The sequence below is a fragment of the Cibotium barometz genome, chromosome 34 (genome assembly GCF_041138505.1).
Source record: "Cibotium barometz isolate CiBa-2024 chromosome 34, ASM4113850v1, whole genome shotgun sequence".
Lineage (NCBI taxonomy): Eukaryota > Viridiplantae > Streptophyta > Polypodiopsida > Cyatheales > Cibotiaceae > Cibotium > Cibotium barometz.
The window spans coordinates 20,078,719-20,150,807 of record NC_141079.1 but is presented as its reverse complement, the minus strand read 5'-3'; the positions used below and the strand labels follow the sequence as shown (position 1 = coordinate 20,150,807).

The window sequence follows — 72,089 nt, the reverse complement described above, 5'->3', positions numbered from 1 at the left end:
TAAACATCTTGCAACGAAGATGTAGTATAATGTCTACGCACATATGGTGGTACTATTGATAAACTGCTTTGCAACAGATTAGTGGTTTCACACTTGTAACAAAGTGCTTCATTGTTGCATTTATTACCCTTCACAAGCGGTTACACACTTATGAATCATTTGGGTGGGTTGTACCATCTATCAAGAAAAATTCCAAACTACTAATAACCATATTATCAATCCACAAATAATGACTGAGCTTGCTGCGAAGCCATAGGTTGCTAGATAATTGATGGTAATTACACAAGCCCAATGTCTCATTACATCATACATTCAATATAAATGCAAACATCACAGTACTTCGTGATGATGAACTTAGGAATTTCATCCTATCCCTGTTTGGTGTTGGTATGAAGTATAACTATGAGAACATTATTTGCTGCCTCCTCATCATAGCGGCAAAGCTACCTACCCATCACACAGGTGGCAATCTCTACCCAGCTATAATTAATGACTAGCAAATAAACGAGTACTCTTGTAAGAACTTCATAACCATATTTCACACCCAACTCATAATCACTACGGATTAAATGCCAGGGCTTGCAAAATTGAATGTTATCTGATAGACGTAGAGGGGATCATCAAACTACGGATGACCTCGACAACTCACTAGGACTAGTGATGTGTAACTTTTAAGTTACTCCACTCTCCTTGCTTATTCCATACCATCGAACAAATCGGTCCCTCGATTTGAGCAACATTAATATATTTATGAGTACCTCGATACTCATGGATTGTGGTTCGGTAATTTAAAATGTTGATCTAGAGTATCTTTCACTCGAGGATCTTAATTTTATTAGCAGCTATGTATTAGTAGTGAGTAACTACGTACCCACTATCATTACACTAGTAGCTCCATACTAGTCTGTGAGTAACTCCGTACCCAATGGCGTACCTCCCCCGAGTGGAAGTACCATATACAGCCATCTATAACAAGATGCTTAAGTCACTTGCTGCTAAGAAGTGACTACATAAATTGACCCTTCCATTGCACATTGCAGTACAATTTTTGGTATTACAACACGAATTTCTGGACGTCCTTATCATAGAGGTCAACTTAAAAACTAGTGCATAGGTCTTGTGGAGTCTCGGCTGACCTAATTACACCACTGGTGACTTCCTACAAAAAATGTGGCGCCAAAGTCACCACCTATGTACTTTAACTCTGTAAAGTACATGGTCTCATCTATCATCTATGGAAAGTTGTAAAACATTCCTGCAAGATGGATTTTTATCACCCTAAAATTATTGTGCACTATTTTAGTGTGAAGAGCTTTTTTCTTGGGTACCATGGTTCACCCCAAGCTCATCTTTTGCTAAATTCTCCGATTTAACAAAAGATATGTCTGCCTCCGAACACTCCGGTTCAGCCCCAGACTTTGAGTTTACTTCTTAACACTCCGCTTAAACCAGGCTCATCTGGAGTGAGATACTACTCACTATTGCCATGTAAAACCTTATTAAATCCTAGAAATGCTCCACTCATTCCCCAGGGGTCATACGACTTATAGGGTTTACACGCACATGAACTTTGTAAGCAAAATAGCCTGTCATGCAATATTACAATTGCTTATGTAGGAAAGTAATATATTTCCCAAATTCATATGGTAGCAACTAAAATGTGCTCACAATCGCACACTTATGTTGAACATAGGCAAGACTACGCTTGCAAAATGCTATAGGGCGTCCCCCATGCATGAAATTGTCCAACCAACTAGTCTTATTGCTAACCTCTGGATTTAGATCACTCCGGAACTAAATCACTCTGTTAGCACTAGCACACCATCATGGTCTTGCTACCTAGAGCTTCTCCAAACTCTCTAACTGGGTTTTATCCCAATTTATGGCTATTTTGGTAATTTTTAAAGTTCAAATTTTATCTTGCACTCTAGCGAGACAACGCTCGCAAAAGTGGAAATTGAAATCTGGCGAGGCTACGCTCCCAGAGTCTAACACTAGTCATGTCTAGAGAGTACGTTGCTAATGAGGTCATGTGATCAAGGCTACTAGCAGGTAATCGACAAACGCGACCTCAATCCCAGCTATCTTAAATGCCATTGACCAATTTTAGAAGTCATGACCATGGCAAGACTGCGCTTGCAAAAGTGTCTCTACGGACTACATTTGTTCGTCACAATGGACCACATCCAAGTAGACATTTTTCATTGGGTCTAAGCACATTGGAGCCACGAACTTCTTCTTGTGGACTTTCAACAAGAACAATGTGTCTGATCTGCTCTCATATTACTTTGTGGTAAACCACATGGTTAAACCACTAACAGAGAGAATTTATATCATGTATTTATGTATTGTCAACGAATACTTCTCGAACTACGCGAGAACATTACCATCGATTTCCCTCTTGCCACCTTAAAAAAATTCTAGTGCACTACGGCACAATGTGGGTATGAGTGCACTTACGACGTGACACCATGTGCACGCCATGACATGACTTGTGTGTGCAAGACTATCAATGGTTCAGCAGACATGGGCACGCTACGGCACCCTTAGACGTACGTGCACCGCACGAGCAAGTGCGTTATGCCACAAATGGCCAGGGTGCACTACGGCACGACTGTGCCACACTTCTCCCAAAGATATAACTCCAAGTGTTGGTGGGGGGTTAGTGTGCTACGGCACATATATTCGTCTACTACACCATGAATGCAAAGCATGTGCACTACGGCACGAATCAGACATGAGGGTATACGTACACTACGACACGATTGGGTTGGACTCTACCAATGCGTCCACAACTGGTACCAAACATTGGAGGATGCAGGCATTGCGCATAGGCAAGGTGTAAAGACTATTGTCGCAATCATTTTCTACATTAGAGCCAGTGGAGGAGTGTCGATCGACTCCAGCATAAACGTGGGCTATGTCACAATTACGATATGGGCACTAGCCTTACTCTCATGGGAAACACCCACTTTTTTTTCTTTTTTTTTCTTTTTTTTTCTCTGGCCGTTGCAGCGCTGGTTGGCTGCTGCTGCTGATGGCGGGCCGGTCGGCTGCCATTGCCCCTGGCTGGCCGGCGTTGGCGGCCGCCGCCGCCTGGTTGGCTGGCTGGCCGGCCTGGCTGGCCGCCGCCGCCTGGTTGGCTGGCTGGCTGGCCTAGCTGGCTACGCAGCACAGGCGCCCCCTATCAACGTGGCTTTTGCATTCGTAGCAACGGGCGCTCTTCGCCTCCAGCAGCATCTCCACACGGTGGGTCGGTAGCTTTGCCTTTACAAGACAAGCCCCTTCAACGCAAGGTCTTCGTAGCCTGGGCTGGCCATTTGCCCTGGGCTTGCTTCGCCCCACACACACGGCGCATTACTAGCAACGGGCGCTCTTCGCCTCCAGCAGCATCTCCACACAGTGGGTCTGTTTCATGGGCTGGTTTTCGCCCCTCACCCCCACACAGAGTTTCGATTTTCGCTGGGGGCTGCTCTTCGCCCCTTCAAGGCGGGTTCCCCACTGCCCCTTCAAGGCGGGTTTACCCAGTCAGCGCAAGTCTCCATGGGCTCTGTGCCCCCCCCTTTTTCCACACAGCTTCAACGCTTGGTAGACCTTCACGCAGAAAATTTCAATCGTATAGAAAAAAACGAAAATTGCTTACTTGATTTTCCTTGCTGTGTGTGACGGGGAGAGAGAGAGAGATAGAGTTCTTCCCTTGCATTCTTCCATGGCCGCCTCCATCCACACCCTCCATTCGAGATAAGGATAAGGAGACGAATGGTCGAAAACCATCGAGTGGGCTCCGGTCCCCCGGTCACGCGCGGGCTCTGACAATCCCATCGAACCACGCTCTGATACCAGTGTTACATTCCCGTAACGCCGCTACGGGCATTACCACAAGAGGGGACGGCCTCTGGCTCACCACCCAGCCATAGAGGAAGAATGAGGATTGCCCCTCATCCCCCAGGCTATATAGTGTGTGGCCTGCCGTCCACACTAGCCTGGCCGCCCATGACTCCGCATGGGCGTCCTCTCCCACTGAACCCCGGACATGGCCATCCGGTCTGCCGTCGGTCACAGGCATTACAGCCTACGTGACAGCTTACATGTTTCTTTTGCAAAGTCTTGAATAAATTTATAAAAATTGGTAAAATAGAGATGTTCATAAGTTCCAAAGTCTTATTCTCTCGCTTATAGAAAGACACTTTATGTTTTCCCTACTCTCTCTCTCTCTCTCTCTCTCTCTCTCTCTCTCTCTCTCTCAAACAATATTCTAAAATGTCCATGAAATTCAAAAGGGTATTCTTCTCTTGGTTTATAAGAAAAAGGAAAATAATTATGAAATAGACTTGTATCCTAGCTAATGCTTCTTATCAATTGGTCATGGATGAGAGGGGGTTCATTTGATCAGCTACATTTCTTCCAAGAAAACAAAAGTAGGACTATGCACAACCCTTTTCTAACTAGCCCTACACAAAAGCTACATTTATTTATAAGATTTATTCTTTGATTGCAACGTCTATGATATAGTGATAGGAGCTCTTTTTTTTGGGTGATGGATGTATTGATTGAGACTTTTTGAAAAGCCACTTCTTATTTATTGGTCTAGGAGTCCTAAAAAGCCTTGAAAAACATTTTCTCAAGCGTGAACCTAAGTGTGAAAAATATACCTTCATTTCAAATTTCAAAAATCCTCCTTTTTCCTTGACTCCTTTTTTCCCTCTCATTTGGCCATGTGGAGTGCATCTCAATCAATGTGACACGTCCATTGTACAACTTATAACAAAGCTATTGCACAAGACAACCATATTTACTTCTACCATACCATGCAGTTACAACCGCATTAACTTCTACCATACCATGCACTTACAATCGCATTAACTTCTACCATACCATGCACTTACAACCACATTACTTTTACCACGTGTTAAAAGGAATGTCTTTAGATTTCCCAAAACCCACATTTACTTTTTAGAGATCTAATAAGGCTCGAATATGTGACATGTTAATATAAATAAATAAAGTTAACACACCACATTAATTTACCACCTATTAAAAGAATATAATTCATGAGTCATAAACTAACTTTCTTATGGCACTTGAGAAACTTAGCGTGTCTCAAGATTCACCTTCTCTTGTGATGGTTGTCATGTCTTTATAAAGGTCAAGGGCTCAATTGATTTTGTGCGATGCCCATCACCACCTATTCATTCTTTTCTGCCACAAACAAGGTATTTAATGAAGCATTTTCCCCACAAAAACAAAAGTAGGCACTATGTAGAACCCTTTTCTAACTAGTCTTGTAAAAAAAGCTAAATTTGTGCTTCAAATGCTTATAGGATTGCCTCTTTGATTGTAGCATCTACGATATAGCAATAGCTGACATGCAGGAGCCTAGATACAAGAGTCTAGCTCACTAGATAACACCCTTAACCTAAGAATGAAGCAAGGTTACAACAACATTCGTGACTGTGTGTGTGTGTGTGTGTGTGTGTGTGTGTGTGTGTGTGTGTGTGTGTGTGTGTGTGTGTGTGTGAGAGAGAGAGAGAGAGAGAGAGAGAGAGAGAGAGAGAGAGAGAGAGAGAGAGGTGTTTTATCCTAGGTAGTAAATAATGGATTCTCATTAGGCTTGCCTTCAAATGTAATAAAACAATAATATGAATAATTACTTTTTTCCCTGTGTTTGGAAAGAACAACCACCATGGAATGCCATATTTAAAATAAACAAAGCTCTTAAAAATCAAAATAGTTAATAATTTTGGTTATTGAATGCATATAGTAAGGAGATTTTTCTTTAAGAATTCTCGTAGCTAATGTATCATATCTATCTTTAAAATAGTATGTATAATTTCTAGCGCTTACATGCCTCTTTTCCAAAGTCTTTAATAAACTTATAAAAATTGGTAAAATAGAGACGTTCATAAGTTCCAAAGTCTTGTTCTCTTGCTTATATAAAGACACTTGATATTTTCCCTACTCTCTCTCTCTCTCTCTCTCTCCCTATATATATATATACATATATATATATATATACATATATATATATATATACATATATATATATATATATATATATATATATATATGTATGTATGTATGTATACATATACATATACATATATATACATATACATATATCTATCTATCTATCTATCTATTTATCTATCTATCTATCATTCTAAATTCAAAACACGATTCTAAAATGTCCATGACATTCAAAAGGGAATTCTTATTTTGCTTTAGAAGAAAAGGGAAAATAATTTTGAAATAACAAATTTATGTCCTAGTTAATGCTCCTTAACAATTGGTCATGGATGAGAGGGGGTTAATTTGATCACAAAACTAACTAGCCTTGTAAAAAGAGCTACATTTGTTCCATGATGAAAACAAAAGTAGGCACCATGGAGAACCCTTTTCTAACTAGCCTTGCAAAAAAAGCAACATTTTTTCTTCAACTGCTTATAGGATTGCTTCTGTGATTGTAGCATTTATAATATAGTAATAGTCGTTATTTTTTTGGGTGATGGATACATTGATTGAGACTTTTTTAAAAGCCATTTCTTATGTATGGGTCTAGGAGTCCTAAAAAGTCTTGAAAAATACTTTCTCAAGCGTGAACCTAAGTGTGACCCAAGCGTGAAAAATATACCTTCACTTCAAATCTCAAGATTCCTCCTTTTTCCTTGACCCCTTTTTACCCTCTCATTTGGCAAGTTATGTTTAATAAAGATTAGATGTTTTCCTTTATAGCATCTCAATCAATGTGACATTTCCATTGTACAACTTATAACAAAGCATCTATTTCACAAGACATTAACTTCTACCATACCATGCACTTACAACAATCGCATTACTTCTACCACGTGTTAAAAGGAATATCTTTAGATTTTCCCAAAACCCACATTAACTTTTTAAAGATCTAATAAGGCTCGAATATGTGACATGTTAATATAAATAAATAAAGTTAACACACCACGTTAATTTACCACATATTAAAAGAATATAATTCATGAGTCATAAACTAACTTTACTATGGCACTTGAGAAATTTGAGATTCATTTTCTCCTGTGATGAGTTTGCGTGTCTTTATAAAGGTGGGGCTCAATTTATTTTTTTCAATGCCCATGACCACCTGTTCATTCTTCTCTGCCCACAAGCAAGGTATCTAATGAAGCTTTTTCCTCACGAAAACAAAAGTAGGCACTATGCAGAACCCTTTTCTAACTAGCCTTGTAAAAAAAGATACATTTGTGCTTAAAATGCTTATAGGATTGCCTCTCTAATTGTATCATCTATGATATAGCAATAGTACCTTTTTTGTTTGGGCGATGGACTCTGTACTATTATAAAAGATACATTTTAAGTAATAGTTAGTCTAAGTCTTAAAAATACTTGTAAAAAAATACTTTCCCAAGTGTGAAATAATGTACATTTTAAAAATCCAAAAATCCTACTAAAAAAAACCCTTTTTCCTCCTTTCATTTGGCCACATGAAGAGGGAAAAAGATGCGTTTAATAAAGATTTGATAGATAGATGTTTTCATTGTGACATGTCCATTGTACAATTTATACCATGCACTTACAGCCAGCCGCATTACTTCTACTACATGTTAAAAGGAATATCTTTAGATTTTACCAAAACCAAGTTAATTTTTTATAGGGATGATATGTTAATACAAATAAATAAAGATAATGCACCATGTTTATCCATTTCTCAACCAAGTTAATTTTTTACAGGGATGATATGTTAATACAAATAAATAAAGATAATGCACTCAGTTTATCCATTTCTCAACCTTAGCACCAATTTAATAGATTTAATAGCCTTCCTTTTCCTCTAATTAATTAATTGATTTACTTTTTTCACTTATTGTAGCCCCCTATTATCTTTATTTTTTTTCAAATGTGCATTAAGTTTTTAGATATCTAATAACGATAAAGAAAGTAGTGCTTGAGTATGTGACACATTAATACAAATAAATAAAGTTAACGGCACACCACATTAATTTACCACATATTAAAAGAAATATAATTCATGAGTCAAAAACTAACTTCCATTCAGCTCCAATTTAAATATTCCCCCTTTGTCCCTCTCTGTTAGCTGAGGTAGTTAAAATCTGAGTACCAAGCACGACGACATTGTAAGTTTTATTCGTGAATCATTGGAGCACGTGCACGTATTAAATATAGCTCTAAAATTCCACTATAAAAAAAAAAAGAAAAAACAAGGATTTACTGAAATAAAAAGTAAGGTTTAATGTCCCAACATTGCTAATTTTAAAACATTATAGAAGAAAAACTTAAATTTAGGAGGATCCTTAATTTGAGATAAAGATTTTACACTTTTTCAAAACTTATTTTTTTTGGTAGTGTTATTCGGCTTGAGCACATGTAGCACATCCACTTGTGTAGCAAGCAATGATTGAACAAGTGGCATCATGTTGGGACTTCGACCCCTTATGCACTCAATTACATCACAACCCAGCCAAAAATGAGCCATCAGGGTGGCATGAGCCCATAAGATGTAAGTCCACAAAATATGAGACAACATGCACAAGCCTAGAGACATGAGCCTACCAAGCATGACATGAGTCTAGCTCACTAGATAACACCCTTAACCTAATAATGAAGCAAGGCTACAACAACATTCATAACTGAGAGAGAGAGAGAGAGAGAGAGAGAGAGAGAGAGAGAGAGAGAGAGGGGTTTTACCCTAGGTAATAGCAGATTCTTATTAGGCTTGCCCTTAAAAGTAGTAAAATAAAAAAATGTATAATTACTTTTTGGCCTATGTTTGGAAAGGACAACCACCATGGCATTCCATAATTAAAATAAATAAATTTCTTGAAAATCAAAATAATTAATAATTTTGGTCATTGAATGCATATATATAGTAAGGAGATTCTTCTTTAAGAGATATCGTAGCTAATGTATCATATCTATGTTAAAAGTAATATGTAGAATTTCTGGCTCATACATGTCTCTTTTCCAAAGTCTTTAATAAACTTATAAAAATTGGTAAAATAGAGACGTTCATAAGTCCCAAAGTCTTGTTCTCTCGCTTATATAAAGGCACTTTATGTCCCCCCCCCCTCTCTCTCTCTCTCTCTCTCTCTCACTCTCTCTCTCTCTCACTCTCACTATTCTAAAATGTCCATGACATTCAAAAGGGAATTCTTCTCTTGGTTTAGAAGAAAAAGTGAAATTTCTAAAATAGACTTGCACCCTAGCTAATTCTCCTTATCAATTGGTCATGGATGAGAGGGGGTTCATTTGATCATAAAACTAACTAGCCTTGTAAAAAAAGCTACATTTGTTCCATGAAAAAAATGTAGGCAATATGCAGAACCCTTTTCTAACTAGCCTTGCGAAAAAAGCTACATTTTTTCTTCAACTGCTTATAGGATTGCTTCTGTGATTGTAGCATTTATGATATAGTAATAGTCGTTATTTTTTTGGGTGATGGATACATTGATTGAGACTTTTAAAAGCCATTTCTTATGTATGGGTCTAGGAGTCCTAAAAAGTCTTGAAAAATACTTTCTCAAGCGTGAACCTAAGTGTGACCCAAGCGTGAAAAATATACCTTCACTTCAAATTTCAAGATTCCTCCTTTTTCCTTGACCCCTTTTTTTCCTCTCATTTGGCCATGTGGAGAGGGAGCAAGTTGTGTTTAATAAAGAGTAGATGTTTTTCCTTTGCATCTCAATTAATGTGACGTCCATTATTGCACAACTAATTATAACAAAGCTTTTGCACAAGACAACCACATTAACTTCTACCATACCATGCACTTACAACTGCATTACTTTTACCGCATGTTAAAAGGAATATCTTTAGATTTTCCAAAAACCCATGTTCACTTTTTAGAGATCAAATACGGCTGGAATATGTGACATGTTAATAAATAAAAGTTAACACACCACGTCAGTTTACCACATATTAAAAGAATATAATTCATGAGTCATAAACTAACTTTCTTATGGTACTTGAGATCCACTTTCAATGCCCGTTTGTCCCTCTGTGTAGTAGCTAAGAAGTGTACGTTTTTTCTAACTAGTGAAAACAAGGATGGCCTTTAAGCTCAACTGATTTTTATTGAAAAAATGCATAGGTTTATCGGTTTCATTACTCAAATTCTAAAATTTTGAATCTTTTAATTCAAGGGTAAGTAAAATTACAATCCATTTTTTTCAATTCAAGCCATGTGAAAAAGGATGGTTTTGTTTTGACAGAGGAGGCTGAGTTTGGCAAAAGCTTAGTCCTAAGCTCGTACGACATCATAGGTTTTATTTGTGATCATTGGAGCATGTGCACTTGTTATATATAGCTCTATAATACCACTATAAAGAAAAGGAAAAACAAGGATTTAGTAATAAAAAGTAAGGTTTAATGTCTCAACATTGCTAATTTTAAAAGATTGTAGAAGAAAAACCTTTGATTTTTTGGGAAATTTTTTCAAAATACTTTTCTTAATTTGAGATGAAGCTTTTACACTTTTCAAAAATCACTTTTCTTGATAGTGTTTTTCGGCTCACATATAGCACATCTACTTGGTGTAGCAAGAGATTATCGAACTAACCGCATCATGTTGGGATTTCAACCCATTACCCACTCAATTGCATCACAAGGAGAAAAATACTTTTTTGCATACTTTCTTTTAGAGATTAGTTTAACACCCTTAACCTAAGAATGAAGCAAGGCTACAACAAAATTTGTAACTCTATGTGTGTGTGTGTGTGTGTGTGTGTGTGTGAGAGAGAGAGAGAGAGAGAGAGAGAGAGAGAGAGAGAGAGAGAGAGGAGGTGTTTTACCCTAGGCAATAAATAGTTGATTCAGGCTTTCCTTCAGATGTAATAAAACAATAATATGAATAGTTACTTTCGGCCTATGTTTGGAAAGGACAACCATCATGGCATTCTATATTTAAAAATAAAGCTATTGAAAATCAAAACAATTAATAGTTTTGGACAACCACCATGGCCTTTCAAAAAGCTCTTAAAAATAAAAACTATTAATAATTTGGATTATTGAATGCATATAGTGAGCAGATTCTTCTTTAGGAGATCTTGTAGCTAGTGTATCATATCTATCTTTAGAATATGTAGAATTTCTAGTTCTTACACGTCTCTTTTCTAATGTCTTTAATAAACTTACAAAAATTGGTAAAATAAAGACATACGTCCCAAAGTCTTGTTCTCTCGCTTATCACTAGAAGAAAGATGCCCCTTTAAGCGATGGGGCAAAATAGCGACCATCACTTATGAGACGAGGATCGTCGCATAAGCGATGTCATATATTTTCTTAATTTAAAAGTATCGTTTAAGCGATAATTTATATGTGTCGCCTATGCGACATTTTTTTAATTATAGCTTATATGACGCTATTAGCAATGTCTTCAACATGGCTCGCGTTGCTTATATGACATCTATAAAAAACGCGTCGCTTAAATGATTCCTGTCTTTTTTCAAAAATTAAAACAAACTTAACCCATGGTTTTTATTTACGTGACATCATAGATCTAGAGGGATTGAGAAGGAGAGTGACACAGAGATTTAGAGGGACAATGATAGAGAGAGGGAGAGAGAGATTGAGAGAGGGAGAGGGAGAGTGAGAGACGAGTGATAGAGAGAGGGAGAGAGTGAGAGATAGAGAGATTGACAGGGAGAGACAAATATTGAGAAGGAGAGGGAGAGACAAAGATTGACAAGGAGATGGAGAGAGAGAGAGAGAGAGGGAGAGGGAGAGGGAGAGGGAGAGTGAGAGGGAGAGTGAGAGGTAGATTGAGAGATTAAGAGATAGATAGAGAGACGGAGACGGAGTCGCTTTTTACGTCGACTTATTGATCTAAGAAGACCAGAGAGAGAGAGAGAGAGAGAGAGAGAGAGAGAGAGAGAGAGAGAGAGAGAGAGAGAGAGAGAGAGAGAGAGAGAGAGCATTCCCCTCCAGTCCTGGCCACCCTCACACTGACATTGCTGCACTGGGCATCCTCACATAGTCACCGCACCCTTCCCACTATTGCCACACCCTTCTCGAGCATCGTCTGATGTCGTGCATCGATTGGATGGTATGTCCATATGATGTTTTGTGTGCATGCGTGCGTGCGTGTGTGCGTGTGTGTTTTCATTTGATTTCTTAAATGTGTGCATGTGTATGTGAGAGAGAGAGGGAGAGAGAGAGAGGGGGAAGAGAGAAATGAATCAAAGTGTGTGTGTGTGTGTGTGTGTGTGTGAGTGAGAGAGAGAGAGAGAGAGAGAGAGAGAGAGAGAGAGAGAGAGAGAGAGAGCGAGTGTGTGTGTGTGTATGGGAGGGTAGATGAAGATGGCCGATTTTTACACGAGTTTGTCAAAAGAATTTGCTCAAGAAAGGAGTCTTCTATAGTCTCTAATGCAGCTTTAAATGAGGCTTCTATAGCCTTTCTAGCCGCTCTACTAATTTGGGGCTGATTTGACGGGGTGCGCTGGCTGTTCCTCTCTTCTTTCTAGCCCTCTTCTGCAAGTTGGGCTAATCTCAATGACTTCTTTAACCCAAATGGTGCTCATGATCTTGGACTAGCCGCCCCACGTTTTGGCCTCACAAATGATAACACCCCTAGCCTTAGAACTCCTCTCCATCTTGCTAGTCCCTGCTTAGAGCTATAGCCCTCTTTGGGCTGCCTTTGCCATATCTATAGCCCCCTTTGGGCTTTCTTTTCTTGCTGGGAACTTCCTTAAATCAGCCTATCTCTCCACACAACCATTGTGGCCTCATACTTAACAAAGAGAGTTTGAAATAAAAAGACCAGGCTGGCCTATCCCTTGGCATCTCCATTTTTTACTTTGGGGCTCTCCTCTTCTTCTAACAAGATGTTTTTGGTTCCCTCTCTTACTCACAATACACTCACAAAATCTCACACTTAATCACACTCTAGTCAAAGATAATCACACATATTAAAAAGAGAAATAGATAATCTCCTACATAATCACACTCAAATCAAAGATAATCACACATATTGAAAAGAGCAATTGATAGTCACATATATTGAAAAGAGCAATAGATAGTCACACATATTGAAAAGAGCAATTGTAATAGAAATGAACATGCTTAAAAAATCACATCTCAAAGGAAAATGAACTCATGCTCAAAAAATCACATCTCAAAGGAAAATGAACTCATGCTCAAGGCTTGTTTTTATTTCTTTGGAGAACTTACAATGAATATGAATAATGACCGAGTATTGCCAAACGTAAGGACGATGTAGACCAAATGCAGACTAATCTAGATGATGTCCAAGCTCCATTGAATTTCTCTTCAATGACCACTATGCAATCCCAAAACTGAGGGATGCATATATGCTAGTTGAATGCTGAAGATGCTCTTCATGGAAGACTTGGGAATGCTACAGGAAGTATGCACAAGGTTGCCAATGGGGCTGACACACTTAACTTGTTGGCAATGATGATGGATTAATTTTTGAATGGATAATTAATATGCTGAAAGCTATGCCTTGCTTATATATGGTCCAAGGATGCTGGTCGGTCAGTTGTCTGCCAAATGCTTATGGAAAAACATTGATAGTTAATGTTGCCATATATATATGTAGTGATGTGTGTGAACACGCTTAGGACCGTCGGGGCACTTTTTCCCTCTTTAGGAGGTTTTTTTCCCCGCCTTGTATATACGCCCATCATTCTAGGGCTAACTTATCTTTTGTACATTGACACAATCTAATACACTTTGTGTTGTGTGCATTCTTGCTTCTTCTTCCCCAAGCTTTGTGTGCTTTCCTGCAACCCTAATTACAACAATTGGTATCAGAGCAGGCATCGGCTCCCAGGGCTACGCTGCCAGCACCCTCCGACTCACGTTCTCCGATTGAGGTGAGCTTTCACGAGCACTTCCAGGTCCCTATACTCTGCAAATAAACCCGAAGGGCTTGCGTTCTCAGAAATCGCATCTGAGGTCGTTTCGGGCTCCGTTTTTGCATTTTAAGTTCTGCACAGGTGTTTTCATCATTTTCTGCAGAAATTTCGACAGTGCAGTTTTTTGCAAAACAGGTATATGTACTCTATTGTGGACCGTGCTACATAGCACGAGTTGTTTTCTGTTCAGTCTTTGCTTCATTACAGGTAGCTTTTGCATGAGTTTCAGTCAGTGGCCATGGCTTATAACAGCAATGATGTATTTTGCATGTTATCTGCTGATGACAAATTGGATGGAGACAACAACTACCCACTTTGGGCATACATGATGCAGCATGTTTTGGTTGCAAAAGGAGTGTGGAACATTGTGCAGGGTATGGATGTACGTCCAAGTTCTGTGGATGTAGGATCTGTTGAGGATGTTGTAGGTTCTAGCAGCTCTACTGTTGCTACTGTTTTACCCACTGCTGAACAAGCTCGTTGGGATGGTAAAGATGCGTAGGCTCATGCCTTGATTGCACTTTCTGTCAAACGTAACATCACCCCACATATTCGTTCAGCTAAAACAGCAAAATAGGCTTGGGATATTCTAGCTGGTTTGTATGCAGGTCGTAACGAGGCAAAAATCGCTTACCTGCGTAAAGAGCTAGAATTGAAGATTATGCAAGAAGATGATGACATGAATGTTTTTCTTGCTGAGATTAAAGATCTCAAAGAACAGTTGATTTCTGTAGGTGAGATTATTCCTGATCATTCTCTTGTGCAGACTGTTCTTGATGCTTTACCTGAGATATATCAGACTTTTGCTTCCACGTGGAGACTTCTTTACTGAGGACAGACCTGATGCTGTCAAGTATGATACTTTGGTCAACAAGCTCTTGCAAGAAGCGCAGTCCAGGCAAAACAAGGCCAGGCAGCGTGCAATTGATCAAGCATTTATTGTTGCCCAGCAGAGCAGAGCAGAGAAGAAGTGGTAAGGCAGCCCCTTCCACTGTTTTTTCTCCTATTAGTAGGTCTGCAACTTCTTGTCCTTCCACAGGTAGCAACAATAAGTTTGAGAAGGCTCTTGATAAAGGCAAGAAAAAGACCAGGTGCAACTATTGTAAGGCAAATGATCATGTCATTAAGAATTGCCCTAAGCTAAAGGCTAAAGAGGCAAAGAAGAAAGAGTCAAATGCAGCCACAATAGCGGATGCTTCTACAAATGCAGATTCTGCAAATGTTGTGCAGGATACAGAATGGGCGTTTAGCGTGTATTGCCAGTATGACCCATCTGTACATGATGCATGTTTGGTAGTTTCTGTTGACTCTAATGAATGGTATTTTGACATTGGTGCTACAAAGCACATTACCTCGCATCGTGATATGTTCACTTCTCTTGAGGTTGTCCCTAATGGGAATACTGTCACATGTGCCAATAATGCTTCTTACCCAGTGAAGGGCATTGGTAAAATTATGCTTACTGCTGCAAATGGCAGCGCTTTCACACTTTCAGATGCTTTGTATGTGCCAGGGATAAAGAAGAATCTATTGTCTGTCTCTGCGCTTGCTAGACTTGGACTTGTAGTCAAATTTGTGGATGACAGATGTACTGTTCATGATTTGACTTCTGGTGATACGATTATTGTATCTGGCACCTCGTTTTGTGGGCTGTATAGGATCAATTCTTCTGACAAGTGTGTGGAAGATTCAGCAAATGCAGTTTCTGATGAAAAGGCAGTTTCAGATGCAAAACTATGGCATGCTCGTTTTGGTCATCTAAACTTTGCTAGTTTGCTACGTTTGCAGAAATTTGATATGGTTGCTTCATTGTCCCCCTCTTGAGGCACCATTAAAACATGTTTGTGAAGGCTCTATTTTGGGCAAAATGCAGCGTTCTGCGTTTCCAAAGGATGGTTCTGTGCGGGCCACTCGCAAATTGCAACTTGTACATAGTGATGTATGTGGGCCTATGCAAACTCCGTCATTTGGTAAACACTTGTACTTCGTGACTTTCATTGATGATTACTCAAGGCATGCATGGGTATATCCACTGAAGGCAAAGTCCGAAGTGTTTTTGTGCTTCAAACAGTTTTTACTTCTGGTTGAAAATGTATCCAATTGTAATGTGGGCACCCTCCGTTCTGATCGAGGGGGGGAGTACGTCTAAAGAGTTTAATGCATTTCTGGCTAGTCGTGGGATAAAACACCAATGTACAGTGCCGTATACCCCTCAGCAAAATGGTGTTGCTGAGAGAAAAAACAGGTCACTTATGGAGATGGCACGATGTATGGTCAAGAGCCAAGCTTTGCCACATGCGTTTTGGCTTGAGGCTGTCATGTGTGCTGCATATGTACTCAATAGGTGTCCCACTAAGGCCTTGCAGTCTATTACTCCATATACGAAGGCAGGAAGCCTTCTATTGGTCACTTGCGTGTCTTTGGTTGCTTGGCCTATGCTTTAGTGCCTATGCAATAACGCAGAAAATTGGATGATAAGGCTATCAAATGCATTTTTGTTGGTTACAGTGCTGAGAGCAAGGGTTACAGATTGTATCATCCACAGTCAAAGCATATCTTGATTAGTCGAGATGTTGTTTTTGTGGAAGATGCTGTGTAACCTTTATTATCATGTACCAAAGAGACAGGTGTGAGCTCACGGGATGTATTTGATACGTTATTGCCTCTCTTTACAGGTGGGAATTCAAATGTAAGTCCTAATGAGGCAAATATTCAGTCTATGCAGATTTCAAACGACATCATAGATCAGCCTCTTTCTGATGCAGATTTACAGGATGTAATTCATGAGGATAGGGCTGAAGATGAGCAGGCTAGAGGTATGCCAAAATGGCTGGTGCAAACCTTGCGTGATAGTAAGATTGATGCACCTATGACTAGTCGTACTCGTTCAGGTTTTCAGCATGCCTCTTATACATTAGATTGTTCTGCTTTGGCTGTGTCTAGTATGTGTGAAGAGGAAGAACCTCTTTCATTTTTGATGAGGCACAAAATTCATAAAATTGGTTGGCTACAATCCAAAGTGAATATATGATGCTATAATGAAGAATGGTACATGGTCTTTGTGTGATTTGCCTATTGGTAAAAAGGCCATTGGATGTAAGTGGGTTTTTAAGTTGAAACAAAAGCCAGATGGCAGTGTTGATCGCTATAAGGCTAGACTTGTTGCAAAGGATTATGCTCAAGAAAAGGGCATTGATTTTGATGAGACCTTTGCTCCCACTTGTCGTATGACTACCATTCGTAGCATTTGTGCATTGGCAGCTCATAATGGTTGGAATGTACATCAGTTGGACATAAAGACTGCGTTCTTGAATGGAGATTTGCATGAGGAGGTGTATGTATCACAGCCTCGTGGTTTTGTTCAAAGAGGGCAGGAAAACAAGGTGTGCAGGTTGAAAAAGGCTTTATATGGTTTAAAGCAAGCTCCACAAGCTTGGTATGAAAAGATACATGCATATTTGACTACACATGGTTTTCAGAATAGTCCAACAGAAAGCACTTTGTATGTTAAACGTGTGGATGATATACATCTAATCATTGCTCTCTATGTCGATGACATGCTGCTCACAGGACCAAATGATAGTCATATTGCTGATTTTAAGGCTAACTTGAATGCCTCTTTTGAGATGTCAGATTTGGGGCATTTGCATCATTATTTGGGGATACAATTTAAGCAGTGTGATGGAGGTATTGCTTTGTGTCAGACAAAGTATATTGAGACATTGTTGCGGAGATTTGGCCTTGAAGACTGCAAGCCTATTGCTACTCCAATGGAGACAGGTTTGAAGTTGAGTCTTCATGATGCTGGAGATCACTTTGATGTCACACTCTATCACAGCTGTTGGTTGCCTCATTTATGTATGCATTACGAGGCCGGACATTCAGTTTGCAGTCTCACAGGTAAGCAGGTTTATGCATAGCCCAGGGTCTCAGCATTGGAAGGCACTTAAACGCATCTTTTGCTACTTGAGTGGCACCATACATCTTGGGTTGTTTTATCCCAAGGGGATCATTGCCACCAGATTTACATGCTTTTTCGGACTCAGATTGGGCTGGTTGCTATGACACAAGAGTGTCCACAAGTGGTTTTTGTTTCATGCTCGGTAGCTCATGCATATCTTGGTTGAGCAAGAAGCAACCTACTATGGCCACTTCTAATTTGTGAAGCTGAGTACAGGGCAGCTTTCACAGCTACGGTTGAGTGTGTGTGGCTCAGACAGCTTATGGCTGACTTGGGTGTTGGACAGGAGTCTGCCACCTTTATCTTCACTGATAGTCAGAGTGCATTGGCAGTTGCGAGAAACCCAGTTTTTCATGCTCGCACAAAGCACATTGAGGTGCATTATCACTATGTCAGGGAGAGACTCTCAACAGGAGAGATCAGCTTGGCCTATGTGCCAACACAGGACAACCTCACCGATCTTTTTACAAAGGCGCTTCCTCGTGAGAAGTTCGAAGCTTTCCGCAAAGCTTTGGGCTTGCTCCCCTTTGTGGACTGATCTACTTCGGGCATGGCACTCCCCTATACATGAGTGCCAGCTCTCGTTCACACCATCACTCCCAGGGGGGATTTGTTGCCATATATATATAGGCAGTGATGTGTGTGAACACACTTAGGACCGCCGAGGTACTTTTTCCCTCTTTAGGAGGTTTTTTCCCCCGGCTTGTATATATGCCCATCATTCTAGGGCTAACTTATCTTTTGTACATTGACACAATCTAATACACTTTGTGTTGTGTGCATTCTTGCTTCTTCTTATCCAAGCTTTGTGTGCTTTCTTGCAACCCTAATTATAACAGTTAAGAATTTAGATGCTAGCACTTTTTGCATGCACTACGCCCATCTCGTGAACCGACTATTGTTGGTCCACAAATGGCTGCTTTAACCCTATATGCTTCCCCTTTTGCTAGCCAACAAGTCTATGCACCTTCCTGTGTGATGTTGGCTAACTGGCTCTATTTGGGGTTTATGGTTGTTTACAGTCCCCAAACTCACTATCACATGGGAAAATTGTCACATGCTCTCTACACTGCAGCGCATGGTGACAAGATGTCTCATCATCAGTGCATCATTGTACAATAGTAGGACCCTTTAGGATATGATTTAATCATATGGAGTGGTCCCATTCTAAGCCCTACTCCGGGATATGTTAGGCACGAGCTACATAGGTCTTTCCTCAACCTTAGAGTGTCAGTCAACCAGTCAAGTCCCTTAACCCACTTGAAGAGAATCATTCATGCGTGTAGAAGTCAGTAGAAACCTTAGGGTTTACATTAGGTCATGGTCTATGAAAATTGTGAGAACATGAGGGAAATACGACACAATGACATCAGATTGAATGAACAAGTTGAAACTGAATCAACACCATTACTGAATCAGATAAGACATAATAATGATAAATTTTGACTCTAATCTGGAAGGGCTAATCTCTAAAACTCTATCCTAATGCTAAGGAGCTCAACCAGTTTAGATATTACAATCAGTATAGTGTTGTGAGTGTTAGGCTAGAATACACACTTAACATGTAGCTTCTTGTACACTTTTTGTTTCTTGTTCATTGCGTCATTAGCAGCTTTTATAATTATCCAAGATGAGCACCTCATCGCCACGTCGTGCTTCATCTCTAACAATGTAATTAGGTAGGTGTGACTAGAATTCTGTAGCTAAATCCCGGTGGTTAGCTCAAGTAATGTAGAATTATCTAATGAGATGATGGCAAACTGTAATTTCTCCTTTGATGTAGGAATTCTATTTACCAACCAGGCGGCGTGTTTCTTCAAGGTTTTGCAAACCTTAGATGGTGTGAATCTTGCATCTTTTAACACCTTCCCCCTCAAGGTGATCAACAACCACCCCCGAGCCCAAGGGTGCACACATAAATACAAAGAAGTACCACACACCTAACCTTGGTGTCCCATACCACCAAGAGATATGACTTCATTCCAACAACACATAGCTCTAACATGAAATGGCAAGAGAGTAGAAACAATGCTCTACATAAGAGAACATCCCTTGAGAGTACCCCATGTCCCTATTATATAGGATGACCCTCAAGTGACTCTTGACTCTCCATTTCAATGTGTGACCCTTAGTTGCCTGACCCTAATCTCAACCCAAGGTTAGACCTAACCCTTGCCCCACTAGAGCATGTTCCCATGCTCCCATGGGAGCATGCCTAATGTGGGCTAGCCTCCTAGTATATGCACATATATTGTGCACATAACCCAAGGTTAGACCTAACCCTTGCCCCACTAGAGCATGTTCCCATGCTCCCATGCTCACATGCCTAATGTGGGCTAGCCTCCTAGTATATGCACATGCCTAATGTGGGCTAGCCTCCTAGTATATGCACATATATTGTGCACATAATATACTTCCCCTCTCTCAAAAAATTGCACTCTTGCAATGAAAAGAAGGAAACCTATGCTGAACATTCTCAACTAACTCCTAAGTCAAATCCTCAATTTCCCTGTCTTTCCACTTAATTTTAACCTCAGGGATTAAGCGGCTACGAAGTTTCCTTCCTTTCCCTAAATTCAAGTACCTTTTCAAGTTCATGTGGAACATAGGATAAATTTTTGACTTCAACGAGTTCTTGAGGAGTAACTGTGTTATCCTCACCTCCTAACTTCTCTTTCAGTCTACTAACGTGAAAGACTGGATGAACTCTAACATGTGGAGGTAGTTTTAGCTCATACGCAACCGTGCCAATCCAATGTATAACTCAAAATGGACCACAATATCTAGTAGATAATTTTGAGCACTTCCTTGTTGACAAAGTCTAAGAATCTTTAGGAACTTTCAAATAAACCAATGCTCCTGGCTCAAAAGACCGAGGTGAGCATTCCCTATCAACATAAAATCCTGTTCTATCCTGAGCACTCCTAATAGAATCCTGAGCTTGGGTCAGCATTTCCTGCATATCTCACAAGAAATCTCTCAATGCATCAATCTCAATGTCCTTAAGATCGATATCAACAGGTGCCCTGGGTTGATACCCATACATAAGCATGAACAGACTATAACCAGTAACTATATACTTGGAATTGTTATACGTAAATTCCATCATTAGAAGATATTTTTCCCAACGTGATGGATTCCAGAGACATGCACGAAGCATATCCTCTACAAGCTGATTCACACGCTATGTTTGCCCATCAGACTACGGGTGAACATAGAAACTCATACTCAAAGTAGTTTCCAATTTCTATTGTCCTCTTTCGCTCTCTGGCTCCCATGGGTGTGCTCTTCATATGCGAGATTGTATCCTGTAACTTCAGGATGTGGTCCTCTTTCTCTTTGCCCTCTCTTTGTAGCTGTAAAATATTATTCTGTGCAATTTTGAGAGCTTGTTACACACTACTCAAAGTGACTTGCAACAAGCTATGAATTTGTGAGTTTAGAAATTGAACCTTCCATGCATCACATATACTTAAGCGTTTGCAATATCCAAGGATCCCATCCTCACCCTATCCAACAAAATGAATGAATGAGGGTAGGTTTGTGAAGGTGGAGAGAAATTTGAAGAAGGATCATTAGGATATAAATACCCATCAACGCAAAGATCCACAATACAATGACCCTACTGTTTTCTTTCTTGCTTTTCCTGTGCGTTTAGACATTCTTTTCTGATAGGTGCATATTCATTCAAGATGCGAATATGCAAGTCCACCTTCCTCACTCGTGATGAATTTGAGGTGTTTGTTATTTCTGTGAGTGCCATAATAGACACAATGGAAGATGGTAGATAGCTTGGATCCCAAAGAGAAGCTTGAAAGAGAGACCTACTGCAATGAGAGAAGGGCTTGGGAGGGGGGGAGAGAGAGAGAGAGAGAGAGAGAGAGAGAGAGAGAGAGAGAGAGAGAGAGAGAGAGAGAGAGAGAATCTTTTAGTTGTTGAGTCGGACAGAGAGGAGATGTGATAGTAATCAATGAAGAAAATGGTTTTTAGGTGGGTTTGCTATAAAATATAAATTTTAAATTGTTAGCCTATCTAAAAATTTAAATTTAAATTAAACTTTTTATTTTTTATGCATTTAAAAGTGAAAAAATAAAAAAACATAAGTTTTTCTTATCTTTTAATGACTGTTGATTTAGAATTTGTGGGAACTTCAAAAACGCAATGAAAGTGTATTAAACAAGATTGTCTTTTAATGACTGTTGATATGGAATTTAGAGGGAACTTCAGAAATGCAATGAAAGTGCATTAAATGTGATTGAAAGTTATTTGAGACAATTATTTTGAATTGTAATAAAAAATATTTTTGGGGTCCCTATATGGACGAGATTGATGATGTTTCGAGAGTTTTAGTGGCTAGAAAGAGAATTCTAGAGTGAAAATCCTAGAGAGGGAAAACTAGAGAGATCCCCTACTTTTAGGGCCAAAAGTAGGCATCATTATGAGGTTTGTCTCCTTAAGCCTCAATAAAATTAGTCTTAATTCCTTAAAATTAGGAATCTTTACAGGGCCCTTTTTATGTTCAAATGCCCCTAATGAGATGTGAGCTGGCCAAAATATGTATGTACAAGAGGAAAGACATGGGCAAGGCCACTCTATGCGCTGCCCTCACTCAGGGTCAGGTATTGGTCCCTGCAAAAACCGTACAAGACGCTTTTTTTTTGGGTATACAAAACAACAATCTAACATGCAATGGCAAAGCAAGTATACAAATCATAAGGTTAAGGCTTGCCACACTTACCATCTCTGCAACATTTCACCAATTGAGGTTGACGCTTTCTCGCTCAAGCTTCTCCAAAAGAAAGTACGTGTTATGGCAGAGCGAGCAATTTCCTCCTCTTCTCCTGTCGGCCAACCAACCACTTGATTATAAAAGTACCATAACATAAAAACAATAAACATAACATAACATCAAATTAAACATACAAGATAAGCGTTAATACTTACAAAGTAGACATGGAATGCGTCCCAACCGTCGGCTTCCAAGGTGAGAGCTTCCTACGCTCTCCATTCAGGCTTTCGTCGCATCCTCTTGTTGCTTGTAGCGTTGGAGATTTCTTGCATGCTTTTGCTTCTCCTCATTCCAATCCTCGATGCTGATGTACCAAGGCTTCTCACCCCCTACCTTCACTCTCCTGGTCACATCTCCCCGCCAATGTTTCATGACGTCCACCATGTGGTCCTTTATCCACCTTATGGAGACAACATCACTACTGCGGCCGGATTGCACTCATCCTTGATTTGATTAATGATTCTTTATTTCTTAGCTTTATCCAACTTTGGCCAGAAAGTAATAAAGTCATTAGCAAAAAGACAATGTGGTAAAGCTCGCGCGGCGGATGCGGCTCTTCATCTCTTGTCCGACATCATCCAAAACCACATTGTCATTGACAATTGTATAATATTTTTTCCCATCGGGTGTGGGGTGTGTGTCAAAATGTCGCGAGCGATGATCGCGAGCGTGGAGTGCTTCTGGCACTAGATATGGAAGGATGCTCGTGTGGGGGCGTAGACCCATCCGTGCCTGCACTACTACCACCACAACAATTGCCTCCACCTTCACCACTTGACCGTTGTCCTCTACGAGCATTGGACGAGCGACATGAGGGAGGGGTTCTTATAGCTCTTCGTGGAGTCCTTTATGGGGTTTCTATTTGTGAACTAGGGTTAGCGATGGTGGTGCCCAATGGTGTGGCAGCCGAAGTGCCCGCCCCTCCCCCAAAAAATTGTTGTGCCATCGCTCTTTGCTCGAGCGTGGCTTCTGCTTAGAAAACCCATAAATTGGTCAGAACACCCATCCAGTTGAAAATACAACCGGTCATGAGTTGTAGTTTTGAGAGACCAAAAAAATCCTTTAAAAACAATCCAAATCTAGCACCAAAAGAATCTTTGACGTGCCCAATAAAGTATAACCTTAAAAAGAGACTTTTTTGCTTAACTTAAAACATACTTGCAAGTGATTCATTCGCTAAATTAAAAATTTACCAAATTTTCCACTATTTGATGTCTAAGTACAAGCCTATCAACTACAAAATCTGAGAATATTTCAAACAAAAAAACATGACACAAAAGTTGCATTAGAGACTCACAACAAGAGCTTCACTTTGAATAGAAAATTATTACTATCGTTACTAGAAAGCAAAATATAACTACTTTTACCGCACAACTTCAATGTCATGATTAAATTAATCTTCATTGATTGAAAAAACAAGTCTAATTACGAGACAATTCCTATAAATGCTTCAATAGTGACAACATTTGACCAATTTTTTGAACCAATCTCAAAACGCAAGCTCCTCAAAAAGATTTGTGATGATAGTTTTTGAATACAAACAAACGTTGTTCAAAACACTCTCAAAACCTAGAAATCCTTGAACACGCCCAATGAGGATTTAAATATCAAAAATTGTTTAAAACTACAAGTGTCTAAATCTATTCTAGCATAGGAAATTCCTCCTCTTCACTTATGACTAACTTCTTCATCAGTTTGCTCGCGTCCTACAATAAGTGGTGTTGACTCTGTAAGAGGAATATCAATATCCACAATATGTGGATCTTCATAAGGTTTAAGATTTGCAAACTACATTTCATCAATCAGGTCCAAAGGGAGGCTGAGGTTCTCCAGACGCATCCACCACTCTTGGGTTTGCTGCCATGTTTTTCATTCCAACCTCTTGAAACTCGTCCCTTAATTCTTTCATTGCAATGACTCCTTGTTGAATAAAACGAACTTGAACTGGATCTAGCTCAACAACAACAACATTCCTTCCTTTTTTAAGAGCACTGATAGTGGTTGTTCCTAAGAAAAAAAGAATCAACATGGTAAAGCTCACTTAAATGAGCAATATAAAATATGTAAAAATTTAAGGTTGCATGATTACCTGTCCCCGCAAAAAGATCCATGATCCACTCTCCTTTTAAAGATAGAAGCTCAATTAAATCCATCATCAAAAGTTGTGGTTTTTAATAAGGATTTATGATCTCATTTGAATCACCAGAAAGATCCCTAAGCTTTCGACACATGCTTGGTCTATCAAAAATATTTGTTCGGTTAGGTTTCGAAGCAAAATTAAAATTTCCTTTACTGTTCAACCCCATAGGAGACCAGAAACCAATGGTAGCAAACTCGGCAGCAAAAGAAAGCCTGTCAAGCTTATAGCCTTTGATGTTAGGCTTTGTCCTATAAAAGAAAAAGTTAGGCTTAACTTAAGCTTTTATAACTTGCAAAAGAATCCTTGAACTTTAACATACCATATGCATAGCTGATGGACCATTTGATTGTCAACGAATGCTTTCTCTACATAGCAAAGATTTGATCATGAGCATGAAAAATTACCAGTGCCCATGATTCAGCCATTGTGACCTTCTTGAAAGCGTCGATGACTCTTTTATATGCACTTACAACGTACTTTACTTCGTCGTGTATTGAGTGTGGTACCTTAAATCCATATGGAGCATCAGCAATGGCTAAAGTAAAATGTTGTGCAATCACAAACGATTCCATGTTCTCTACTTTGCCTTCGTGAACAAAATATTGAACTGGTTCTGCAAACACATCATCAGAAATGAAAATATTTGCCTCTTGAATGGTCTCCAAAGTTTGTGCCTCTTCTAATCTCTTCCGCTCTGCCCTTGCGCGACTCAAATGTTGCTCAAACTCTTGAGGAATGCTCTTTATGGGAGCGCGAGGTGCTCGAGACTTGCTTAAATGAAAATAAGTAAACATTAAATGTATTCTAGAAAACACATTGACTGGATTACAAAAATCAAAATCAATTTTTTGAAATATTTGATCTAAATTTTTACAAAACCTTCAAAAATATTCAAATAAAAAAAATCTATTCAAATATGTAGTTTACTTACCGCATTTTTGAGAAACGCTCTAAGGAGCTTGGCTGACTAGTGATGGGATGAAACATTTGAACCTCATTCCAATCCTTGCAATTAAGTTTTTCAGTCATGATTCTTTGCATGTACAAGAAGGTCTTTTGCCTATTTCAAAAAAACACACAATGAAAAAACAACTTTAGATGAAATAAAATAAGTAGATTTAAAAAGAAGAATTAGCAACGTACTGTTCTAATTTCTTTGCCATTTCGTCGAGTGTCAAAGAACCTCCTTTCACTCATGCCAAGATGGGTATGATAATATTTTTCTCACCATGGATTCCTTGCATTGCTTGCCAATTTGTGATACGCATTTCTTCAGGAATTGGCATCAAAGTGTCCTCATTCCTTGTTCCTTTGCCCTTTTGACTTCCAAGGTGGGAGCTTTACTTTTTGCCCTTTGATTTTACCTTCCTCCCAAAGCTTGAAAATGTCTTCTTGTAGATCCCATATCTCTCCATCATGAAAGGCCAACTGAAAGAAATTGTCATGACTTCGAACATTTGTTTTTCCAGAGCATCCAGCTTTGCTTGACTTCTTTGTGACAAGGCCAACTTGCTCACAAAGCTTGATTTTGAAAGCTTCATCAACTTTATGACCTTGCTGAAATATGATTGATCCACTTGTGTGAAAAAATCTTATCTTTTGTAGGAAAGACATGGATAGTCGCATCTCGGAATCAATGTTGTGATCAAGGGTAAGTAGCTTTGCATCATCATCACTTAATCCAGAATAGACCCATGCTATGACTGTCTTATAGCTCTCTACACATGAGGATACAAAGTACATAACTCTTTTTTAGCAATGAGAAAGTGAGTTCCCCCCAAGACAAAGTATTTGTATTGATTGATTTTTGATCTCTCAAAACTCTCTTTGTTAACACAAGAAGACTTATCCACAAGAACAAGAAGGGGTACAACATTTTTGTTGGTTTCTCCTTCATCATTACTTTAAGATTACTCACATGAACAGGGACAATGGTTCGAACTTCTAGTGGTCTCTTATTTGAAACAGGATCCAATGGAGGACGTTCTATGTTAGACACTAGTAAAATTAAGGGTCTCTCATCAACCATATGAAACCTTTTGGCTTTATTTCTTATGGTATTAAGACCAGAAGATTCTAAAGGATCAGACTTTGGAGCTCCAGGTCCAGAAAGCAAAGTATCACTCACATCTTGAGACTTTGACCCAAGTCTCTTCAAGAACTTCAACATCTTCCTCTGAGTCATCTATGTCTGTACCTTCATTCTCTTCATAATCAGAATCATCAGTGGAGTGGTTGGTATTTTACAAATTGTCATGATGCTCTTGAAATGCTTCAGAAAAAGACTACATATAAAAAAAAATCATTCTAAGTAGAAGAGGATTTGAAGACTTGATAGAGTGGACTTAAAAGTAAAATCCAAAGCGTAACTTATGCAAAAGTAAGAACACTATAACCATCTCTCTGTATACTAGAATACATGGTAAACTCATTGCACCAGACATAAAAAGTAAGCCAAACTTCCTTATTGCTAAAATTCATTCAAACTAAACAAGACAAACTTCTTGTATACTAGAATGCATTCTAGCATATGCTAGAGCAGACAAACTTCTTGTATAGTAGAATACATGCAAACTAGACTTGACTAGACCTCTAAGTGTTTCAAGATATGAGCTAGAAAGACAAGAATTAAATAGACTAAAAAACAAGAATAGTTATCAACGTATTCTAGAATACACAAAGACAAGAAGTTTTATGAACTACGCGTACACTAGAATACATACAAACTAGACTAGACAAACTTCATGTATATTAGAATACATACAAACTAGACTAGACAAACTTCATGTATATTAGAATACATGCAAACTAGAGTTGACTAGACCTCTACGTATTCCAATATATGAGCTGGAAAGACATGACTCAAATAAACTTGAAAAAGAATAACAGTTCTCTACATATTCCAGAATACACAAAGATAAGAAATTTTTTTAACACTAATGAAAAAAAGGTCAAGAGAAAGACATCCATACTCGTTTGCGAGTAATCATTGCATCTTTAAACTCTTGTTGGGTAAAAACAGGATTCATCTCTTCAAGCCGAAAATCTCCAAAGAAAACTCTAACTGCAAGAAACTTCCCTTTGTTGTTGTCTACCAGATGATGAATGATCCCACGAGATATACTTTCTTTGACTTCAACAATGCGACCATAAGTTAAATACTTTGTATTTTCAGAGTAGTCTCATTTTTCTTCTGCAATAGAAAGGAAAGGTGTGTTTGGCTCAATGATTGTCTTGTGCTTACCTACCATGCCAAAGTGAATTGTCCAAGCAAATCCTTCTCATGCTTTACCTCTTGCACTACTCCAAAGAGTTGTAGCTTCGATGCTTGAAGACTTTTTTCGCTGATGTTGAGTTAAAGGTGTGCTTCCTTGAGATGATGGAGGAAGTCCATGAGTAGCTAAAACCATTTTGCTTGATGATGGAGGAAGTCCATGAGTAGCTAAAACCATTCTGCTTGATGGTGGTTGATCTTGTAACTCTGGAAACTGGTGAGCTGCTAAAAGTTATATTCTTGGCTCACTTGGATGCCTATCAGGGTTTGAAAGAGTCACAGTCACTCGAGGTGCCTGAAAGTGAGGGACATTGGAGCAGGTTGAGATCGGGAAGGTGTCAAGACTCCTGAACGTCCTGAGCCACCCATAGGGACAAATGCAGTTGCTTGATTACTTTTCTTTTGCTTCTTAGAAGTTCGAGCATCACGTATTGGTGAGGCCATCTTAATCCTAAACAAGACAATAAAAAATCATTATCTCATTGCTAAGATAAACAAACAGAGACAAAATCATATTTCTCATGAAAAAATATGATTTGTTAAGTGAAACAACATGTAAGATTAGCAAACGTGTATGTAGGGCAAACAAACGAGAAAGACAAAAAGTGAAAGAGAACAAATAGACATAGAGAGAAAGAGAGAGAGAGAGTGTGTTAACCTCCATGCAAGAACGGACCTAGATGTGTAAGCAAACATGAGATAGGAATGTAAGAGAGAGAGCTCCTTAGCACACTAGAGATAAAGAGGGAGAGAGAGAGTATTCTAGAATACAACAGGTTGTTTTTCTCCAAAGATGTGTTTTGTAATTGAATTTCAACAAATGACTTTCTAGAGCTGTGTATTCCTGAATACAACTCACAAGAAGCTTCAAAACACAATACAGAGATATAAAAGAGAGGAGAAAGCACTAAGAGATGAATAGATCAAACCCAAAACAATTAGGACCCTTTTTATCACCAAAGTACTTATAGAACCTCTTTCTTGAACACAATTTGAGAAAAATTTACCCCCGAAATCTATCTTCTACTACGTTGCTCTGATGGAGATTCTAACCACTTCGTTAGCTTCAAAAGGGCGGTAAGACCCCAGGACACCCCCTCCAAATACTCTCGGGTCGCTCCTCCTCCGTTTTTTATGTTAAAACTACAGCTTACTGTTTTTTAGTCGCGCGCGAGTGCGACGCAAACTCGAAAGCTTTTGCTTTCTTTGTATGTCTTCTAAAATTAGATAAAAAGCAAATCCTTTTTGCATGAAGGTCTATTCTAATGGTTTGCATTGAGTTTGGGTTATTGTAGAACATAGCTTGCCGAAGCCGTGTATTCTGGAATACAACTCAAGTGTAGAGAGAAGTTGTATTCCAAAATACAACTTGATGAAGCTGTGTATTCGGAATACAACTCAAGTGTAGAAAGAATTTGTGTTCCAGAATATAGCTTATTGAAGCTCTGTATTCTAGAATACAACTCAAGTGTAGAGAGAAGTTGTATTCCAATATACAACTTGCTGAAGCTGTGTATTCTGGAATACAACTCAAGTGCACGGAGAGAAGTTGTATTCTAGAATATAGCTTGTTGAAGCTGTGTATTCTGGAATACAATCTCAAGTATAGAGAAAAATTATATTTTTGAATACAGCTTGTTAAAGCTTCATATTCTGGAATACAACTCAAGTGTTGAGAGAAGTTGTATTCCAAAATACAACTTGTACAAGCAATGGATTCTAGAATACAACCTCAAAGTGCATAAGACTTCAAGCTTTGTATTCTAGAATACAAACTACTTAATACACAAGAAACATGGCAACTTATCGATTTTTGTGTTGTATTCCAAAATACAACACAAGAATTAGCTTTTTTAAAAATGAAGTCATTATAATTTTAAAAAATTATTGATTAAATCTTTATTTTATAAAATAATATTTTTTCAATCTCTTTTTTTCTTAATTTACATATGAAATCTTCTTTTTGGTATTTTGTGTATTTAAAAGACAAACAATTCTTTCAAAAAAATATCTTTTAAAAAAAGTCTATTTTTGAAATCACTTACCTCCTTAGATAATGTTTTTGTTTTTCTTCCTAGCCATAATTTCCTCGTAGCAAACTTTGAACCAAATGATAATGAAATAAAATTTCAAAATTATAGCAAATAACAAAGTAATCAAGAAAATGCATACCTTACAGAATTAAGCTCAAGAAAAATGCTCCAAATTCAAAAAAATGCTCTTTTGTGGCTCTCTTAGTTGTGGTAGACCCTTGGAATGTGTGTCTAAAAAGTACTTCCTCTCATCTTTTAAGTCTCATTTTTTATAATAATTAATAATTTTTAATATTTAAATTAATATTATTATTTTTGAATCCAACCATTAAAAGTAAGTTATTTGGATTTGAGATTACACTCCATTTGTAGCTTAAACCATTGTTTTTTAGAGAAACTTAGAGGTTTGAAGTTCCTAGTCATGGCAAGGCAACAAAATTCTCTCTCAAGCTCGTTTTGCTCTTTTCAAGTGCCTGTATCTGTACTCACTTCTAAAAGTCTGAGCCAATCTATCAGTAATGACGATGTTACAAGCCCACTATTTGCTAATTTATTAGATTCTGATACCAATGTTCCAGTTTCTCCATCATTAGTTCAGCCTATTCGTGTGTGGAGACAACGCTCCCTTGAGAAGAAAGACAAGTTTTTGCATTGCAATGCATTGAGAGAGGCATGTCTACAGGGTGTATTGTTGTAAAAAAATTTGCTTGAGGACACTTGGATTCAGAAAAATTAAGCAAGAACGTGAAAACTTCTTTGCTTTAAAACGTGCACAACAAAATACAACATTACATGGTTTTTATTTAAGGTCTGGAGAGAAGATAAAATATACAGTTTTCGACACGATTGTGTGTCGAAAGTGTTTTCTTTAAGTGTTTTGTTTAAGCAATTACGGATGCAAAAAGATGTTAAAGCGGTTGCAACCGGGTGGAAGAATATTCACAGTACTCATTTAGTACACGTGACACTCCTCAACTGTGTTTTCTCAAGAGCTGGATGGAACGATTTGTCACTTATTACAATGGTGAGCACATGCCAAATTCAAAATTCACCCATCTGCCTGATAATTTTACAAAGGGGAGAAGTTTACAACCTCTACCTGGAAACGTTGAAAGGAAGGAACATGTCATTTCTTTCAATAACTTCATTTCTTAGAGTTTGGAGAATATTTTGCTGATGTGAAAATTCCCAAGAAAACTAGAATGGGGGTTTGTCAAATTTGTGCAGAGCTCAAAGCCAAAAGAGATGTTGCAAAGACATTTGAAGAAAAAGGTATGTTTGATTTATGTTTTTTGTACATTTTAATTTATGAATGAGAATTCCAAGTGGTATAATTTAAACTAGCTTTACATTGTTTTGAGTTTCCAGGTCCTATTCTACAAGCACTTAAAGCTCATCGAGAACAACAAAGTACAAAGTGTCAAAAGCTAGCAAAGCATTGAAAGAAGTGCCTTGAGCAGAAAGAAATGTATTTGGGATTAGTCATAGATGGAATGGATCAAAAGAAGATGTTGATATCCCATTTTATGCGTGCTCCAAAGAATTTGAAGGAAGAGAATTTCATACAACCACACGTTGTTGGAGCCCTCATCATCTTTAACGGCATCATGACGTCGAAAGTTTTTATAAACTTTCCAAATTTACACAATGACCCTAACTTGACCATCACCATAATTCAGAAAATAGTAAGTGAATGGCAAGGAGAATTGCCTAGCACACTTTATGTGCAGCTAGATAATACGGCAAGGGAAAACAAAAATCAATGCTTGCTTATTTGAGTATGTTGGTGCAGCAGAAAGTTTTCAAAAAGGTCAAACTTGGATTTTTGTTGGTGGGTCACACTCATGATCAAATTGATCAGATGTTTAGCAGATTTTTAGTCAAACTTACTAAGAAAAGAAGCTTATGATCCAGCGCCATAAATTCATGTTTTGAAAGGCACCTATGATTTTAGAGAGTTTGCAAAACAGATGGAGATTTTGTAAGCCCTGCATTCACTCAGCTTAATGACCATAGTCTCCAACATCAATTCAAAATAAAAGAAAAAGAAGCTGAAACACGTTTGTGGTGTAAGAAGTACTCTAACTCCGAGGCATGGCATCCTCAGGATGGTTGAAATTTTTACTTAGTGCCAGAACGACAAATTCTTCAGGCAGCAAAAATGCTTTTGGCATCAAGCATCGAAGCAACAAAAGCTCAAAAAGAAAAGTGAGCCAATGCTTGATAGAAATTCAAGAGACCATATAATCATCATATGTGTATTTTCCAGCTTGCTCACTTGGATGGTGGAATACATTTTTTCATGAGCAAGAAATCTTGATTGAGGAAGTTCAAAGCAATTCAAGATCACTGATGAATCTGGAGCCCTTTCTTTGGAGGGTACAAGAACTTGAAGACCGCGATGATAATATTCAAATGCCAAATCAACAAACAGAATTGCCTGAAGAATTGCAAACATTGGTGCATGGGGAGACTCGCGAAGCGTATGTTGGTGCTAGAAGGACTAGTCAACGACGGCTGCAAGAGAAGGAAATGTGGGAAGGAAATATTGAGGATCTCATTGTAGGTGCAATGATTGCAGTGTTAGCAACAGATGATGAAAGCGGATGTCCTTTTTGGTTGGCAAAGGTACTTAAAGTCCTTGAGGAAAATGGAAAAGTAAGCTCAATTGAGGTCCACTGGTACAAGGTCAATGGAGATGATGCATTATCAGGAAAATATTATCCAGAGATAAAAAGGGAAAGAAAGCAAATCGTAGTCAACGTCGCGTGGATAGCCTAAGCATGGAGGATGTGGAAGTTCTTGTTTTTGGTTTTACCTTGAAAAAGCTGGGCCATCTACGAGAACAAACCAAAAAAATTCTTCTAGAGAAAGTCAAAGATTTAACACGAGAGGCATAAGACCTCTCATTGTAACCAATTTTGTGGATATTATTATTTTATTACAAATTGAGTATTTTTTTCTCAAAAAATGTGTGATTTTATGAGCAACTCTATCATCTTTCAAAGTATTGAAGTGTAAAACTTGCACTTTTTAACAAATTTTTTGAGCTTTTTAGAAGCTCGTGCTCTTTTTGGTTTAAAAAATAGTATTTTTTGAGATATTTTAGCATTTTAAAAAATGGGTTGTATTTTTGATGGTTTAGTTGTACTTTTAATGGCTAGATGTTTCAGGTGACATGGCATATGGAGAGAGGAATGGAGAGTAAGTCGGTGTCGCATCATATGGAGTGCGGGGCATGTCTCTACACACACATAACAAAGCCCATATGGACACTTGAACAAGAGCATACACATGAAAAATCCATGCAAAGTTGGATGTTAGAGCACCTACCGGCATGAGTTTGAAGCACTAAGGAGTGGTAAGGAAGTGGAGAGCCAATGTAGTAGAGCTTGGGGGAGAGAGAGAGAGAGAGAGAGAGAGAGAGAGAGAGAGAGAACCTGCAAAACAAAGAACAACAAACTTGAACAAAAGCATACACATGAAAAAATCATGCTGCAAAGCTGGATGTTAGAGCACCTGTCGGCATGAGATCAAAGCACTGAGGAGTGGTAAGGAAGTGGAGAGCCAATGGAGCAGAGCTTGGAGAGAGAGAGAGAGAGAGAGAGAGAGAGAGAGAGAGAGAGAGAGAGAGAGAGAGAACTTGCAAAACAAAGAACAACGCACTTGAACAAGAGCATACACATGAAAAAACCATGCAAAGTTGGATATTAGAGCACCTACCGGCGTGAGATCAAATCACTGAGGAGTGGTAAGGAAGTGGAGAGCCAATGGAGTAGAGCTTGGGAGAGAGAGAGAGAGAGAACTTGCAAAACAAAGAACAACGCAAAAAAAAAACATTATCCCTAATCACACACACACACACATCTCACAAAACACACACATGCAACCAAGAGGAGAGGGGAGGGAGAGCAAAGAAGAGAGCGATCGATTTTGGGAGAGAGGCGTGAACCTGCTCGAGGGAGAAACAAACGCACGTGCATAGAAAAATGAGTAAAAAGTGAGGCTCTGTTAAACTGTAAAAACCTAAATCATCGAAATAAGCGTTGAAATAAGTGTCGAAAAAGCGTCAAAAAGTAATAATGAGTGCATACCCCAAATGTGGAAATAAACATCGAAAAAAAACTATTTCCCACGCTTATTTCACGATTATTTTAGTGACCTTTTCGACGGTCGCTACTTTTCATTCAAATTCAAAACCTTTCCAGATCTTGCACGCCCCTGACATTTCAAATTCCATATCACTGACTTCCACCCTCCACGAATACTAAAGGAAGAATCCCCCTCCAAAAATAAGCATTTTTTCCCATTGCAAATTAATATGGAAACTGTGGACGATGCCACACCCTCAAATTTTGTTAATTTAGAGGAGAAGACACTTTTTCCATGTACTCGCTGCAAATACCAAGTGGCTCGATGTCGACGAATTTGCAATGATCATACAAAAAAATGGAGAATATTTTTGGTGGAGCGATTGGAACATCTAATTAGTGGCAATGCACGCTTCAACAATGACGAACCAGTGGATATCTTGCTTGAACGATGGAGACCACCAAGAGTAGCCACAAACAAGGTGATCCAACAACCCAAGTAACTTGAGGCGGAGTCGGAGCAAATACTAGAACATGACATGATAAATGCCTTTAATGATGAAATAGAAGATTATGGTTTGGAACACGAAGGGGTAGAAGAAATGACATGACGTGTGGAATACGCTTCCCAAGAAGAGAAAGAGCTATGCAGGCTTGCTCGTCTTCCACTTTATCATGGAGCTCATGTGTCTGTTTTACGTGCTTGCCTATCCATATTGAACTTGCAATCGATTTTTGGATGGTCTGATACAAGCGTATTAAAGATTTTTGCATAAGTGATGATATCATATGCAATTGGTGAGTTATGTACCACCTTTATATGTATTTTCTTAGCCTGTCTATTTTGTGTAATAGCTTATTGAAACATCAAATATTGCCAGAAGATAATGAGATGCCAGTGGACCGTAGTCGAGCAAAAACAATGTTGCACTGGACTACAACACACACCATGCTTATCCAAATGATTGTATTCTTTATCAACAAGAATATAACAACGCAGTACAATGTCCACATTGTGGTACATCGAGATATAGACAAGATGTGCAAGGAGAAAGGGTACCAGCAAAAGTTTTACGACACTTTTCCATCATCCCTCGGATTAAAACAATGTTCAAGTGCAAATCCATTACAGGATTGATGACTTGGCACCATAACACTAGGTCCTTTTTTGGTGTTATGCGTGTGCCAGCAGATTCCCTTGCATGGAAGCACATTGAAGAGAAGTGGGTAGCCTTTCAGGAGGAGGCTTGCCATATTCGACTCGGACTAGCGATGGATGGAGTGAATCCATTTAGTCTATGTTCATCATGGAGTACATGGCCTGTTTGTCTAGTTAACTATAATCTTCCACCATGGCTAGTGATAAAAAAAGGGCATCTTTTATTGTCTTTGATAGTGAAGAACATGGATGTGTATTTAGCCCCTTTAGCTGAGGAGCTTCGTGTCCTATGGGGACATGATTGGCCTGGCTATGGAAAGTGCTCTGGTAATACTGTAGCTTGTTAACATATTATGTTAAGTCATGTGATTGTCATCCAAACGTGCGCTAACATTGAGAGGAATACTTATGTGGACTATGCATGATTGGCCTGGCTATGGAAAGTGCTCTGGTAATACTGTAGCTTGTTAACATATTATGTTAAGTCATGATTGTCATCCAAACTTACCTTCTACAATCTTTTTGATGTTCTACAGGGCTTTCAGTGTCAGAGTATAATGGATGTCCATTATGTGGGCCGCAACTTGAGGCTAGGTACTCAAAGTCCATGAAGAAGATAGTATACGAGGGCCACAAGAAGTATCTCCCTGACAACCATCCTTTGCATGAGGGATTTCTAGGGAGGTCTCCTCGCATATGGAAGAGCAGTGATTGGAGGACCTTATGGGAGCTAGATCCAACCTACACACCTTCAGGAATGAAGCGTCTACCATCAACTTCCATACTGGAATGACCTTCTAGTGAACCATCTTCTTGACCCAATGCACATTTTCAAGAATATAGCCGAGGTGCTTTGGAAAACCATCACAAGAGCAAAGGAGAGCAAGGCACAACGAGATGATTTACAAGAGGTTCAACGCATGCAACACTTATGGGACCGAAATAGAGTAGATGGAAAGGTGAAGCTACCAAAAGCACCTTGGGTCATGACAAAGGAAGAGCAATGGCGTGTAAAGAAGTGTATTAGTGAGTTTCGTACCTCTATAGGATGCATGCATTTCTTGAAGGGAGCATTCACAAAGGACGATGAGCTTAGTGGCTTAAAGATTCATGATTGGTACAAATTCTTACAATTGGTGCTTCCTATAGCCATCAAGGATTGCCTTAATGATGACATTAGAGCAACAATTTACAAAATTGGTGCTTCCTATTACCTCAAGGATTGCCTCAATGATGACATTAGAGCAACAATTTACAAAATTGGTGCAGTGGTGCGTTGGATATCAAGGAAAGAGATTAGTAGAGACACATTGGAAGCAACACGGTTGTTATAATGGCTGAGAAATACTTTCCAACACGGTCGAGGCTATTATAATGGCTGAGAAATACTTTCCAACACGGTTGTTATAATGGCTGAGAAATACTTTCCAACAAGTATTTTAACCATTCAATTGCACTTGCTAGTTCAGTGGTTGATGAAGTTGCGGTGGCTGGGGTTGTCTATAGGCCGATGGATGTTTTTCCTGGAGAGATTTATGAAAACACTTAAAGGATTTGTTCATCAAACAAAGAGCTCGTCCTGAAGGTAGTATGGCAGCGGGATGGCTTGTTCAAGAATCACTTGTATATATAACTGAATTTCTCAGTACGTCTGATCCCGATATGCCAAGATTATGGACACAAGAAGAAGATGATCGCGACTAGTTGGGGAAGAGCCACAAGGGAAAGGCCTTGTGAGAACAATGGATGTAGCATTGCATGAGAAGATCAATAAATTTTGCATCTTAAACTCACATGCTATGGAGAAATGGATCAAGAGATATAACTTGGTGAAGGCCGAAAGGGACCAAGCTCGTTTGAGTCTTAGAAGGAGTCGAACAACCCTCACACTACCATACCCAATAGAACTTGCACTTCTTCCAGACTTTCCTTCTCTAATAAATGGCTCGAGCAAACCATACTGCAAGCTAAACGCAATGGTGAATCAATAAGTGATGAGCAGGAGGAGCTTGCATATGGTTGTGATTTCTATGTATGTGAGTTTGAGATATCTACGCATTGTCTTTTATGTTGTGCTTTCGTGAATTTATACAATAAAAGTACGAGAAAAGTACTTATTTATTGTGCTTGCAGTATTATAAGTTTGGGGCAATTTGGTCACGCGGGACGTCACTTTCGAGTAGAATTAATAGATAAAAAGAAAACAACATTTGATAATAGTGCGAAGACTAATATTATGCAAGAGTCGTTCAAGTGCAAGTGATGACAATACTGAAGTAGGCATGCTGGATTATTGTGGAACAATCCAAGATATTATCAAGGTTGGACTCAGAAAGTTTGATATGTTCACAAGTAACTGTACGCAAAGACAAGTGTGGATTTCTTCAAGTAGACCGCACAAAGATATGGACTAGCCAAAGGGACACATTTGTGCTACCAGAGCACTATGAGCAAGTCATCTTTGTGGAAGACCCGACAGATCATAAATGGTTGTTTGTGATCCAAATAAATCCACGTGGTAAATAAATATTTGAAGAGGGGAAAATAGCTGTTGACGAATTGCAAGATGCTGAGGAACTCCCCCTAGATCATGTGATGGTTGAGCATACACCACTAGCACCTATTGAACAACAAGAAGAACAAGAAGAAGACATAATAGTGGAGGAAGTAGGTGAGGCTCACACTGGATTAGGATCGGATGAAGGTATACTCATTGAGCAAATACATCTTGAATGAGAAACAGACACGAGATAATCTAGAAGAAGAAGAGATTTAAGCTGAGTATGATCATGATACATCGACAGCTCTCATGCTAGAGCTAGAAGAGGATGACGACATGGATGAATTACCTTCTACTACTACAAGACAACCGGTTCCACCAGTTGACAACAATGAAGAAGTCTTTCTAGAAATAGATTTATTTGGAGGCATGGATCTTGCTGAGAACGAGCAAGTTGATGATGAACTTTAATTTCAAATAGAGCACTTTCTTAATTGCACCTTAGTGAGGAGGAGGAGCACTTTCTTAATTGCACCTTAGTGAGGAGGAGGAGGAGCTAGCATTTGTCCTCGTTCAAAGAGCGTGATGGAAGTTCTACCCTCCTCTGATCTCCCTCGCCCCCCTCTCTCTCTCTCTCTCTCTCTCTCTCTCTCATAGACACATATGCTTGCAAAGAGGTAGAAAGAGAAGGCTAAGACACACCCGAAGGTGGGAACTAGCAAATATTATATATAAATTCAAATTTTTAAAAAATAAAATTTCCATTGTTATTTCCACGCGTATTTCCAAGAGTATTTTGACGCTTATTTCAATGCATATATCGATGATGAGACCAGGTGTGGAAACTAAGCGTCAAATAATAGCGATTCTCTTATAGTGTAACGATAGTTTTGACACCTTGTCCCAGAATTGGACTTGTCCTCCAGCCATCTTGACATTGTACATGTGACCATTCTGTGTGTTTCTAGCTTCATCCTTTGTACCACAATGTTGTCAATAAAAATCGACATTATCATTGATTGAGAAGTCAATAAAGAATGCAACACTGGTAGGACAAGACGTATTTACCCATTTGCTTGTGGTGTAGGCATTGGCTTCAAGAGTGTCTTTCTCGTCACCTGCCACCCAATCGTGATTAGCAACGGATTCTGAATCTGCTTCAACGATGCCCCCACCGACGACACGGAGCTGGGACTCATCGTACCGGAGAAGGCGGAGCGGCCCACTGATGTCGAGCTCTTGGAATGCCTCGGCGTCAGCAACAGAGAGCTTCCCAACACCATCGTCGTCCTGCCCATCTGAGAAGACAAGGTGGTGCAGGCCATGCGCGCGGGCAGCTCCTCCAACTATCCCCTCAGCAAGTGCTCTTCCTCCACAAGATAGAGAAGCTCTCTGCACGCCAGCTAAGCCCAAAAGGCTCTTCAATCTAAAGGGCATGGCAGTGCGGCGACACACTTAACGGGTGGGGATATATTTCATGCGCTCCCCCTTGTCGTGTAGCGGGGGAGTGCATGAAACACTTTCCACCTGGAGCCCCCTCTCATGCCAGCTCAGCAGAACCAACCTCGTATGCCACGACAACAGCCCTCTCACCACCTCGGAATCCGGATGCTCTAGACCTGACACGACGCCTACCTATATGCCTAGCTTGTCAAGCATTAGCATTTACTCCCTGTGCCCTTGTGCAGATGCTGATCTTTGAAAGCTGGTCGCTTCCATCTCAATGGTTTCTCTATTTTTTGAGTAATCCAAAACATTCTTCGTTTAATATTTCTAAATTCGAGGCGCATACCACAGTATTCTTGATTCTAGACTCCATAGAGCACCCTAACCGTATCATTAGTACGTCAATGAGCTAATTAATCAACCAAATAAAAGAAAGATAATTAAAGACCTTCACATTATCGACTGCTTGCATTAGTCTAATACAATCGCAGAATGATCATTATTAGATGCAACAGTATAAACAACTTGCATTAGTAGTACTCGTACTTGATCCAGAATGCAAATTATTAGTATTGAAACGCTCCATAATGACAATCATCACAATGCATGAGGGGCTTAATTGAGGGCGCCAGCATCACAATTAATAATAACGATTTTTTAAAGACCACACAGTGGATTGATCACTGTATTTGTGCAATTTTCTTGTATCATCCAAAATATACAATAAGAGATATCTAGTTGTCTTCAAATGATGATTAGTGATAATCTCTCTCTCTCTCTCTCTCTCTCTCTCTCTCTCTCTCTCTCTCTGATCAAGCAACAGAAAGTGGGCAGAGGGGAGAAAGGTCCCAGGAGTTCCACATAGCAGCCTCTTATTGGCTTTGGGCATCTGAGTTATTGTTATTATCGCCATTAGAGCCCAGATTGGAGAAGGTTATAATGGAAGATATGGGACTAAGCTCCACCAATTATTTCACGCATGTAGAGGGAGTGATTGCTGGGACGTAACAACACAAAACATGACAGAAAAGCAAGCTCTCAACCATCTGCTCGAGGTACATATGGTGAACCCGATTCTTCGAGAACAAAGAGGGATCCCACAGGAACTTGCTGAATATCCCAGCTAGTATATTGTTGATATATCTTGTTTTCAGGCACGTCTAGGAAACTCATAACGTACCCATCCTCTTCACAATGTAGACCATGCGTAACGGAAAATTTTCCTCCAAGGCATTATAAAACTATCACACAAACGTTTGGATTTCCCTATACTTTTGTTAGCTCAAAGTAAAGGAAACATTTCCTCCAAGGCATCATTTAAAAAAAATAATTATGATATTACATGAGTACATAAAAGGGATGTCTAGACTCTTGGTAATAATTAAAATTCCACCTTTCATTCAAAAGATTACTAGTACTTGTCATTAATGTTTATGTTCAAACTGGGTCGTGCAGTGCATCTCAAGAAAGCTATCTTTGGAGCAAACTATAAAGGCTGGTAAGGATAAAGGACTAATAGGAATAGTAAGTATGTTTGCTTGTTGCTTAGTTTGATGTTTGTGGTGCCAAGCTTTTGGAATATCATGACTTGTCTTTGATTAATTTATAGGATAAATCCATAATGAAATCGGGGCTATTGAGTCGAAAAGCCAAAACTGCTTATAAAGTAGACAAGTGCTTTGTAGTTGTAGTACCAGGAAAGCTACTATTGTTTAAGGTAACTCCTCTTCTATGATAGTATTTACATTATTTCTAGTTTACCTTAATCAATGCAATAACTCATAATACCCAACCTATGCATTGATTAGGGCTCTGATATTTCTTCAAAACGTGTTAGATATGTCACAACCTTGGCAAGAGCAAGGGTTGAGGTATGCTCTCATCTCTCTTATAACGTGTAACAAACTCACAACATAATGTGCATATGCTGAACAAATTCCTCATACTCCATACTATTCTTAACAAGCCTATATTCTCTATGTCATGTCGTTTTACATTGACTTGTTCTTAACAATCCTACATGGGAAACTAGAACAATAGGGGTACATTGACTTGTTCTAAACAATCCTTCATGGGCCCCACCACCATAATAAGGGCACACTTTCCTAGGCTCTCTAGGAGATACTCTCCACTTTGCCTCCATATGTTCAATCACTTTATCCACAATTTTCTTACCATCCTTCTTGGAAGGTCTACTTTTAAATTGGTTCAAGAGTATTGAACCATTGTCACACATTCACAATCGGCATAATACACAATCGCCAAGGTGCTTTTTATAAGAAAGACTTTTCGATCAACATGCATCAATGCTATACATGGTTCAAAAAAGTTCATATCCATTAAAAGGAAGCTACTTGAAAAAAAAGTTCATATCCATTAAAAGGAAGCTACTTGAAAAAAAAGCACTAGCATAAGCATAATGAAGAACAAAATTAAGCCCAAGTGTTTTATGTCACTAGTTACAATGATCACTCTGCATCCCCATCCAAAGCTTTGGCATCCAAAGTTGCTTGCATGGAGCGTTTTTTGGTAGCTGCGGGCCGTGGAAAAGGAAGAGCGCTATTTTCTATATATGCTTTTCTCCCAAAAGGACGCTCAATGAATGGTCTTGCTTGTTGTATAGAATTTCCAAAACCATCTTGTACAATCTGAAAATTCTCAGCAGGATACAATGCTCCATGCTCGTCCCTTGCTTGCACCTCTTGCATTTGAAGCAATAACCTTTGCATTAAGGCATCAAAATGTGCTTGTAAGCTTGGTTTTCCTTCCACCATGTGTACAATGCGCTCATAGCAATCTGTCACATTAGGCTTCTTTGCATTTGGCTCTTGAGTACCTTGTTGAGAATGGTCTACATTCTCAATGCTGAGTCTCCTCTATGACAGAAATACAATTTGAGCCAATACATGTGTCATGGCCATTGTCATACAACTCCAAACACTTACCAATGATAGTATTTAAATTAAAACCCTTTAGTAGCATGACCTTTACTTGGTGCTTACACATATTGCCCTTCATTGCCCATCCACAATTACAACAACCCCAATCACAATCGGCATTATACACAATGTAATGGATCTTGGCGCCCGAGGATTGACTTTTTACCTTTGCCATAACCCTTGTGCCTTCATTAAAAAATAGTACATCTCCATCTAGGATGCTCTGAGCTCTTTCCAGTGAATGCTCAATCAATCTTTTTATGGCTTTATTTATGACAAAGCCACCCTTCTTTGCCTCATCTATATACCAAAAATAAGACAAACATGCTGTCATAAGTTTGTGCAAAAGCCAATCAATTCTACGTCCCCATATGTACTTCTTGCCACATAAGAAACGAGACTTTAAAGTAGCATGATATGACTCGATAGCTCCATTTGTATCTTGATTTGCATGCGGAAGCATCCTCAAGCTTCTTGCCCACATCTCTACAAAAAGATAAGGCCCAGGTGAGCACTAATGCATAAAAAGTACATTAGGTTCCAATGATGTATTAACACTAGTTCTGTAATTGGACACTAAAGTGTCTTGAGGACACTAAAGTGTCCTGAAAGTTAGCATTTTTCTTGAATTTTTGTGGGCAATCTATTAAGAGTTTTGAAATGCTTAACATCCACAGATGTTCCTCAAGACCCAAAAAAAAATTGAGATTTTTTAAATTGCACTTTTCTTAGCTTTTGCAAGGCAATATTTTAATTTTCTTAGACCATTAGGACTTGTTTGGGGTTTTCTTGGGCCCTTTTATTTGGACACTTAGTGAAATGCTTAAAATGCTAATCAAGCTTTGACCAAGCTAGTGGCCTAGGCCTGAAAATGCATTTTTCCTTTTCTACAAAAAAGAAAATAGGCCTAAAGGTAATCTAATCATTAGATCTTCTGTCCTTGGGAAGGAATATGGACCTAAATGCCTTTTTGTCTTGTAGTGAAGTACCTTTCACAAAGAATGTTTGAAAATTTTCGTCACTTTGTTCCCTCCCTTTTTGGAGGTGCTGCAGATCCCACTCTCTCTCTACACTCTCTCTCTAAAACGCGTTTAGGGTGTTTTACTTGGGTAAGGGCTTCTTTTTCTCTCTCTAGGAGCCATGGCCTGCAGATCTGGACCTCCTACTCCATCATCCTCTCCACCAGCTCTCATGGAAGAGCTCACCATCCCCTCTTGTGAAGGTACAGATCTACACATCCTTGCAAGCTGAAGCTCTCCATCTCCATCACTAGCAAGCTCTCCATATCTATCATCCTCTCCACCAGCTCTCATGGAAGAGCTCACCATCCCCTCCTGTGAAGGTACAGATCTACACATCCTTGCAAGCTGAAGCTCTCCATCTCCATCACTAGCAAGCTCTCCATATCTATCTCCTCAAGGCCTCCATTTCTCTATATCCATCTGCATCTCCTCCACCTCCATCTCCATCACCATCTCCATCTTCATCTCCTCCATCACCATCCACATTTCCATCCTCCACCTCCATCCTCCATCTCCATCATCTCCATCACCATCCACATTTCCATCTCTGTATCCATCTACATCTCCATCTCCATCACCATCTAGATTTCCATCTCTGTATCCATCTACATCTCCATCTCCATTTGCTAGGTACAATGGCTCTACGGGACATCACCAACAAGCAATCAAAGTTTCGCTTGCACGTGGACTTAGACGAGGAGTATGCCACAATGCGAAGTAATCGAACGAAGGGATGTATTCCTGCTGAGGTGCTACGACTTCAAGGTGCAAAAGCCATTGATCTTTGGACTGATGGAAGCATTTATCCCCTTGATCCACAGACTGGTGCACCTCCCCCTTTTCGTAATATCACGCAGGTCGTACGCTTCTTGGGTGATGGTTATAATGGTTTCTTAGGGTACTGTCAGAGGCTCTATTCTTTGTACTTGCAGGAACTCTCAAATCAAAATCACCTCAGGAAGCTTCTAAAATTATGCAAGGCAGAAAAGGAAGAATGTGCGTCAACTTTCATGGCCACAAAAGAACATATGCTGGCTCGAGTCAAGGATCTAGAGAAGGAGGATGCAGAGCAGAAGATGAAGCTTGATAAAGGTGTGGAAAGGAGGGATCGAGCTATAGAGAACTATCTCCGTCTTCGAAACTCAACTCGGAACCTTCGCCGACGTGTCGATCATTTCACTCACCTCCCCGTGGGATATAATGCAAGGCAGCGAAAGCGCAAGCCTCTGAGTCTTCTTTCCAAAGATGGGGGGGCTCGCAAGCGACGTGTGCGTCAAACAAGGTAATCACAGCTTCAAAACTAGCATTACATTCCTTTTTCATATAGTTATGTCATTGACTCTGAACTATGTGATGTCCAGGGAATGTGCTAAAGCAATATTAGGTTGTTCCAATACTGAGGAGTCTATCCTTGAGCACATTATTCCAGAGCAGAAAGTAATCAATATGATAACCAATCCAGTAAATGGTGCGTTGCGTGACAGGATTCAAAAGTATTTTCTCAAGGAATTCGAGCAGATTGTCAGTCCCATTGACATGCTCACTGTGTGCGACACAGCAGGTATCAGTGATAAGGGATACAGGGCTTTGTATACTTGCATCACAGCACGTCTACGAGGCAAAGGAATGACACGATCTATACTTCCAACACCATACAGTATAGTTATGGCAAGGAAGTCAGCAAACAACAATATTGCCGACTTGCTAGGCGGCTACAGATGGGTGGATGGTAGCATGCCAATGTCAAATTCAAAAGATTTTGCTTACAACAAGTTTAACAATGTTTACGTCGAGGTGGAGGCGCTTCAACGAGCTATGATTCAGTTTTATGATATGACATTAGAGGAGACGGATGGAAAGGCTATATTTGTCCTCAAATTGGATGAATGTCAGGTTGTAAAGGGCCAAAGGGTGGAACGTACAAGTCTGACACTCATGAGCAGGGCATTGAAGCGAAAGAGCTTAGACGGCGAAGATGAAACAGGTGATGCGGAGAATAACTTGCACACAAAGCGACGCAAGCAAGATTACTTTGGAGTGCAGTCTGAGAAGAACATATGGTGGCAGGCGGCATGGACCCTTCCGCACGAGGACCATGACAGTCTGAGGTGGTACTTCACCCGTACAGGTATTCAAGGAGTGATACACAGGCAATCAAATGGTGAAGTCTTGCATGTGCCTGGCACTGGTCACTTTGAAATAGAGTGGCACCTTGGTGGTGATCTCAAGACCCTCAAATGCATGTTGGGAACTAAAAGCGGTGCTAACACTTTGTTTCCATGCATCTTTTGTTGTCATCCAAGGATGCCAAGTGTCGCAGTGGGGAAGGCCAAACAAGCAACCAAGGTGAAAGGTCGTAAGCAGGCAAGTGCAAAGGGCTCAAATCAATTACAAAAAGGGAAGGGTATGCACGTCTGGCTCAATGGAATTATGAGCTGCAATCAAAGCAAGGCACCATCTCGCGCAGAGGAGGATGCTACTTGGAACCCTATTCTTTCAATTCCACTGTCGCGAGTACATGTGTGTACCTTGCACGCAAGACTTAGAATTTTGGACAAATTGTTGATGCTCCACATCAATTATGCTTGGAACATGGAGCCAGAGTCACGGCGAGAACAGGGCATCCAAGAGCTTGAAGTTGTTTTATCATCCGTGGGGCTTCACGCAGGTGCTGTCACCCTCTCTAAGGATCGCAAAAACCCATCAAGTACCCAAGATAACCCTAATAAGATATGTATGGGTGGTGCAAAAGCAAGACACCTGCTCTCAAACTATGGTGAGGCTCAAAGCCATACACATTTTGAATTATGGAAGCAGATTTGTGATGTAACAACCTATCGAGGCAATGAGGCGACACTAGGATTGAAGCGTGCACATGTGTGGGAAGCTTGTGATGAGATGATGAGGCTTCTTGAGCGCCCGTATCTTGATGAAGCAGAGATAGCTACATTCAAGACTTCGATTGACAGATTCACAGAAGAAATGATCGATGCTTGGGGGGAAACTCATATAACACACTACATGCATATTCTCTATGCGCACAGTTCCTTCTTTCTAGATGAATATGGGTCTCTTGCACTCTGGAGCAACCAAGGCATGGAACGATCACATTACCAAGCCAAGGCGGCCTATTTTAAGAACACGGGTCATGGTGGTGGCAAGGTTCGCAGCAATGCGTTTCAGGAAATGTTCAATTGGTTTTACCGTGCACTTACTGGGAGAAAGGCCCAAAAGCGAGCCGGAAATTTGTCTTTGAGGCGCAAAATCATGAAGGTGTTAGGTGCAAGGCGAAAGAGAAGGGTGCAATGCGTCAATGGCACGTGAAAGAGCGAGGCAATGGCACAGTGGTCGACTAAGAAATGGCCGTGTGTGGTTACCCACCCAATAATTCTTGTTCGCCACTTTTTGGCGCGTTCATTTTGTAAATTGACTTTTTTGTAATTTTGGCCTCCTATAAATATCAATGAGTTTTATAGTCATTTTTAAAAGTCTTGACTTGTGAGCTCTCTCTCTTCCTCTCCCCTTGACTCTCTCGCGCGCGCTCTCTCTCTCTCTCTCGCTCGTGCAGTAATATCTCACGCACATGGAGCCCCCAAATGATCCTCCCTCCAATACGCAGGATGACATTTTCAAAGACCTTGGGCCCTTACCGGTGGCACATAGAACTGCAATCCCAAACATTTACCCACAAGCCCAAGTGGATCTGGAAGCTGAGCGTGTGAGGCTTGAGCGAGAGGCCCAAGAGGCCCAAGAAGCCCAAGAAGCGAAGAGATTACACAAAGAAGCAGAGGACATGGAGGCAGCTGAGAGAGCAAGAAAAGAAGCCGAAGAGACGGTCAGAACTCAAGAGGACGAGGCAGCAAAGAAAGCACAGGAGGATGAGGCTGCCAAGAAGGAGGAAGAAGACGAGGCAGTTAGGAAGGCGGAGGCAGATAAGAAGGCTGTAGAAGAAGCTCAGGCCGCCGCAAGCAACAAGAGAAGAATAGCATTCTTTGCTGCGGAGGAGGATTGGCTTAACAGAAAAGCTCACGGATTTGTTGCTGACCTGCGAATGGCCGGATACGAAGATGACACAATTTTGGAAGCGGCCATACAAAGTCTTCGAGCAGAATATACAAAGAGGAGAAATGAAGACACAGTAGAAAGGGAGCACCTGCCGAGCAATAGGATTGTCAATGCAATGCTAGACAGAGTCTTGGCTCGTGCACTTGGTAAAGGAAAGAGAAAACTCTCAGCTGAGGAAGTAGAAAATAAGAGACAGAAGCTTGAACGAGAAGCCAGGGCAGCAAACACACGGAGGCTTCGTGAGGAAAAAGACAGGAAAGATGAAGAGGAGCGAGTAAGGAAGGAGGCAGAGCAGCGAGCAGCTCCGAAGACTCCATCTGCAAAGACAAAGAAAACTCCAACACCTGCAAAGGCTAAGAAGGGGAAAACCATTCCTAAACGCTCAAAAATCCCTTCCGATAACTTCCAAGAGCAGCGACAGAAGTTTAAAAATGACACGCCAGCTTGGACTCGCCACGCGCAAGCACCACCGCCCCCAACAACGCAGAAGAAGCAAAGGTGGAGACCAGGGACAGTTGCCCTTAGAGAAATTCGCAAATATCAAAAGACCTGCACACCAATTATTCCAAAGGCACCTTTTGGGCGTCTCGTCAAAGAGATTATCCACGACCAGCACCGGGATGTCAATCGTGTGCAAGCGGCGGCACTAGGCGCTCTGCAACAAGGTGCCGAGGATATTTTGGTTTCGCTTTTCCAAGACGCGGTTTTGTGCATGGTGCATGCAAAACGTGTCACTTTGAAGCCATCTGATCTTCATCTAGCTAGGCGTATCCGTGGAGAGGAAGCTCTCTTTCACTAGATAGGGGAAGCCTTGTAATGCAACAAACCGTGTTTTGTAATCTCAATTTGATTAATGAAAAACCATGTCTATTTTCAAAAAAGTTATTTTCTATTGCAAGTGATTGTTGTCTTGTCAAGGTAATTGTAGTCTTTTGCATGTAATTGTTGTCGCTATGTACATTCGACCTCATGTGAACGCTCGTCTGCCACCGCCCGTCCGACTTTGGCTCGACTCGACGGGCCAATTTCTCCCGCGTATGGCCCCAGAAGGGTATATCAGCTGTGCGGGGTGCGCCGGGGCCGAGGGGGGGGGGCCGGTGGTCGCTCCGTGGAGCCTGTGTGCCACGGAGCGACTTTTGGCTGTTTGACCAGGTCAAACAGCCAAAAGTCGCTCCGTGGCACACAGGCTCCACGGAGCGACCACCGGCCCCCCCCCCTCGGCCCCGGCGCACCCCGCACAGCTGATATACCCTTCTGGGGCCATACGCGGGAGAAATTGGCCCGTCGAGTCGAGCCAAAGTCGGACGGGCGGTGGCAGACGAGCGTTCGTAAAAATTGATTGAAACATCATAACAGGACACGACAACAACATATAAACACATCAAGAAGATAAAACTTAAAATCAGCTCGAAAAACATCTTGATGTCATTAATTGTTTGATTTTCACAGACGAGCGTTCACAAAAATTGATTGAAACATCATGACAGGACACGACAACAACATATAAACACATCAAGAAGATAAAACTTAAAATCAGCTCGAAAAACATCTTGATGTCATTAATTGTTTGATTTTCACAGAAGGCAAATGATTACATTGGATCTAGCCAACTCGCTTGATGAGCTTGGTGAAAGCCTCGTGGGTGAGAGTCTTTACTGATGGTTTGTCACCAATGCGTTCGGCTATCTCTTTGGCATCAGTGATGCCTTGTCCAAGGCTAAGGCCACAAAATCCTAGGAAAGACCCTGCACCTTTATCACCAAAGCTATAGATAGCTGCTTCCCTATTTACAAGAATACATTTATGGGCATTTTGGGCTATAGGGGCTTCAGACAGGACGGCGCTTAGGGCTCTGCACTTCAAAAATTCAGCTTGCGCATCATTTGAAAAGTCGTTGTGAATTACGCGAAGCATCTCGGCATTGAAGCTCGGGATGTAGTGCCATAGCGCAGCATCTTTCCCCTCCACCTCCTTTCGTGCTCCACCCTTTCGGCTTGCGAACCAGTCCATTTCTCTTGCGGTCTACAAAGTAGATAGAAGAATGAGTTGACTTCAAAAAATTACAAATTAAGAAGGGAAGAAATTGGGTGTACTACCTCAGTGGCATCATCATGATCCGCAAGGTCTGCATCACTAATATTGATGCTCCCGAGGCTGACAGAATCCGAAATGGCAAGCGGCTTGTGAGGGGCAAAGCTAGTTTCTGGCACACTCTCGTAGAAATCCTTGCACTGGGATATTTGTACAAGAGTCTCTGCCACAAGGGACTCTATTGAGACATGATTTTCCGGGAGCGCAAGCACCTTTGTGACATCTGCGGAACTGAAGTCAATGTGGATGTCATCATCTTTGGACGGCTGTTGTGTGTCTCGCATGCCCGCGTACATAGCAATGACTGAGAGAGTTTCATCCTGGTGTAGCCCAAGGACATGGGCGATGTCATCCAAAAATAAGAACTCTACACCTTCTACTATGATGGGGTGTAGAGTTCGCACTTCGAGCTCTGGAACTTCATCCATGACATCGTCCCCTTCGATGTCCCGTTTCACAGCCTCAGCTTGCGGCTCTTCCGCCAGAGTCACAAGTGCAAGAGATGCTTCTTGCACTGGGGTGACAATCTCTTCCTTTGGGTCAGCTTCCTTGATCAAGAGATAAGGTGTGGCTTTCTTTGGAGGAGTGGCCTTCCTCTTTCCCTTGCTTTTCTCTGTTCCCTCTAAGATCAGGAGGGCAAGAGTCATGTCCCACCTCAAAAAACTTGTGCCAATGTTGCCCATTCCAAGACCTACGAGGTTATCTTCTTCCTCCTCCCTTAGATATGCGCTACTAAGGCCTTTGAGGAATCTTGCAAGCCTAAACCTGAAATTTTTGTCCGCTTTGTAGGTATGCTTGATAAGATCCACAGGCACCCAAGTTCCCTCCTCGTCTTCAAAGTTGACACAATATTCAGCCATGTATGTGTCCATGTAGCTAGTGAACGCCCCAAACACGTCATTATGGAGTTCGGCGGTGCCTTCCATGTCAATAGATGTCTGAAAGATGGGTGCAAGCTTCTCGATCAAGTGATCGAGGTCAAGCTTGTGCAATTGAGATAGGAGAGCTTGGGCGGGGGTGGCCATGCTTGAGTAGCGAAGAAAGCGAGGGGACCGCAAAGATGCCGAGAGTGAGGAGATGAACTCAAAGTGGCCAAAAGTGACTTATAAAGAGGTCTTTAAAAATTTTTTTATGTTTAAAAACTCACTTAAAACCTCCAAAAAAATAAAAACACGCGACAAAACTTAAAAGTGCACAAAATTGAACGCAAATTGCGAGTAGCCAAAATTGTTTTGAATTAATCTCTCAAAATCTGTTACATAGCTTGCTTGATATGGATACATCTGGGGAAGGGAATGCTTTTACAAAAGTAAGATGCCTCTTTCCTCTTACGTAGAGGTGTGTTATCAATCACAAATGAAAAGTCACCTTTCAGTGCAAACCTAAGGCCTAAGTACTCCCTTAGGTTCGCCATATTCCAATCAGCATTTACTACGATATCCCACACATCAGCTTGCGTGCTAACATGTACATCAAGCTGTTCTGCATCGTTGATGTCCGAATCGAGTGCTTGCCATTCGCCTCCAGTCAGCTTCCAACGTCTGTAAGGAAAGATAATAGAGAGTTGTTGCTTTCCAAGCTGGTACCGAACGACCATCTTCTCCGACACCACCATGCACTTTATCTTGTCACCCTGATGTTGAATAACCTTCAAATCCCATGAAGGTGGCAAAAAGGCACTCATTACTGTGCCTCCCTTTGCAATCCACATTGTAGGAGTCCGGTGAACATCAGTCTCCTTGAACAAAAACACAAACAAATGTAAAGGCATGAAGAACGTGAGAGTCGCACGATGTGACCCATAGGTGCACTTCATTGCATTGCACACATCAATCTCAATCCGACGTCTGGTTAGTGCAACCAAAGTATTGTCGGGCTTTGGCCAATCATGGTCCATGAGACTTGGTGTAGGGAGCCTCCGTAGAGTCCCAGAACCATCTCTTGACGTGGGTACAATATACTCTGCATGAAAGAAGAAAACTGAGCGCTCTAAAAGCTCTGATGTTGAACAACCAGTATATAGTAGCTTGCCGATTTCAAAGTGATGCGCCTCAAAGGTTCCAGAAAGGGCCTCTAAAGGCTCCCATTCCACAAATGTCGACGGAAAGATGTCTGCACAGAACATTACAAGAACACACTTGAAAAAATCAAGCTTCCGTAACATGAAATGATATTAGCATGTCTCAGTGCAGCCCATAAAACAAGAAGCACAAATAAAACTTACAATTTGCAGGAAAGCGTTTGTGATTGGCATTGTCAACACGGAGTTGCGATGCCTTGTAGACGTGTTGGATCATCACCTGCTTGCTTCCGTCAGCCCCCTGCTTGAGATCCACTATGCGACCCTTCCAATGGTGTGACTTTAACCCTATGTATCTGCGAGAGACTTTGTGGGCTCCCCTTGTGCTTGGACGCATCGTCACCCACATTCCTTTTGCAAAGGTGCTTGTAACCCACAAGCCAGTGTCGTCTTGTTCGTTGCTGCTGCTAAAGGACTCCACCCTTGAACGAGGTCGGCGACTCATTGTGCTTGGCTAACCGACTAAGCTAAATGCTATGAAGTTGTAGGTGTGTGAGAAGATCTCTGCAACCTAATGCTAGCAGAGCATATAAGCTGGCAAGAGGAGTCAAGAATGTGTATAAGCTAGCAAGAGGAGAGTGAAGAATGTGTGCAAGCAAGAGAGGATGGACTTGATGGGGAAAAAAGGACTGTTTTCCAAGCTTTCCATAGCCAAGAAGATCTCTGCAACCTAATGCTAGCAGAGCATATAAGCTGGCAAGAGGAGTCAAGAATGTGTATAAGCTAGCAAGAGGAGAGTGAAGAATGTGTGCAAGCAAGAGAGGATGGACTTGATGGGGGAAAAAGTGGACTGTTTTCCAAGCTTTCCATAGCCAAGAAGGCACAGAAAGATAGATCTAACTTTAGGAGGGAAGGGGAAGGCAGAATGGGGAGGGAGGAGGCCAAAAAAGATTCTTTTAGTTAGAGAGAGACTCAAAACCGAATTGCTAGTTTTAGAGAGAGGAAGAGGGAGTGGGGAGAGGGAAAAGTAGCTTTAAATGAGGGATAATGATGGGGGGGCGTTTCTGGCCCTAGCCCACTTTTTGAGGTGGGGTCATTTATGCCAGTTTGAGCTGTCTTTATTAAAAAAAGGTGGGAAATCTGATTTTATTGAAAGATTTTGCATTTTCAGCCCAATTTCTTTAAAAAAAAAACGTATGATTCAAGTTTGACCCCTACATATTAGGGGCAGGGAAACCCAACATTTTTCTCCACATGGCCTTCTCCCATTGCACCATTCCTTAATGACTGTCATTAGGCTTGGGGCAAATTAAAGGGCCCAAGAAGACCCCAAACAAGTCCTAATGCACATGCTGATAAAACGCATGATTTTTGCTGTTTTCAAAATAGTAGTAATTTGTACATAACTTTTAGAAGGAACATAGTTTGATCATGAAACTTGGCTTGATGGAAAGCCCATGATGTAAACTAAATCTTGGAATCATCAAACGATAATTATTGGATAAATTTTTGACTCGCTAATATTGAAATGATGTTTTTTATACAGGTGGAGCATGAATTTTTCTCCTTCCATATGCAAGCTAATAATGTAAAACTTGAGGTGCACCCATGTTATATAGGGTAAATACTACTTTGTTTTGAATTTTCCAAAACTTTAGAGCCACTTTTTGGGCCTTTTCTCATACATGGCCTTTTGCGCAACTTGTTTTTAATACGTAAAATGTCTAATTATGAGCCTAATTTTGATTTTCATCAAAGGGGAAAGCTGTGTAAGTGCATTATTTGTTGTAACTATAGGTGTAGACTACTTGTGCAAGCGTAGTTATGATTAGTTTTTGAAAAAAGATGATCAAATTTTGTATTTTTGTTTTTTACAGTTTTTTTAGAACTAGGCGATAAGAACCTACTTAAGTGGAGGCTAAGTTAGTGTCATACACATCAAATTATGGCTTATTTATCTCATCTCAAGCATGAAAACCAATAATCAACATTCTCATTGATAGGGCTACAATTTTTTTTAATGGCGTGATTGAGTTTTGATAATACGCGTTACTTTTGCTGATTTTATACAACTTTTTTGGAAAAAATTCTAGGAAAGGAAAATGATTTTTTTGGTGAACTTCTACCTCCTTGGACTGATGTATGCTATCAAAATATCTTGGTAAAAATGCTATTGATATCATTGGATTTTTTTTTTGAGAGAATGATGCTTGCATATTTGAAAAAATCCTGAAAAATCCTGAAAAATGTTCATTTTCAAGACATATGCTACTTTGTTGCTTATGTACTTCCAAATAAAAAGGCATTTTATATGTTTAGCATTTTTTACATAAGCATAGGGTTATGTTCTACATGCCCAATGAAGCATTTTGGTTTTTAAAGCCTACATTAGGAGTTTGATTTTTTTTCGCAACCCCCAAAAAAGGACACTCAAGTGTCCTGTTTTGGTACCAAACTAGTGTTAAAGCTTCAATCAAACTTTTAACTTCTTAAGCTTAGAAGGTCGAACTTACCAACTTTTGAAACCCAATAAGTTCGACCTTCTTAAGCTTAGAAGGTCGAACTTACCAACTTTTGAAACCCAATAAGTACGAAAATATTCAATAAAGGCCTCCTCATGTGAAAAGTCAACCAAGAACTCCAATACACTATCTTTTATATTGTCTATGGCAATGGCATCCGAAGCTCCCCCTTGGACACGCATGTTCATGATTGCACCTAGGCGTCTAAACATGATAGCTCTAACTTTCCAATCTTGTACCTTCTTCACTAAGTGCTTCAACCAACTTCGACGAACGTGCCATAAACATAAATAAATTGGTATGTTGAATACCACCCTATTTTCAAGATTGCAATAAATTAGAAATAAAAGTTTAGCTAGTTTGACAAAGAGAAAGAGATAATACTTTGTGAGCAATAATGTGGGCATGCACATGATTTACCTCATGGCATTTATCTCGGCGGTTGCATCATCAACAAGAAAGGCATTTGGATCCCATGATTTGTTGTAGTCAAGTATTTTATTGCGAAGACTTGTAAGCCATTGGACAATAGTGTCCGTATCAGAGCTTGATGTTATGATCCACGCAACTGGGACTCCATTTTGATAGTTATCAAATACTAGCATAGTGTAGAGTTGGAACTAAACAAAAAATATTCAATGAGATAGAATCTTAACATTTTTACATATAAAGTAGCATAAAAAAAGTACATATATACTACATGCGTACCTTGTAAAAGTTTATTCCAAACGTTGAATCCATTGATATGACCCCATTGTTGCCATGTGTGTTGAGCTTCTCAAGTTGCCAATGTGTTTGAATACCTAGCACAAATGGCTTATTGTTTGTAGCATCCATCTCCGCATAGTAGAAGACATCTTGAGAGTGTTGTTGTGCCCACATGCGAACACTTTGGGCATCACTAGAATGTAGCTCATGAGTACTACTTGCATGCTTCCTAGCAATATTTAAGATGTCTTTAAGTGATAGGAAATCATCTCGTGACAATGTATAGCTAGGATTGTTTACTTTTTTTTTGTGAACAACTTGAATATGTGCCTCATGCACTTGCATTGGAGTGTAACGTTTGCAAAGCATTTCAAAAACCCATGATTTTTTTTCCAAAGAGAGCCATGGTGCAAAGGATAGGTTGTGGCCTAAAGTTACCTTGATGCCTTCTTTGTGACAAAGCTCATCATTCTCATCAACATAATGCATTTGAATATAGCAAATGCAAGCTACATCTTCTAATAGATACAATCTTTTTACAAAGAAATGACATTGACAACCACACATGCGAGTGCCTTTTACACAACCTGGACGGCTTCCTTTCCCTGTCTTTGGTGTCTTTTCATTGCGAGGAACCATGATCTCTTTTCCACGCATATCTTTAGGACCATAAGCACACCAAAACAAAGTCTCCTCTAAGTAGCTATCAAGAGTTGGTTGCTTTAAGCTACCCTTTTCATGCCTTCACACGGATTGCCGCCTAAAATTTGTGTCTGCATTTGTAAGAGACTCTTCTCCTTTTAAAAAATCTGTTAAGCGATCCTAGTGAAAATAGGCTACCCGAACATATCCATATATAGACTTTTCACACTTTTTATCGGTCCATTGTAGATGATTAGCATTGAAAGGACCCAGCGGTGGATATTGAAGGTAGATCCTAGTGTCCATTCTACACACACACAGACCAGAAATCCTAGTAAAAACCTTAGATTTTTTTAACACATAAATGAAAAGCATGAGCTCCTGCATACTTAAGTGAATCTAATGTGGAGGTCTCCCTTAGTGCATCCCTTGGCTCATTCTTTCTATTGTTCGATAAAAAAATATCTCGACATACTTAGTGCTTCAGCTTAGTGCTCGTAGATCAAACAATATCAGCAAGCTTATAAATATTCATATATATATATATATATATATATATATATATATTTATAGGCTTCAAAACTTGGGCGGTACAAATACTACAACAATATATACTCAAATGGGCGGCATACAATCAATGCATAGAACTCCGGCCTTCTTTGAAGGCTCTCTCCCTCTCTCTCTCTCTCTCTCTCTCTCACACACACACACACACCTCCCTTAAACACCTTAAAGTAATGTAATCAAACACCTTCAACCAGAGAGATGATAGAGCACAGTCTTACTTGGTGAAATAAAGGGAACTTCGCTTGCAAGTGTAAGAGTGCCAGCCTGCACAAAAACAAGAGTTAGAGAAACAAGAGAGAGAGAGAGAGAGAGAGAGGGGGGGGGAGGCTTACCAGCAGGTGAACAACAACACGTAGGAGATGGGAGCTCAAGAGAGGAGCGCGCTACATGAAAAGGAGGTGATTACTCTGAAATTATCAAATCGGGTCCTAATTACTTCTCTAATCTCGCCGATTACATCAATGATAGCTCCGCAAATCCTAGGTGCGGCGGCAGCAGCTTGATCAGTGGCCATCCATCGCAATTAGAGCCCGGATTGAAGCTGATTAGCAATGCTAACTGCGCTGGCATCAAGCATATGAATGGGCCGGCTGAACCAAGCTCGGCATGCTTGAGGGGTATGGTTGATGAGCTGGCATGAGATGGAAGCGGCCAGCTTTCAAAGATCAGCATTTGCACAGGGGCACAGGGAGTAAATGCTAATGCTTGACAGGCTAGGCGTACAGGTAGGCGTCGTGTCAGGTCTAGAGCATCCGGATTCCGAGGTGGTGAGAGGGCTGTTGTCGTGGCATACGAGGTTGGTTCTGCTGAGCTGGCATGAGAGGGGGCTCCAGGTGGAAAGTGTTTCATGCACTCCCCCGCTACCCCGCTACACGACAAGGGGGAGCCCATGAAATATATCCCCACCCCGCCGGGGAAGTGTTGCCCCAGCTTGGCATCACACAGGACTGTGTCCTGGACCTTCATCTGTTGAATAATAGCTTCTCGAATGGAGCTGAGCTCCCTGACCGAGAGACTTTTGGAAGGAACAAAATTATACACACTTCTAGGGGTTATCGCGGCCGACGAATGGAGGCGGGCAGATTTGAGAAGGATCATGAAGGCTGCCATGAATGCCTGTGGAACGCAGGAAAGGATTCCTTTGTTCCATTGGCATTCAAAGCCTATGTTCTCTCAAGAGGAGACGAGGAGGAAATCGGCGTTGATGATGAAGGGAAAGCCTGCAGCGACGTTCGTGGGTAGGAAGGCATACAGATCCGGTTGCGTATCATCTGCACCACTTTGTTGCTCTTGTGAGAAGGCCAGGGTGAATATAGTCCAGGTGTGGACGTCACGGCGGTGTTCCACCTCATGGTCGGGCTTCAACGGAAACTCTTGCTGCCAGACATGGTATAAGACCGCTTCTTTGTCGGAGCAGGACAAGCGGACCTCTGCGTAGGTGCAGTTGTTTGGGATCATGCTAAGACATTCTCTAGGAGGCGGTTCCCCGGCGTGGCCTCAACTGGTGGATCAGGTTCCCATTTCTTCTCCCATCCCTCTCTGGCCCGAACTCTGAATACAGGCTTCAGGCGGTTGCTTGAGGAAGTACATAAAGCCGGTGTTCAACCTCCAAAGCCTCTCATGTCACAAACCCTGTACATAGTGAATAGCGAAGTGGTGGAAGGTTTTCAGTATAATGTGCTTTCGACTTTAGGAGTTCAATCTTTCACCAATACAAGCTATGTGGAATGTGTGAAGAGTCCTAACTGGCTGGTGATCTTACCGGAAGATTTGTATGTATTAGTTCTCCATTTCCTGTCATGGTACTTGAAACCATCAAAATCCATGGATGATGTGCCCATGTTCAAATACCTGGACGATCAAGGAAACACAAGGCTGCTGCCACCCAGGGATAAAGAGGCAGTTCCCATCTACTGTCTGAGCTGGCGAAGGATGAGGTCATTTTGTCCAAGTGGATTCCAATCTTCCAACGCTGGGTGAGCGTAAATTTCATGCCTAAACGCACTGTTCGAGCAATTAGCAATACCTCCAAGGATATATGCTCTTCTCTACATAGTTGGCTGAAAGAGATCGCCAACATCCAGCCCCTCGGTGCAGAGCTATGGAAGTCTCTGGCTCGCAAATGTAGCGAGATGCCAGCCCAAAGAAAATTAGCTCTCGATACCATGCACTTTCTTCTCCATGCCACCCACGATGGATACCTCTCTATGGATGATTGTAAGCGCATCTTGTCAAAACTTCCTCTTATCGATGCTTCAGGAAATGGTGGACATTGTAACTTAAAAGGCATTGTTCTCCTCCCAAGTTCTGTTTGCAAGTGGCCTAGAGTGCTTCTAGATGATTCCTGGAAAGGACACACTCTATGCCTCTCTGAATCTTACTTAGAGCTTCCCTCTTTCATGTCCAATAATATTGGAACTGATTGGGCTATTCAGTTTTTAAGGCAAGCAATAAAGGCAATGGACATCTTTGACATCAAAAGCCCCCCCGATGCTCCACTCCATATACGTGCTCCCTGGGGGCTAAGCAAAGACGATGTCAAATTATTTCTGGATTGGATTAAAGGATTGATATACATTCCCAGAAGATTCAAGAGAAGCTTGAAAGAAGGTGAGTGGGTAAAAACTATTGGCCACGGTGACAAGCAACCTGCAAGGTGTTTCTTAGATTTAGGGCAGTGGTTTCAGTGCAAGGATGTTCCCTTCGTGGACACTAGGTTCTATGGTGATTTGAGACCTTACAGTTCAAGCTTGAGTAATCTAGGCATGGTAATCAAAGTGGGCGATGGGGTGGATGCTGTGGCAGAGCACGTCCGTGAGCTAGCTGAAGGAGGCTGCTCGATGGAGATGGTACACCTATTTGCGATTGCACAACTGGATGGGGTGGTGCACAAGCTCATCAAAAAGAGCGATTTGGGTGCCGGATCAACGGCGGGAATGTTCTTTTGGGTCGTGGAGGAGCTTAGACGAGTGCGTAATAAGTGACACTGGAGGCCTCTTCCAGGAGAGACTTGTGGTGCTAGACAAATATTACAATGATGCGGACGTGCTCATGTTCTTCAAGCACAACATGAGCGTTACAGCAAGCCCAGGGACTGAGAAGTATTGCCGACTGTGGGTGGATTGGGGTGAGAATAGAAGAGTGATGAGCAAGGGATGCTGCCAAAGCTCATGGTGTGTAATCGCCCAGGGCTGGTTGGCTTGTGCCAACACAAGCGGGGCAGAGGATTTCAAAAGGAGGTGCCGAATTCCATGCAGTATTACTGTCTGTACTCCTCATGAGGTCGACCTCAGGAGGTTCTGTATGCTGATAATCTTGTTTTGGCTGAGGTCTTTAGCCAGGCTTTCCCTGGGCCCAAATTTGCATGGTACCCGAGAATCACCGCAGCGGCCTCGTGGATGGGGGACCTTGTGAAGTGCTACACAGACCGCGGAGTGAAGCAGTTGTCCGATGCACTGGTTGGAGGAGGACCTACTGCCTGTAGCAAAATGACAGTGTCCCCTTCTCGTAACGTCACTTGGAAAGGTGGGATAGGAAGAGGATTGTACAGAGCAATGTTGGGTTACCTCGCGGACCCCAAGCACGGGCTCTCTGCAGAAGCCAGGAAGAGGATGGTTATGCAACTCAAGGACGTGGTGGTCTGGGAAGTGGAGGAGGAGGTGGGAGAAGTGAAGTACAAGGTGGCTGTTGGTGGCAATGTATATGAAGCCAACAGGGCAGCGTCTCTGAGGTGGGAAAAGCGTCAATACAGGAACTACGTGGCTAGACCAGAAGGTGGCAGCTGGACTAGCTAGTCCAGCTGCAGCGAGCAAGGCAACAAGCTCAAGGTGGCGCATGAGCTGGTCGCCGAGCTGGCCAAGGGGGTGGTGGAAGGGGGTGGTGGGAGGGGAGAGGGTGTCGCTAGTGGAAGGGCTGCAGGAGCTGCTGCTGCTAGCGGCTGATATGGGGATTGAGGTCCCTCTTGATGAGCTCCCAAAAGTGCTAATAAAACTATACTGGCAAGCCATCATGCCTTGGAGATTTTTCTTTGCTTTTTTTATACTGGCAAGCCATCATGCCTTGGAGATTTTTCTTTGCGAGAAATTTGATTAGAGTAGAGATGGTGAGAAGAATGAGGAGAGTAAAGAAATAGAAGAAGGGAGAGAGAGAGAGAGAGAGAGAGAGAGAGAGACCTCTTGACGTGAGCAACAACTTTCTTGTTAAGCATATGTTTGGATGTGTTGGGACCAGCTGTATATCATGTTACACGTTACAAGTATCATGTTACATTTAGGTATCATGTTACATTCATTGATCACAGTAGGAAAGTGTGGGTTTATTTTATGAAAGAGAAAAGTGAGGTGTTTTTCTCACTTGCAGAGATTTAAAGCCTTGGTCGAGAAGGAAAAAGATATGCAAATAAAATATTCAAGATCATATGGTGGGGGGAGAGTAATTTTTCAATAAGTTCAATGATTTCTTGAGAAACCATGGACTCAAAGGACAGAATGATGTTGCAAAAAGGAAAAATATTCACATTGCAAAAGTGGCATGTACCTTAATGTTTGAAAAAAATTTGATAGAGTATAAATAGGACCCCCATTTTAACTGTTCATGGTATGATGCCTAAATAAAAGTTTACAAGAATAAAACTTTATCTTTCTTACTTGAAAGTTTTTGGATGTATTAAATATGTGCATGAACAAAGGTAGATCCAAAGGAAGAGAAATAAATCTTCAATGGTTATGCTTTGGAGTAGAAATGCTATAGATATTATAACCCTACCACTCGCGTGAGACACGAGTAAGCAGAGATGTTGTCTTTGGATGAGATCAGTAGCTGTAGTATTATGCACCACCAATGAAGGTAATGGAGGATGTAGATATAAGAAATAATAATGCTACCCCACATGTCGAGCATAAAAAAACCACATGTGCTTAGTGAACCTGGAGAGTCCTTTGGTAGGTTGAGGACAGATGTAGACACACATGTACCACATAAAGAAAGAAAAAGGTAGATCAACCTTTTATGCTTGGTCTGCTAGCAACTCAAATGTGGATTGTGACTCTAGTGACTCGAGTAGAGCCTTGATGAGGAGCTTGGCATTCCATTAGTGGTGGTTACTCCTGTTATCAAGAGAACCAGGGCTATTTTGAGGACACCTGGCAGCAATGATCCAAGTGTACACAAGCCTACGAGGGTTAGATACTGTGTTGATGACAAGTTGAGATGTGATGGATATATATCCCACCATTATCATTACATAGTTAAAGAAATACACAGGAGACCGTTTCATGACGTGAAACGTTTTCTTCAACTTCACGGCGTGAAACGCTCCTAGTATCACCGCGATTAAAATGCCGCAATTCACGGGATTACCTTGCCAAAAATACGTAGCCTTATCCTGACACCTCTGACACCACGGGTCTGACAAAATTAAGAATCGTGAATTAGCAGAAAACGTTCACAACGTGAACGAATTCAGCGCATTTCACAATGTGAACCAATTGCATTTCACGGCGTGAACCATTTTCATTTCACAACATGAACTATTTTAGAACCTTTCATGGCATGAACCATTTTCATTTCATGGTGTGAAACATTTTCCCTTCATGGCGTGAACTATTTCTGTAATTTCATGCCTTAATCAAATCTAACTCACAAACACGGTATTGTCGGATTAAGATTAAGGAAGTTCTTGAGACCAGTAAAACTCATAACAAGGTAACATGGATTTCTGAGTCCAAATAAAAAAAAATTAAGCACATGAAAGTGTAGAAAATCGTTCACGACGTGAATAGTATTCTGACATTTCATGCCGTGAACTGTTCTTTGCAATCTCACAGCCTCAGAAAATAAGTCGACAACATCTGACGAGAATTGAATTGGGGCAACAAAATAGCTTATCAAATCATATTCACATGCACTTGAGGTTTGGAAAGCTCATCGGAGATGACCTGACGATAGTGCATCAAATTACCGAGGATCTTCCTATCAAAAGAGTGTGGGTTCAGGCCAGTCAGTAAGCACTCAATTGTGTGTCTTAAGGAATCTAACCATCATCGAAGTGAAGAATCCATGAAAGAAGGGTTGTGATACTCTGGGTTTGGGGTAGAGGAGAAACCACCCTGGGGGGGGGGGGTCACTCGTATAAATATGTAGGTATCACGTGAGTTCAACAGAAGGACATTTTAAATATTTAAAACTTACAGAAATATATTTACAGAGGGGATTTATTTATTGTATTTTGAAAAAAAATTACAGATTTTAATAGGAAAGGATATATTATATTCACTCAAAAATTCACAGATAAGGGACTTTTAAATAGGCCTTGAACGCACATGATATAGAGGATTTACATATAGTGACCCCCCCGAGAAACCACCCTCCCCTACCAGATTCAGTGGTATCATTGATATAGTCTAGGGATTTTTTGGTCTCCAAACCAGCAAAATGAGATGAAGAGGTGCAATCTGCGAGCACGGGTCTGTCAACCAGTGCTGGACTTGGTCCAAGGCAAGAAGTACCTATCCAACCTTCAAATTCGAGGCTGTCAAACACTCGCACCCCCCGAATGAGAAGAGACAAGGAAAGCACAGCCAGGACTGGTCAAGTATTATTCCTAACCTTAGAGGAAGTAGAATTAGATCTGAAAAGGATTGAGGTAGAACGGCAGCTATGAGAATTGAGCTTAAGGAAACAAGAGCTCGATACTCGAAGGGCTAGAGCCGAATGAGAATTGAGCTTAAGGAAACAAGAGCTCGATACTCGAAGGGCTAGAGCCGAACAAAAGGAGATGGGAAGTGTGAACTTACTTCAATCACGTGGTAAAGAGCTGCAATTAGTCATGGGCAGGAGTGAGGGAGAAATTCCAAACTTAGAATCCATTAATGAAGAGCCAAGAGTAGAGGAAGGGTTTGTAACCCTAGTTGAAGGGGATAATCTACCAAGGGAAGCGGGTGAAGAGTGGAAGACCGCCTGTACACCAAGAAGGACATCGAGAAGATGATCAAGAGAAGATGATCAATCATCCCATGTTCTTACAGAACATGGAGCTCTTAATTCTACAAAGGCATACAAAGGCGACTAATGATGAGCCATTACATAATGAAGTAGCCAGATCGTCCCATAGACCAGAAATGCCTAGAAGAGCCAACATAGGAAGGGTACGAGGTCTAGGTAGGGGGAGTAGCTCCTTAAAGACCAAGGGCGAATCCAACCATAGATCGTAATGCGGCTACGAGAATGGATTTGTTGAATATGGCCGCAGAAATGGACCGAGGAATGGTCAGGGAACTAGGCACTGCTCTAGTCCATGGCTTCCACCCATTTCTCCACAGCCTCGCCTAGGTTCTCCCCTTCTCCTTTGAAGGGTCCTGGCTGAGTCCTATAAAGAGCCTTGCGAACATCAGGGTCAAGCTCGTCATCTTCAGAGACAGGGTCTGGCTGACGGCCACCACGGTTTCCTTGTCTCATGATTCTGCCAAAAATTTATATATTATTAAATTTTTATTTTGATATTATCCACGAGATCCTAAGACTTAAGAGGTTCAGAAAATAGTTTCTTAAACAAGACAATGATCTTATTGGAGATCCTAAGACTTAAGAGGTTCAGAAAATAGTTTCTTAAACAAGACAATGATCTTATTGGAGATCTATGACATATGTCCGATAACAGATTTTTCTTTATTAGATCGTCCGTAAATAATCACTTATACAACAGGAAATTTTTCTCCGAAAAACATTTCTTTATTTATATAAAAGTTGCAATATGTACATAGAGCAGCTCGGCTCCAGAATCACCGCCTCAGTCGTAATCGCATAAAGAAGCGAAACTGCAAAGAAGACATACCATGGTAAACACGATTCATTACACAAAGAGGTGCTCTAATTCTATTTCTCAGGATAAAGCAGCTAAGAAGTCTAAAAAATCGGCATGAAGTTCTGAAGTTCCTGGGTGAATGATCACAGAGTAGAACGTGCTGAACAAGCCCTAGTCTTATCAGAATCATGGCCAAGGAAATATTTTGCCTGAGCCTCTGACATTGACTGGTACTGATGTTAATACACCGTCCTCCGCAAAACCACATATACCGACGTCGCTCAAGAGGATTAGGAAAGTAAAGACTCTCAAAATGGCGAGCGAGTCTCACCCTTGATGTTCGAGAAAAGATTCTTAGAAACTGAATTCTCAGAGAATTATTGGTAAAATGGAAGTTCTATCCTTTTGAAGATGCCACCTGGGAGAATGAAGTCGATCTGTTGTGGGATTATCCCCAGTTTGCGAGATGAGGACATCTCGCGTTTTTCAAGTGGGAGAGAATGCAAGATTCCCCCCTAGACTCTCAAGATGTCCAGCATCTGTCCCTGTAATCAAATCCCTCTTTAGAAATATAAAAGATCTTGTTTCTACCAGTTTTGGCCTAGAGAGAGAAAATATTCTAGAAAGAGAATATTCAGATTTTAAATATTTTTGGATACAAAAATATCTCATCTTATTAAAATAAGTTCCCCTGAAACAGAAGTTTAAAAAGATTTTCAGAAGATGCATTAGAAATTAAGTATAATCTGTTCAAGAGGCATTATCCTGGGGGTGAAGATTTTTTCAAAATTTTAAATTAAGGTTCCTATGGACCAATAAGATTCATCCAAATGTAGGGAGAAGATAAATGAAAAAATAAAAGAAAAATCTCCCAAAAATGAGTAAATACTCACATAAGATGAAGAGTTGACTAAGGACAAGGTTAATAGTTAAAAAAGGGAGATATTTAGAAGTAATGATGCATTTTTAACACCTCTGCATGGGAAAATTTTCCTCATGAAGGAGGCGCCTATTTCACATGCTTGAATGAGTTTTAAACTCCCAAATAATGGGATATTTTTATCTCTCTCCTGTTTCAACTGTTTTAAACTCCCAGATAATGGGATATTTTTATCTCTTCTCTCTCCTGTTTCAACTAGATCCAAAAAGTGAGCGAAACTGACCTAAAAATGGTCAAAAATTGACCAAACTGATCTGGAAAATTCTAGAATCAGTTGGCTTGGTTAGAAGCTCACTTTTTCCTATAAATATAAACCCTCCCCTTTGTTGAAAAATAATAGTGTTTTGCACTGTTACCCTGTCTCTCCCAAGTGCCAAAAACAGTGAATTCATAATTCATTAGTTTTTGACCTTCCTTCTTCTAGAAGATTGGTGGCCACTCTTGTCTCAAACAAGAGTTGAACCCTCAAACCATCAAGCCAAAGAAAAGATCTCAAAATTCATTAGTAAGTTGGTGTGTGTGATTCTTCTCTTTTCCATTTATTTTATGGTTTTTATGGTTTTTTATGCTTTTTGCCTTCTCTAAAATTGCAAGTGATGTTATGCCTCATTGCAAAAGGCATTCCCCTCTCTTTTCTAGTAAATCCAACCATTCTTTATCCTAGGTGAATGATTAATGAATAAAATAAAGTTTTTCATAATGTTTCTCTTAAATAAGTAGAAAAATGTTACTTTAGAATGATTTAAATACTCTTGATGCATTTCTAATTAATTTTAGAGACTTAAAATTGAAAAATGGTCAGCCATACAAAGGAGGTTATGGCAAAAATTTTCCAAAAAAATTAAAAATAAGTATTATCTTTCATCATTCTAAAAGAGTAATCCTTATGATTTCTATATTCTAAAGTGTCATTTTCATGCATAGAAGATGCATTTTGATTATTTTTATAAAAGAAAATTAGTATTATTATAAAAGTATTACTTTCATTATTATTGATTTTTATGCATAAAAGTATGCATAAAGGATTATTTTTTTATTATAAAAGTGTTACTTTTATCATATTTGATTTTTATGCATAAAAGTATGCATAAAAGATTAAAATTTTTATTGTAAAAATGTTACTTTTATCATATTTGATTTTTATGTATAAAAGTATGCATAAAAGATTAATTTTTTATTGTAAAAGTGTTACTTTTATCATATTTGATTTTTATGCATAAAAGATTAATTTTTTTATTGTAAAAGTGTTACTTTTATCATATTTGATTTTTATGCATAAAAGTATGGATAAAAGATTATTTTTTTATTATAAAAATGTTACTTTTATCATATTTGATTTTTATGCATAAAAGTATACATAAAAGATTATTATTTTTATTATAAAAGTGTTACTTTTATCATATTTGATTTTCATGCATAGAAGTATGCATAAAAGATTATTATTTTTTATTATAAAAGTGTTACTTCTATCATAATTGATTTTCATGCATAAAAGACTATTTTTTATTATTATAAAAGTGTTACTTTTATCATAATTGATTTTCATGCATAAAAGTATGCATAAAAGATTATTTTTTTATATAAAAGTGTTACTTTTATCATATTTGATTTTCATGCATAGAAGTATGCATACAAGATTATTTTTTTATAAAAGTATTACTTTTATCATATTTGATTTTTATGCATAGAAGTATGTATAAAAGATTTTTTTTATTATAAAAGTGTTACTTTCATCATAAATGGTTTTTATGCATAAATGGATGCATAAAAGATATTTTTTTATATTAAAAGTGTGATTTTCATCATAAATGATTTTTATGCGTAAACATATGCATAAAAGATATTTTTTAATATTAAAAGTGTGATTTTAATCATAAATGATTTTTATGCATAAATGGGTTCATAAAAGATTTTTTATATATTAAAAGTGTGATTTTCATCCTAAATGGTTTTTTATGCATAAATGGGTGCATAAAAGATATTTTTTTATTAAAAGAGTGATTTTCACCATAAATGATTTTTTATGATGATAAAAGTGTGACTTTCATCAGAATCGGATTTTGTGCATAATTAGATGCATATAGAATCTTTATAATTAAATAAGGGTTCTACTTAATCCTCTATTTAATTTTCACAAAAATTAGAAAAATGAATAAGTAGATAATCTATGAGAAGAAATGCTACCGTAATGAAAAAATTCAATAAAACTATCGAAGTCAAAGATCGAGATAAATGACTATCTTATTCCTCATAAGGAATTCATGTTTTAGAAACTTGTAAGCAAATATTTGTCAAACGAAATTTAGAAAAAGAGAAATTGAAATAGTACCTTCGAGAGAGATAGTTTAAGAAGAACCTTTCCAGACCCAAACTCAGATTCAGACTATTGACCAAGACCTAATTCCTTTGTCGTCAAATTCAACCAATGACGATGTGCCCAGTTCAGGAAAAATGTACTCAAATCCCCCACCGAATCTAAAACAGAACAGAATTCGAGGAATTCTGTTTGGAATTCACACCTGGATCTAGAAGTATTGAGATACGGATTTAAGATTATTCATGGTTTTCAAACAAAATCAAAACTATAAACTTGCATAGAAACCCTGTTTTCTTAAAAGACTGTCTTACGCCAGAATGCTGGAGGGAGCATTTCGCATATATGTTTATCTAAGGGAAGTTCGGTTGCAACAGCTGGCGGGGAGTGTTCGAGGGACAGCTCACGCGGCAAAGCCTACTGAGGTCTTGACCAGCCTCGGTATGGTTAAAATGGTGCACTTCCGGTACGATGGACGAGGGCCGACAAAGCGGTCCCTGAGTGAACTGCCAGGACACCTAAGGAGGATCCTAGAGGGTTCTGACTAGGCGATGCACGGGCTCGCGGTGCCGAGGACACCTATACGTATGTCGAGGAAGATATTGTATGACAGACCAATGTTATTGTAATCTATCACTGGATCTCGTTGTTGACTCGCTGGTCTCAAACGGAGAGTCTAGAGTGATACTGTTTTGTAAGAAACAAAGACTCAATGAAAATTTTGAAGTATGACATGTGTAACCAATAAATTGTTTGTCAATGGATTGTTTTTATTAAAGTTTTAAAGAGGAGTGTGTGCGTATCTATTTTCTAAAGCTAAAGTTAAGAAAGGCATTTCAATTATGGGTGGGTGAGTACTTGTTTGGTTCCACCGATTCCAGTGGTAGGGTGGTGGCTAACCCATGGGCCAGATGGGGTTAGGCTGGAATCATGGAGTTTTAATAATCAAACTAAAAAATCTTAGGATTATGCTAGGCTTCGAGTAGATAGTTAATGCCCTGATAAATTTCTCGATTGAGTGGATCAACAGCTGTGCCTAATCTTGATTAGGAAAAAAGCATTGAATTGCTTAGCTGATCAAATTATATCAATGATAGTTTCCTTCTATCTGGTTTATTCAAGTGAAGGATAGTTTAGATTTTGATCTCGTTAGAAAACTCGTAAAGAAAAATTCAAAAAGGTGGAATCGTCCCCGCTTTCCGGGCATGGAAAATTTTCCCGGTTTCGGTTTTCGGAGTGACGACCAGCCAAGTCTCGTGCCCGGATATTCGTGGGCGAGGCCCAGAGTGAGAAACCCTACCCGTGCACCTTCACTTGGTCCTCCAACCGTCTAGACAGCCGTCTGGATAGAAATACTCAGTCCTGGAATGATCTAAAAACCTATCTAAGAAAGAGATTTTGTCCTCCTGGATTTTTGGAAACCAGAATGAATGAATTCTTAGAGCTAAAGCAGGAGAGCAAAACCATCGAGGAATATCACCAGGCCTTTGCTCTTCTACTCAAATATTCACCACCTCTAGATGAAGAAGAACTCATGGTTTTGGCTAGGTTCATTCGGGGAATGAACGAGCCCTTGAACACACTGGTCAAAAATGCCAAGCCAGTGTCCATGGCTAAAGTAGTAAGAATGGCAAAGGATTTTGCTAAAGCCTTTGTAGTAAAGGTCCGTTCCAAGCCCAGGAAAGTACTTCAAACCTTCCACCCCAAAGAGGCAGCAAGGCCCGAATCAGAATCAGGATGCAGGAAGATTCAGAAGTGAAGGAAGACCCTTCCCCCAAAATACTTTCTCAGGAGCCCCACCTCTTTCAAGAAATCAGAGGGATGAGCTCAGAACTGAAAACCAATGTTTTGGATGCCAAGGTTTTGGTTACCAGTTAAAAGACTGCCCGACTCCTGCCATGTCAAGGGGACAGGGAAGTCAAGGACCCTGAGTTCAGAGACCAACTCCTTCATACCAGTCTAATCAGGGTCCGTCTCGCCCAAGCCAGAGAAACCCCAGAAGAACTCCAGCTCAGCCCTCTACCTCTATCCTCCAGAGTAATCTCAGAACTCCTTCCCAGAACTGGGGCAACCAAAGAGAAAGAGTTCCACCTCAGACTGCACAGCAGCCAGAGCGGTCACAATTTCAGATGTAGTAAAAGAGGAAAAAGGGCAGATCTATGCTGCAATTGAAAATCAAGGGCCTAACCAGCAGTTCTCCGTCATCCATACTCCAGCAGAGTATCAGGGTAAGCCTTTTAAGCTTTTGATTGATTCAGGCAGTTCTCATTCATTCATTTTCCCTGGATGCTTGTGTAAGCTAGTCTTAGAATAGAAATCAAGGAAACCTATGCAAGTTGAATTGGCCAATGGAAAGACTCTTTTCACTCACCATGAGATAGATCTTATCCGGTTCAATCTAGATGGTAATGTAACCGACTGTCAGTTTAAAGTCTTACCTCTGGGAGTTTTTGATGAGATCCTTGGAATGGATTGGCTCCACAAAAATCAAGCTGACATACATTGTCACAATGGAACCATTTCCTTCCACGACCTTCACGGGAACAAAGTTCAAGGAACTAGAGTTTCCGGATCCCTGAACCTTCAGTTAGTAAAAGCTCCCAGGTTGCTGAAAGGACTTAGGAAGAAGCAGCAAATTTATGTTGTCAAAATGAACCCAGTAGACTCAAAGCTTAAGGCTAAAGAACCAGAATGGTTAAGTGAATTTGATGATCTATTCCCAGCAGAGCTAATTGAAATGCCTCCAATTCGGGAAGTAGATCATGTGATTGAATTGACCCCACCTGCGCACGTACAAAATGCCAGCTCCTGAAGCCATCAAACTCAAGGAACAGCTTAGACAGCTGTTAGAACAAGGGTTTGTAAGACCCAATCTTTCACCTTGGGGTGCGCCAGTTCTCTTTCAGAAAAAGAAAGATGGAACGCTTAGACTCTGTGTGGACTACAGAGGTCTAAATCTGACAGTTAAGAATAAGTATCCTATCCCAAGAATTGATGAGCTTTTGGACAGGCTAAATGGAGCCCAGATCTTCACAAACATAGATCTCAAATCTGGGTATTACCAGATCAGGAGCAATGATCAAGATATACCAAAAACAGCCATCAATACTCGCTACTATGGGCATTATGAATTTATTGTCATGCCGTTCGGATTAACTAATGCCCCAGCTACATTTGATCACCTAATGCAGGACATCCTCAGAGAATACTTGGATGATTTTGTTTTAGTTTTCTTTGATGACATTCTGATTTACTCTCAAGGAATGCAGTTGACCATGAGACTCATGTCAAAAAAGTTCTTGAGATTTTAAGGAAGCACCAACTCTTTGCAAAAAAAGAGCAAATGCACTTTTTTTGCCGACCACGTTGAATACTTGGGCTTTTTGGTATCCAAAGATGGAATTTCTCCAGATTTCGCAAAAGTCCAAGTAGTCATTCTTGGGATTGACTGGTTGGTATAGAATTTTTATACCAAAGTATGCTCTCATAGCTTCCCCCCTGACTAACTTCTTAAAAAGAATACCCCATTTCAGTGGTCTGCCAGGTGCCCGAGGGCTTTTGATAAGCTAAAGACGGCCTTGGTAACCAGTCCCGTTCTGAAGCTGCCAGATTTCTCTCTACCCTTTGAGGTAGTAACTGATGCAAGTGGTTTTGCCCTGGGAGGTGCACTCATGCAGGAAGGTCATGCAGTGGCCTATGAATCCCGAAAGCTCAGAACGCATGAGAGGAATTATGCTGTCCACGACCTGGAATTACTTTCAGTAGTCTATGCCTTAAAGTTGTGGAGACATTACCTACTGGGAAAAAGATTCACTTTGATGACAGATCATCAGAGCTTAAAGTGGATCTTTACTCAGAAGGACCTCAACATGCGCCAAAGAAGGTGGATGCAGACCCTGCAGGAATTTGATTTTGAAATCAAGTACCGCCCAGGCAAAGAAAATGTGGTAGCAGATGCCCTCAGTAGAAAAGCCTCCTTGCTTGCAATTATTGTAATATCAAATCCTTTGATTATTGAAGCAAGAGAGAAGATCATGCAGGATAGATTCTTTGGCCCTATTGCTACCCTACTTATGCAGGAGAGCAAAACTCCACAGGAATTGAATAGAGTTCAAGGGTACAGTGTGGATGATGGCATTATGTATCATAATTGCAGGCTATGCATTCCCAATGATGAGGAAACCAAGGGATAAATTTTGAATGAAGCCCATGATAGCCTGCCTTATATAGCAGGACATCCAGGTTTCATCAAAACCTACATGTCTATAAAGAAAAGCTTCTTTTGGCCTGGTCTGAAAAAGGATGTACTGAATCATGTATGTCAATGTCTGACATGCCAGAAAGTCAAAGCCGAGAGAGTAAAAATGCTTGGGAAGTTACATCCCTTGGACATCCCCCAGATGAAGTGGGAATGTATCAGTTGTAGGAAAAATGGGGGATAGACAAAGCTGAAACTGAAACTGAAATGAGAGCAGAACTAGAAGGAAACACAAACCATAGACATACCTTGAGATGAGTGTGACAAGACACAAGATTGATACTTTCATTGATGTGACACCTACAATATATAGGTGAGAAGTACAAGATAGAGCATGAGTGCATATGGGATAAATCCCTGAGTGCCACGTGGCATACTGAGATGACCAAGACTAAAAGTACTCCTAGTGAGCACTTATTTCCAACACCCTCCTTAAGTGGACACTAGGAGAAAGACAAAAGACAAGACTATAACATGACAAAAGATAAGACCAAGACAGAGAGAGACTAGACAAGGATTGAGAGACAAGCTAGAAGACAAGATGGACAATACTAGAAGACAGATATAAAGACTGATAGATTGAGAGACAAGACATGAGAGACAAAAGATCCTGAGACACCCCTCCTCAAGTGATATCCTCATATGGGTCCACAAGGGTAGGGACAAGAGTGGATCATAGACAGAGAGAGAGAGAGTGAGACAATCAGCCAGTAGAGTGGTCCCACAGAGAGAGAGACTTTCAGATAGACATGAGAGAGACTGACAAATAGAAGATAAATGGGGACATAGATAGAAAAATGCCAAGAGAATGTGGGTAGCTAATCCACAAAAGAGAGGCATATAGACTGATAGATAGAGTGTCAGAGATATATGACTGTAAGATCACACAAGATAGACACATAGACAAAGAGACTGACTGATTGT

General features: G+C 40.2%; 1 protein-coding gene across 1 annotated transcript; it reads right to left on the bottom strand.

The window, feature by feature from the left end:
- Positions 1-39,370: 39,370 nt before the first annotated feature.
- LOC147618767 (uncharacterized) lies at positions 39,371-56,818 on the bottom strand. Its single transcript, XM_086774370.1, has 5 exons — positions 56,576-56,818; positions 54,644-55,375; positions 54,356-54,555; positions 53,982-54,250; positions 39,371-39,465 (listed from the first exon to the last, which is right to left on the bottom strand). Exons 1-5 carry the CDS (start codon positions 56,816-56,818, stop codon positions 39,371-39,373), a joined length of 1,539 nt encoding a protein of 512 aa, XP_086630496.1.
- Positions 56,819-72,089: the final 15,271 nt, after the last annotated feature.

Excerpts from the sequence above, each read along its gene's own strand:
- LOC147618767 (XM_086774370.1), bottom strand. The coding sequence starts at position 56,818 with ATGAAGGTCCAGGACACAGTCCTGTGTGATGCCAAGCTGGGGCAACAC. Across the intron at positions 55,376-56,575 it reads ACCTGACACGACGCCTACCT|GGTAGCTTAAAGCAACCAAC; the intron begins GTACGCCTAGCC and ends AGGCATGAAAAG. Across the intron at positions 39,466-53,981 it reads TTATTGGGTTTCAAAAGTTG|GTAGGCGTCGTGTCAGGTCT; the intron begins GTAAGTTCGACC and ends CTAGGCATATAG.